The 72,089-nt window shown below is 38.9% G+C and overlaps 1 protein-coding gene across 1 annotated transcript in view; it reads left to right on the forward strand.

The window, feature by feature from the left end:
- The first annotated feature begins 70,529 nt into the window (after nt 1–70,529).
- LOC104444492 (cytochrome P450 CYP749A22) overlaps nt 70,530–72,089 on the forward strand; it is a 2,720-nt gene continuing 1,160 nt past the window's right edge. The window contains exons 1-4 of the mRNA XM_010058162.3: nt 70,530–71,057; nt 71,131–71,357; nt 71,437–71,669; nt 72,046–72,089. The exon at nt 72,046–72,089 is cut by the window's right edge and continues 335 nt beyond it. Of these exons, the coding sequence (XP_010056464.2) occupies nt 70,583–71,057; nt 71,131–71,357; nt 71,437–71,669; nt 72,046–72,089 (979 nt within the window). The 5' untranslated portion in view covers nt 70,530–70,582. The remainder of the gene's footprint in view (nt 71,058–71,130; nt 71,358–71,436; nt 71,670–72,045) is intronic.

The following is a 72,089-nucleotide window of genomic DNA, read 5'->3' on the forward strand; positions in this document are numbered from 1 at the left end:
ACGGTCGCCTAAATAGGGAAATAGGTTTTGTCTAGGACCCGTACCATTCTACGGTCGCCTTGACGGAAAATTGATTTTTCAAGACCCGTACCATTCTACGGTCGCATGAATGGGGAAATAGGTTTTGTCTAAGACCCGTACCATTCTACGGTCGCCTAAACAGGGATTTACCTTCCAAGACCCGTACCATTCTACGGTCGCCTGAATAGGGAAATACGTTTTGTCTAGGACCCGTACCATTCTATGGTCGCCTAAATAGGATTCACTTTCTAGGACCCGTACCAGTCTACAGTCGCCTAAATAGAGAATAGGTGTTGTCGAGGACTTGTACCATTCTATGGTCGCCTTGACGGAAAATTGATTTTTCAGGACCCGTACCATTCTACGGTCGCCTGAATGGGGAAACTATGAGATAGCTAGTATAAACACCTAGAGGGGGTGAATAGGTGCACAAACAATTTATTGAGATACGGAAGCGATTCTTGGCAATCGATAGAAAGGAAATTCTCTCTTGATTAACAAAATGAAATACGATCGAGGTAAAGAGAGTAAGGTAGAGAAAATTGAACACAGGATTTATAGTGGTTCGGCTTATTCCAAGCCTACGTCCACTCTTCCACATTGACAGCCCATCGGCTAGATTTCACTATGATCAAAAGAGAAGTTACAGCACAGCTTTACCTTGATTCCACAGTGTAGATGTTCTACCACACCACCTCAAGGTTTCTCACAAATATAGACTCTCCTTTGTATACTAGTATTCGCTCAAAGGAATTGTCTAAACAAAAAGGAGCTTCAGACTTTGGAATTCCTCTATCGCGCACTCCTCGAACAACTAAGAACGTCTTCCTTATATACTCCTTTATGCTATCATACCCGTTGGCATTTACCAAAGGAATTCCTCCAATCTACCCGTTGGACGGAATCAATTAGGAAGACTGTTCGAGCTATTAAAGGAACATGTCGATAGCCCATCAATCCTGTTCGCCCATACAATCAGGATCTCGGTTTCCATAAGTAAAACCTTCCAAGAATATTTAGGCAATCATCGAATCTTCAATCATCGAATCAATCTTGATCAATCAAAGGATTCTATTACATCTTTTCCGGCCACGAGATCTTCTCCAGATGATAAGGTTAAATCCTTAACGAAACATCCAGTTCTGGATAACCTTTCTTCAACGGATAAGAAACTGTCAATGAGGATAGACTTTGAGTCTTGAGTCTAGCTGTCCGGAGGTCTTCAGACTTTAAATAATAGAGTCTGCAAACCTTCGACTAGATCGATGGAAACGTTTTGTCACTTCAAAACACTTCAAGAAGATTTCTCCAACAATCTCCCCCTTTTTGATGGTGACAAAACTTTCTGCAGATTTGGATAACTTTGACCTCGCAAAACATTTCTCAAACACATATGCATATCTTATAGAGATAAATGGCTAAATGAATAACACTAGAATCTGCAATCATAGAAAATAGGTTAGTCTAGTATACGATAAAGCCATCCATAAGATATCAATACTAGTTAATAGAAGCAGTCAAATCCAAGTCTAGTTCAGTTATCATCCAGACACAAAGTTAAACAAAGTTCAAACAACAAAACAATCCAACAAACCACACGATTAAAAGATTAACAATTGAAAGTTTGTTCAAATCTTGCATCTCTCCCCCTTTTTGTTAGCATTAAAAAGGATGAGATGAAGTCAAGATTGCTTGGGAACGCGGACAAGCTGGAAATTTTCCATAGATTGAACGATGCCTTCCAGCCTTTTCAAGTCTTCCTTCAGTTGTGCAATCTCCTCACCCTTGGCATTGGCCTGAATCTAAACAGAGAGGGCTTGGATCTTATCATTTAATGAACATGAAGAAGCTTGACCCGCATTCTGCAAGTTTTGAACCTCACAACCCAAGGCATAAATTTTCCCTTTCATTTCCAAAAGAGTATCCATGATTCTGCAAAAATCTGCTGCATTATCAGTCTGAGTACTCGCTTCGGCCCGATCTGATGGAGTAAATGCAGATGATGGTAGATCAGCATAGTCTCATAGGTTTTGCGATGAGACTTCATGACCTTCTTCTGGAAACTGAGAGGCATAAACATCCTCTGGGTCTGCAGGTGAGCGATTGACTCCTTTACTTGCATCAGGATATGAAGACTTCCCTCCTTTCTCTTGATCTCCCCCTGTTTCCATCCCTACAGGTGGAGAAGAGATTTCCTCAGGTTCTCCTTCTTCTCTTCTTTCTTCTTCAGGTCTTTCCTCCTCTACTTTTTGTTCAGCTTCTCTTTCTTCTTCTTCCTTCTCCTCTACTTCTTTCGTCATTTGTTCCGATTCTTTCTGTGGAACAGGACGACTTAAATTCTTCAAAGCCATTGCAGAGGTGGTGATGTCTTCGTCATCATCTTCATCCTCAACGAGGAGAGCTCTTCTTCTCTTGGATGGAGCAACCATGGGCTCCTTCCCTTTTCTTTTAGCTGCAGAAGAGATTTGATGAGCTTTGGCAGGAGTCTTCTCCTTGAACTCCTCCAACTCCTTGCTCAGTTCCTTCAGACACATTTTGGTCACCATTTTCAGTCCTACCACCATATGATCGCATGGTCGAACACAAAAGATTTGCGGAAGCTGAATATTCAGATGTCTGAATAACTTCGTAACAAGGCTTGGGTAAGGGAGTTGACCTCTGTCTTTCATCATTGCTCTATACATGTGAAACATAACAAAGTGTGAGGGAGAGAAAAATTTTTCCCGGAAAGGATGATATACATCAGCTTTGCCTCTGAACTTGAAACATCAGTCTTGGAAGTTGATTTCGGTTGGAGGCAATTGATCACAATCTTGTGAAGCAAGATGTTGAATGCACTCATCCTTAAGTAGGTGATCTTCTCATCTGTTCTTCTGTCCTTCACCAGTTCCAGTGTGGCCCGAGCAATGGAAACTTTGATTGGTTGATATCTTCCTCTTTCAACTCCTAACACATACGGTCTGCATCCTCGATGATTTCTTCCCGTTGTTGATGATCAACGCCTTGAGGACTAGATGGAGGAGAATGACACCGCCGAGAATGTTGTGGGCTCGGTTGTTGTTGGGAGACACTTCTTCTTCGCAAGATCGAAGTGCGTAGGCCCCTCACTCATTCGCCGTGGTCCCTTGCTTGTGATTCTCAAAGACTTTCTTGAAGATGACATCTTTCTTAGTTTTTGGAAGATTCCTTGCTTGACTTTCCCAAGAAAGATGACAACTTTTTTAAGATTAAACAAAGAAGACAAACGGGAATGGAGGATCGATGCTTTCTAGGGTTTTTGAGAGTAAAGTGAAAAGGAATCAACATAGCACGATCAGTTAAAAAGAGAGATAAACGAACCGTCACAAAGGAAATAAAAAGATGCCTTTTCAAAATAACTCTTTTTCCACAAAAATAGCCATTTCAAAAATAACTTCCTTTTTGAAAATGAAACGATGCAATAATTACGTTGATTAAATATAGCAACAATTAAAACACAGTCTGACGATCGTACCTTTTCAATATAAGATTAGAGAGAGAAAGACTTACAGTCTGACGGTCGTACCAAGACTATCTTACAGATAAAGTCTTGTATGGCTGAGTCTAAGAGTCTTTAGACTTTGATTTCCTCATACCTCAAAATGTTGAGTCTGGAATGGATAGATTCAAATTGATTTTTCTCCAAAAGCTTTGTGAATATATCCGCTAGTTGGTTCTTTGAGTCAACAAATTGAATTGAATTGAAACATCTCCATTTTGAACATGCTCTCTAATAAAGTGATGTCGAATCTCTATATGCTTTGCTCTTGAGTGGAGAATTGGATTTTTGGTGAGGTTGATAGCGCTGGTGTTGTCACAATTAATCTCCGTGCATGAGTCTTCAATTTCAAAGTCTCTTAGCTGTTGTTTTATCCATAGAATTTGCGAACAGCAACTTCCAAGGGCTACATACTCTGCTTCTGTTGTTGAAAGAGACACAGTGCTTTGTTTCCTTGAAAACCAAAACACTGTCCTGCTTCCAAGCAACTGGCAAGTTCCTGAAGTGCTCTTCCTATCAACTCTGCAACCAGCCAGATTTGCGTCTGAATATCCCAGAAGATTAAAGTCTCCCTTCTTAGGATACCAAAGACCAATGCTTGATGATGAAGCAACGTATTTAATAATACGTTTCACAACACTGAGATGGGATTCTCTAGGATCTGATTGAAACCTCGCACAGATGCAAACACTCAACAAAATGTCAGGTCTAGAAGCAGTAAGATAAAGAAGTGAACCAATGATGCTCCTGTACAGCTTTTGATCAACTTTCTTCCCTTCTTCATCTTTGTCTATCTTCAAAGAACTTGACATCGGTATGTCGGTCTTTTTGCACTTTTCCAGTCCAAACCTTTTGACAAGATCATTAGCATATTTTTCTTGATAAATAAAAGTTCCTTCCTTCAATTGTTTTACTTGAAGACCAAGAAAGAATGTTAACTATCCCATCATACTCATTTCAAACTCATCCTACATAGACTTAGAAAATTTCTTGCACAGACTTTCATTAGAGGATCCAAAAATATCATCCACATATATTTGAACAAGTAAGAAACTTTTGTTTTCCTTTTTGATAAATAAAGTTGTGTCTACTTTACCTTTGACAAAACCATTCTGAATTAAGAACTTACTTAGTCTGTCGTACCAAGCTCGAGGTGCTTGCTTTAAACCATACAAAGCCTTTTCACCAAGACTAAGTCTGGCTTCTTTGGGTCTTAGACCCGGTGGTTGTTCCACATAAACTTCCTCATGGATAAATCCATTTAGGAATGCGCTTTTGACGTCCATTTGGAATAACCTGAAATTCTTATAACAAGCAAACGCAAGTAATAGTCGAATAGCTTCTAACCTTGCTACTGGTGCGTAAGTCTCATCATAGTCTATTCCTTCTTCTTGCGTATATCCCTTGGCCACGAGTCTTCCTTTGTTTCGTATGACTCTTCCTTTCTCATTCATCTTGTTCCTGAACACCCATTTAGCTCCAATAACTTGAGTTTTACCTTTTGGTTTGGATGTCAATTCCAGACATCATTAATGTTGAACTATCCGAGCTCTTCTTGCATAGCTTCAATCCAGCTTTCATCGATAAAGCTTCTTCTATGCTCTTTGGTTCAATTTCAAAAACGAGAGCCACAAAGACTAGACTCTTCTCGCCTTTTGGATCTGGTGCGAATTCCTTCATTAATTTCGCCGATAATAAGATCTTTGGGATGACTGGACTTATGCTTCCAGTTACTTGTTGATTTGTTTGGTTGATGATCTCTTTCTTTATTTGGATCTTCACGAACAACCTGATGCTGGTCTTCCAGAGTCTGAGATGCTTCTTGAGTTGTAAGCTTTGGAGGGTCTGGAGCATATTCAGACTCTTCTTGATGAGTCTGACTTGATTCATCTTACGTTGAGTCTTGAAATTTGACATTCATTGACTCCTCCACAGACTGGCTCTTCTTGTTATAGACTCTGTAGGCTTTGCTTGATGTAGAATATCCAAGGAAGATACCTTCATCTGATCTTTCTTCAAACTTACCAACTCGATCTTTTGCATTTTTCAGTATAAAACATTTGCAACCGAATACATGAAAGTATGAAACAATAGGTTTCTTATCTTTGAATAACTCATAAGGGGTTTTCTCTAGAATAGGTCTTAAGAAGACTCTATTGATGATATAGCATGCTGTTGAAATGGACTTCAGCCCAAAATCGTGAAGAAATCTTACTTTCAATTAAAAGAGTTCTAGCCATTTCTTGAAGAGATCTGTTCTTTCTTTCCACAACTCCATTTTGCTTAGGAGTATATGGAGAAGAGAACACATGCTTTAAGCCAGATTCATCACAAAATTTTGTAAAATCTTGATTCTCAAATTCACCTCCATGATCTCGTTCTTATACATGAGATAACACATCCTTTTTCATTTTGAACCTTTTTAGCAAAATTTTCAAAATACGAAAAGGTTTCAGACTTACTTGCAAGGAAATATACCCAAGTAAAACGGGAGTAATTGTCTACAATTACTAGGCAATATTTCTTACCTCCAATGCTCGGGTTCGGTTGGTCCGAAGATATCCATATGCAACAACCGTAGTACATGATTAGTAGAGACATGATTTATTGGCTTAAATGAATTTCTTACCTTTCCCAGAATACATGGAGTGCATGGATCAGTCTTTTAGTATGGCAATTTAGGTAGACCTCGAACAGGCTGCTTTGATGAGACTTTGGCTAATTGCTTCATGTTGACATGACCAAGCTTTCTGTGCCATAAGTTTGCTTCGTCTTGAATTGAGATAAGACATTGCGATTCATTTGGTTTCACATCTAGAAGATAGATATATCCATGTCTTCGACCCATGAAAGACTGAGTAGAGTCTTTACTGATTCCAGAACATGTTCCTTCTTGAAAGAAGATCTTGAAACCAATATCACACAATTGACTAATGCTAAGAAGATTGTAATTGAGTCCTTCCACTAAGGAAACATTACTTATTGTGAGACTTCCAATTTTCACAGTTCCAAATCCCACAATACTTCCTTTGCTGTTTCCTCCTAATGAAACTTTTCCACAATTTACTTGAGCAAGCTTTATAAAACAATTTGAGTCTCCTGTCATGTGTCTTGAGCATCCACTGTCAAGATACCACTTTGCCTTTTTCTTGACGGAGACCTGCATTTAAAATAAAGTCTCAAGCTTTCTTTGGTACCCAAACTTTCTTGGGTCCTTTGGTGTTAGTAAGATAAATAGTATTAGCCCATACTTTCTTAACAGGTTTCCAAACCATAGGACACTCTTTTTCAAAGTGATCCGGACTGTTGCACTTTGAACATGCACTTTGAACATCTGAGAGCATTTCTACCTACAGATTTTACAAAAACTTTCTTGAAATGATTTTTGTAAGCCTCTCTCGAGGGTCTTTTCTTAATTCTTTCTTTTACTTTAGGAAAATCAATCAAGGGAATTGTTTCTCTGTCATACCTAGACTAGACTTATTGAAGTAAGGTCTTTGAGCTGAAAGAATTTTTTCTAGTTTTTCAGACCCTATTGAAAATTTCTTTGAAGTATTTGATAAGTCAGTTTTAAAAGATCATTTTCTTTTAAAAGATTATCTTCATTTTCTTTAAGAGTGGAAATCAAGTCTAAACTTTTAACTCTTTCTTCTAAAACATTTTCTTTTTATTTTAGAGCTGAGTTTTCATTTTTAAGTTCGGAAATTCTTTTGAGAGAAGTCTTAAGACTAAAACACAGTTCATCAATGTATTTAGAAACTTTGACAGGAATTTTAACATCACTTGCCTCTAATTCACTGTCTGAGTTTGATCCAGAGTCTGATCTAGAGTCTGAGTCTGATTGTGCCATCAGACATAGATTGGCATATTCATTATCACTTTCTTCACACTCTGTATCACTCCAGGTTTCGGCTTTTCGAAAATTTTCAGCTTTTCCTCTCTTCTTCTTCAGAAGAGGACAGTGGGGTCTGATGTGTCCCTTTTTCTTACATTCAAAGTAGACTACATCTTTGTTTGGTTCCTCATCATCAACAGACTTGGTCTGCTGTCTTTGAAAGCTTTGTTTCTTTGAGTTGAACCTTCTTCCTTTTCTATTCAGTTTTTTGAATCTTCTTATCATGAGAGCAAACTCCTCATCGTCCATATCATCTTCAGAATCTGTATCATCGAATCATCATTTGATTTTAATGTAATGGATTTCTTACCTTTTGGATCTTCATCTTCATTGATCCGTTCCACTTCATAAGACTAAAGAGTTCCAATCAGCTCGTCGACAGATAGTGGCATAATTCTTTGCGTCTCTCTTATCGAAGTCTTTATGTGATTCCAATCCTTGGAGAGTCCACGTAGTAGCTTGTTTACCTTCATGGGATCATAAATTCTTTATCCTTGATTCTCAAGACCATTGACAATATCTGTAAAACGGCTAAACATGTCAGTTATAGATTCTCTGGTTTCATTTTGAAGGCTTCATATTGACCGAGAAGAATGTTAATTCTGGTTTCCTTCACTGACTGTTCCTTCATAGGTGATATGCAATCTGTCCCAGACTTCTTTTGCTGTAACACAAGAAGATATTCTATTATATTCAGTTGGTGACAAAGCACAATATAAAGAGTAAATTGCTTTTGCATCGAGTGCTTGTCTCTTGTTTATCTCTTCCTGAGTCATTCCACTTTGGTCTCAACAGTTTCTTTCCCTCTTTCGAGACCGATGCAGCTTTGTAGGAGTAATTCCTTTTTCTACAACGTCCCATTCGAGAGGATCCTTTGATCGCAAGAAAGCTTTCATCTTGTTTTTCCGGATGTTGTAATCCTTTCCATCAAAGTAGGGTGGTCGGTATTGCTTTGCCCTTCCATCAGCCCTGGTGCTAACATACTAGCCATGGATCTTTTACTCTGAAGCAAAACACTTCAAATAAAGTGAGTACATGAGCTCTGATACCAATTGAGATAGCTAGTATAAACACCTAGAGGGGGGTGAATAGGTGCACAAACAATTTATCGAGATACGGAAGCGATTCTTGGCAATCGATAGAAAGGAAATTCTCTCTTGATTAACAAAATGAAATACGATCGAGGTAAAGAGAGTAAGGAAGAGAAAATTGAACACATGATTTATAATGGTTCGGCTTATTCCAAGCCTACGTCTACTCTTCCGCACTGACAGCCCACCGGCTAGATTTCACTATGATCAAAAGAGAAGTTACAGCACAACTTTGCCTTGATTCCACAGTGTAGATGTTCTACCACACCACCTTAAGGTTTCTCACAAATATAGACTCTCTTTTGTATACTAGTATTCGCTCAAAGGAATTGTCTAAACAAAAAGGAGCTTCAGACTTTGGAATTCCTCTATCGCGCACTCCTCGAACAACTAAGAACATCTTCCTTATATACTCCTTTATGCCATCATACCCGTTGGCATTTACCAAAGGAATTCCTCCAATCTACCCGTTGGACGGAATCAATTAGGAAGATTGTTCGAGCTATTAAAGGAACGTGTCGATAGCCCATCAATCCCGTTCGCCCATACAATCAGGATCTCGGTTTCCATAAGTAGAACCTTCCAAGAATATTTAGGCAATCATCGAATCTTCAATCATCGAATCAATCTTGATCAATCAAAGGATTCTATTACGTCTTTTCCAGCCATGAGAAGGTTAAATCCTTAACGAAACATCCAGTTCTGGATAACCTTTCTTCAACGGATTAGAGACTGTCAATGAGGATAGACTTTGAGTCTTGAGTCCGGCTGTCCAGAGGTCTTCAGACTTTAAATAGCAGAGTCTGCCAACCTTCAGACTAGACTGATGGAAACGTTTTGTCAGCTTCAAAACACTTCAAGAAGATTTCTCCAACAAACGGCTTTCCAGGACCCGTACCATTCTACGGTCACCTGTTAGAGCAATAAATGTTGTTTAGGACCCGTACCATTCTACGGTCGCCTAAATCAAACTGAATCTGAAGAAAAATCTTTGGGGGATTTGGGACTCTCATCAAATCCCAAGCACTGGAAATTGCATCAAGTTCTTAAAAATTCAAAACATTTGGAAATCACATCGACGCTCGAAAAGACAAATATTTGGAAGTCACATCAAGCATTTAAAGGTTCAAATATCCGGAATTCAAACTAGACATTTGAAAACATTTTATAAATGGGTACTTGGAATTCTCATCAAGCACCGAGATAACTGAACAAACTAAGGGTTCAAAGGCAAATCCTTTGGTCTTTAAGGAAAAATTCATTTCATCATTTGAAAAAAAAAAATTCATTTTTTTTAATTCAATGAAGGTCCAGACATGATGGCTTTTCAAACTTCCACAAGGAAAAAATATCAAGACAATTTTCACTAAGCTATGAATCTCTTGAATATGCTAAACGAGACACTTTTGGTGTGAAAAGGCTTTTTTCACTCGCTCTCATTTAAGAGGGGTTATTTGTCCCGACCATTGATGCGGGAATATATCACTCAATCTTATCATCATCTTGTTGACAAGAGTTCAAATTTTCTTGCAACCGCACGACCTTACCAATCCGAGAGGTCTTTAACAGTGCTTGTAATGTGGGCTTGGTCAATAGCTTAACAAAAGGATTCTTTGGGTCAAAGCAATTGAAAGAACAATTCTGTAATCATCTCTGGGTTTACAAGTCAAGAACCTTGCAAAATGAGAAAGAAAAAATCTTGCTCACACTTCTTCGAGCAATGCTCAAAACATGTGAATTCCTATGTTAATTCAAATGCCCTAATCTGAAGAGACTTTGTAAGGGACGTAACATAGGCTGGGTTTATGGGTTGAGAAACGAAAGGATCGTTAGGCTCAAAATGTGTGTAAAAGGTGAGAGTTGGTGATCATCTTGACATTACCACCAGTTTTCTTCGCCACGGATTGTCTTCTTGACAGATTTCTTTATTGGCTCAAGAGTTTGTCACTAATGCCAATGATTATTCAACTCGAGATCTTTTCTCAACATTTTTTTTCTTTTAAAGTCATTTTCTTTGACGATGGGCATCGATCAGGCACATTGCTTTTTTTTTTATGCCCCCCAATTCATCAATCATTTCTCTCTTCTTTTCACGGGCATTCGCGTTGCTTTTACCAGGCACACTGCTTTTTCATGCCCCTTAGTTCTATTTTGATTTCAGCTCTTGCGCACAATATGTGTGTCATGTATACTTTAAATGACACTTGAACCTTCAAGGGTCTTCATCTATCTCTTGCCTTGCCCCAGTGTGAGGGATGATCACTAACTGGGTTTAAAAGAAATGAAATTGAGGCTCAAGTGGGCTACGCAAATGGTATAAGTGTATAGGATAGTGAAAGAAATGCTCTTCGTCATCCTAAGGCACTTAAATTACCACATGAATTTAATGTAAAAGCATAACTTGAAGATTGATGCAAGTGAGAGCAAGAAAATTTCCATTCATTTCACTCTCCTTCAATGTCAACTTTCCTCCATTTGCCCCGATATGGGGTGGTTCTTGACAGGGGTAGTATGAAAGAAGTTCTTCAAGTGTTTAGGCTCAAAGAAGGATTAAACAAGGGTTCATTGTAAAGAAATGAACTGCCCCTCATTATTTTAGTTGTCATACTTCACGAAAGAAAATTCGTCATCTTGAAACACAAAATGTTTCTATACTCACCTCACAATGTATAGACAGGGGACTGTGTATGGGATTAGGCTTGCCTTTCACACCTCACTTAGCATATTCAAGTAACTCAACATCTTTCACCGAATTGTCCATTTTGATAAATTTCAAGTGGAATTGGTGAATTACACATCATGTGAAAACATTCTGAAATGATAAAAATGACATGCTCAATCAAATCATAAAGTCAAAACTGTTAAGCATCTATGTCTTGCCCCCTCTTTGCAAGGGAGCTCATAGAGATTCCTTAAATGTGCGCAGGGCTGCACCTGAAACATAAAGCAAATAATTAAATGAAACACACAGGGTAAATTAGATGCATGTTGGAAAATTATTTTATTTTGAAAAATTTTCAAGGGAACATGAAGAAGCCCAGCCTTCAAAATTAGCTCCTTGCCCTTTTCTTTGGGTAGGATTTCATCACAGGGCTAGTTTGGTATACTTCAACATGCCCTTAAAACACGAAAATCCCAATGTATTTTATTGGATGAAAAGCAAATTACATTATTGAAATAAGGGAAATCCTAGAATTGAAAATGCAAATATGCAAATATGGAAAGCAATAAAGACTCCTGCGCAGAGGAGTGTGCAAATAATTAAAATTCTTCTACTCTTAAGCTTCATCGATGGCAAACAATTCAGTCATTCCTTTGAATGCGTCATCAGAGCTCTCAATCTTTGGAGGTTCGGAATCATCTATGCCACCCCATACATCTGGGATGATATCCCGTGGGTTGAAATAGGAGCTGGGAGGAGCCGAATACTTTACATAGTAATCGAATTTGCCACTTGGTTGCCCTAGGGTGTCCATCACTTCTGCTTCCTCATGTATCATCTGAAACATGGTGGGGTCAGCATCAAAATCGAATATGGTATTCACAGCTTCTGGGTGGTCAGGGAGTGGGTTATTCTGGATGTTCGGCTGTGTATCGCGGAATGAGACCACCTTGCATCCAAAAGATTTTGGATTTTATGTTGCAGCGTATAGCAATCGTCAACAGAATGCCCTACCTCTCCCATATGATAAGCACATGTCTTGGACGGATCATAGTTGGGGAATCGCTCGGGATTAGGTCGCTTAGGCTCTTTAGCGAGTAATCCTTTCTTCTGAAGGGTTGGCAAGATCTTGGACAATGGCTTAGGAAGAGGCATAAATTAAAGCCTAGAAGGGTTCTTTTGCTGGCCAAAGAATGGTCATGCTCCTCCTTGTTGGGTGTTTGGGATAGGGCGAGGTGGTTGAACATAAGTTGCATTAACCTCCGCTACACGTTCTTTATCCTTCTTGGTTGAGACTCTCCCATATGAGCTGGTTTGATCAGACGCCCATCCATCACGCAATGCTACTTCAATTCGCTCACCAACAGGGATTAGCTGATTGAATGACTCAGATCGATCCCAACATTCGATTTCGATATTCAGTGGGAGAGTCTTCATGAACAAATCCATCAACTCCTTTTCTGTCGGCTCCGGAGTAATCTGAGCAGCTACAGTCCTCCATCTCGTGACATATGCCTTGAAAGATTCCGTCCTCTTCTTCTCAGTGCAAAGTAAGTCTTCTCGAGATGGAGTGACATCAATATTATACTTATATTGCTTGAAGAAAGCATCCGTCAAATCCTCCCAAGTCTCCAGCAAATTAATCTTCTTCATAATGTACCATTGAAGCGCTGGTCCTGTCAAGCTTGCTTGAAATTGTTGAATCATTAAAGGGATGTTATCAACATATTGGGTCATCCTGACTACATAAGTCTGCAGATGGATCTTCGGGCAAGAGGTGCCATCATACTTTTCAAAGTCTGGCATTTTGAACTCCTTTGGCATCTTGATTTTTGCATAATGGGATAGATCAGTTGGGTCTTGGCTAAATGAACCCTGCAGTTGCTTAAGTTTCTCCTCGATTTTCGCTAAGCGTTTTTCTTGCTCAGTCTTCGGTACAGCCGGCTGTATCACTTGTATCTCCTCATCAACAACAATTTGAGGCGCGTCAGTAATTTTAACCTTGGAGGCATCATGAGAGGATGATGGGCCACTTGTGGATGTATTCTTGCCTTTATCTCTTGGATCAACCATGGGAGCATGTTGTGGTAACACTACTTCAACTTGCGGAGCTGGTGGAGCAGTGTTTGTCTGGAGAGAATCGATTTTCTTAGAGAGCTGCTCAAGAACATTTAGAACTTGCTTCACCTCCGATTCGAGGGCAGCGATGCGAGTTTGTTCAGCAACACGTGTTTGTTCGGTGTTATCAGCCATTGTTGCTCTGGAACGAGTACGGATTGGTGATCTTAGATGAGCTGTGTTGTTACCTATCAATGTAAAATAATGTAGTAAGTATCATAACAAATGAGATTGGTCCATGACAACGGTCAATCGCTTATTTTTTTAAGTGAAATCAAATTCTAAAGACATCAACTTAAAATGTTAAAATAACTCCCTAGGAAATTAAATTCCTAAAACATCAATCTAAGAAATTGAAATAACATCATAAAGCCAGAATTAAACTCCTAATCTAGCGACTCTTTTCTATATACAATTGGGAGATCACAGTCTTTGAAGCTTCTTGTTCTGTCGAACCAACTCGAAATACGAGCTTCTTTCCTTTCCACCGTTTCTTCAAGATTTTTAATTTGTGCTTTGCGAGTGGGCTTCATGGTCACTTCAGGTATCATGGGAAGTAGAGCTTGAGGGATCTCGTGATGGTGGATATAATAATTTGAGACATGAAAAATCCTCTCATTTCCTTTCAATCTTCTAGGCACCGCAATCTTTTTCGGATGGCATTCCTTCCATGCATTTTCAAGACGCTCGATCTCATCGAGGTATTTGTGATCCTTGCACACGAAGCGGGCTTGAAATAGATCCATTCGGAGAGGATGTGGGATATCTTGGAGCACTCGATACTGGCGGGCCACTCTATAAGGATAGTAAGATCTTGCGCCAGTAATTCCCATCAGCGGAATTGGATTATCAGTCTTGTGAGAGAAACGAGCCACGCTAACATGGAACCATTTAGCATACCATAGGAAGCCCTTGAGATATGGATCTTTAAGAAAAGTCACCCAATCGGAAAATGATTTTCCAGTATACTTTTTTTCTAAGATTGAAAATCTTTTTATTGGGTGATCAATTTCACCTCGACGCATGAAATGACCAAACTCCTTCATGTGAGAAAGAAACCAAATCTGTAAAAGCTCAGGAGAGGCATTCATGATTTTTTCTCCATTTTGTTTAAAACGGTTGAGGGACAAAAATGTCTTAGCTAAAATCATGTTTATAAAGTTCATGCCAATGCATGCTTGTCTGACCACCCATGCAATTGAGGGATCAATAGCATTTTTTCGGTGAGGAAATATTATAAGTCCAAAGAATGCTAAGATGAATATCCTACCCTTTTGGCGCATTGAAGATTGATTTAAAAAATGATTATCCAAAAAGGAGAAAGGGCATGCATTACAATTAGCTTTTAAAACTTTCTTAACATCATCCGTTTTAATCCTTAGAAATTGAGATAAAATTGATATAGGTTCCATACCAAGAGGTGGCCTAACAAGTTCAGTTTCAAGGGGCATTCCTATGATAACGCTATACTCTTCTAGTGTTGGAGTTAGCTCATTCTTACCAAAAATAAATGTAGTCGTCTTGGGACACCAAAAGTGCGATATAGCTTGCAAAACACCATTATGGACTCCGATATCCAAAAGAGAGATGAGCCGTCCCAGTATTGACTCCACATAATCTTGACCTTCTTTACTTAAATTGTTCCACCACCCTCTGAGCTCAATCTTGGGAGTTCAAATGAATTGAACTTCGGATCTCCCCATTGCATATAAAATAAGACCGACGACGAAACCTAATGTCATGGACCAACAAAATTGCAAGTAAGTAAATTGCAATAGTGAGAATTTAAACAACTTACTTTTACTGGGAAGAGATGACAATCACATAGACACACGCATGAAATGTGGGGCTCGATTTCTATCTAGATGGCTTAACAAGATGGAGCTAAGGGGATGATCTGACCGTTGCAGTCTCGCATTAACGTGTCAGGTCCTCCTAACCCCGGCTTAGTCGAATTGAATGTCTAATATCACACAGTCTCGCGGATATGGACAAACACATTCGACACCATGAAGAACTTTCGGGGAAGAGAAGGTCAACCTCTATATAGCAGTCTCACTTTAGAGGGAGTATCCTTCTCAACACCATCCTAAAATCCTATCGCAACCTGAGTCCGGCAGCAGGTTGTGTGTGCAATAGTGTAGTGCTAAAAACAATAAAACATGCACAACAGTTTAATTGCAAACAACACTTTTATAGTTTAAATTCAACCATTCATCCTTAACTCTAACCTGCAAAACAAGGGTTAGCAAGGACTACTCCCCTTATACCTCCCATCTGTAAAAACATTTAACGCTTCATGTTAGGAGCGTACCTTGTTTCCATGCTGCCAAACAAAATATTTTTCTTAAAAATAAAAAATAAAACAGGCTTATGTCCACTATGAGTTTTAACTCTCTCCCCAGCGGAGTCGCCAAGCTGTCGCGACCTTCTCGAGGGTGAATTACCTAAAGTTTAGGTTAATGGATTACTAAGTTTGAAGACTTGGCACGGACCCTCTCAAGTCCTACCAATCGCGACTTGATAGAAATTAATCTATTTAAACATGCAATTCTATTCAATTTGGAGCCGCCACTAATCAATTAGGGTTGATTAGAAACCCAAATAAAGTATGAGAGAATACTTTATTTTTACGAACTAGAGATTCAATAAGTCCGGGGACATGATTACGCTAAATTAGTCTAACGCCCTTTCGGTAACTTTTATTTTAATTTTAAAAAAAATATTTAGCAGACAATGTTAATTAATTTTAACCTAAACTACTAACATGCAAATGGTGGTCATGCGGGTGCGCAATCAATAAAATAACATTCAAATAAAAAATGCTAATAAAAATGCATGTCCTAAATATGCATTCAAATAACATTCTAAATGACATGACACCTAATTTTTCTTTTTCTTTTTTTTTTTAAATTAATTATATGCAATCTTAATCTAAATTTAATATGTATGGATTTTACTTTAATGATATGTGAGATGCAATTCATATGGTATGACTTGAACTTATTACTATATGTATGCAATCTAATTTATATAATCCTAAATATGCATGTGCTACGTGATATGGGATGAATGACATGTCATTTCTACATGCATGCTCTTTTATTATTTTTTTTATGATGATTCATTTTTTAATGCATATATGCAACCTATGCTAAATAATGATGATATGAGATTAATTATGAATTAACCTATTAACTAACCAAGGAGTGATCTTTTTTGTTTTTGTTTTTTTAATGACATAATGTTTTTTACTGAAAATAAAGTAACTTAATGGTGCAATGATCATCTTTTAGCATTTTCCTTTTTATTAAAAAAAACAATTAAACTATAACTCACATGGCATGCATAACATTTTTGTTCCTCTTTTTGTTTTACTAAATGAAAATTGACTTGATCTAAAACTAATTAGACTAACTAAAGTGAATGATATTCTAATTTATTTTAGGAATCAATTTAACTTAAACTATATTTTATCCTAAAAGCTATATAAAAAATCAAGACATGCCAACCTTATTTAAAAATAGCCCTAACAAAAATCACCCATCTAACAGTATAATCTAAAAATTATAATCGTATAAATGTAATTCCAATTTACTAACCCTAAGACTATAGTCCTATTTTACTAAACCTAAATGCTCTAATGCAATATTTAGATTTTTATGCATTTTCTGTTTTTTTTTTTATTTTTTATTTAATCTTTCTAAACAAGTAATTATTTAAAAGAATGAAGATAAGAATTAAAATAACCAAAAAAATAATCCGTTGTCTCATGGATTAAATTAGCAATTATTTTAACTCTATAATGTTTTAAAAATTGAAATGCTATCAAAATTCCTAAAAAATTAAAGTAATTAAAAAAATGACCTGAAGTCTTACGGGTCAAATTAATAATTACCTTAATTTGGGATAAAACTCCTAATGTGAATCATTATGTAATAGCATAGGTGTGTTGTGAGCTAAAAATTTCTACTTTTAAGTGCCATCTACAATGAGCAGACCATAAAGAGACATCATCGTGGGATGATTATGCATATATCCATATGTCCACCGCGTTTATTGCAATGACATACCTCGGACATAGCATGCAATGATAGACATAAAAATCATATGCTGAAAAAATAGGATCAAATGTAAAACAAACCTCTAGCCATCGTTCGAATTTGTATTCATAAAAAATTCACAAAAATTTGATGAAATTATGAGCATACTCTACTAACCCAATCCCCCTGCGTACCGATGGTGTATTTCCAAATAAGAGGGTTTGCGTTAGATCTTGTGGTTATCCCTATGAAATGAACATTCTTCCTTTTCTAAACCATCTCCTATCGAGGCAGTTATCAAATGGACAGTTGTTACAAAGAGGTACTAAGCATGAAAAAACCATTACTTAAAAAGAGAAAATGTCCCAGAATGTGGGATCACATTATATATATAACATCCTCCCACTTGATTCCAACATTTCCATCATATGGATTATCTAACCGACTCCAAAAAAACTTTCTGCTCAAAGAAAAGAAATAAAGTGCATGAATCATGGCGACATGTCCTCTAATAGCAAGTAATAACTTCTAAGTATCACATTGCATCTAATTTCTTTAATGCCAATCTATATGTAATAACACATCTTAATGAATAAACCCTATGTTTATTCAAGAACCAAGGATATATGTTATTTTCATAAACAATAGAATGTGTACACCAAAAATTAGAATTAATATTATAACTAAATAAGAGTTTCATATAACAAAATTTGTCCATACGACAACAAATCACATGATGTGACCCATTCACATACTAACCACATGATCCTTGGCATGGCTTTAGTTAAAGGATTAGCTATCATCAATTCAATACTAATGTGTTCCGTAACCACTTTATTTTCCCTAACACGTTCCCTTATGGTTAAATACTTGATGTCAATATGCTTACTTATACTACCATTCTTGGCATTTTTAGGCATAAAAACCGCACTAAATTATCACAATAAATTCTTAACGCCTAGAAATAGAGTTAATAATTCTAAGTCTAGAAATGAAACTGCTCAACCAAATATCATGCAAGGTAGCCTTAAAATAAGAAATGAACTCAACCTCCATAGTAGAAGTAGCAATCAAAGTCTACTTCACACTCCTCCATGACACGGCTCTGCCAACTAAGATAAAAATGTATATAGATGTTGATTTTTGCAAATCAACGCAACTCACAAAGTCGGCATCCGAATAACCAATTACTTCTAGGTTGTCAGTTTGTTTATACATAAGCATGTAGCCTTTGGCACCTTGAATAAATCTCATCACTTTCTCTCCAGCTTGCTAATTGTCCATACCTAGATTACTCTAGTATCTTTCTAACATTCCCACAGCAAAAGCTATGTCAGGTCAAGCTTCCGATAGTAAAAGCATATGGAATGTTATTCATTTATTTAATTTCTAGATTATGTCTAAGCACTGGTTCGAATTGAACCTATCACCTTCCACTATAGGCACTATACTCGATGAACAATCTTTCATTCAAAATCTTTTTAAGACCTTATCAATATAGGTTTCCTAAGATAGTCCTAAAATTACTCAAGGCCTATTTATGTGGATCTTAATGCCAATGAAAAAAGATGTATTACCCACATCCTTCACGTTAAAACTCTTTGAGAAAAATTGTTTCACCTCATGTAACAATCACTTATCATTGGTTGCAAGTAGAATATCATCCACAAACAGTACAAAGAAACAAATTTTGCTTCCGTTAACCTTATGGTATTTACATTGATCCATGACATTTTCTACAAAACCGAATGAAGAGATGACATCATGAAACATTAAATATCATTAGCAGGATGCTTATTTCAAGCCATATATAGATTTCTTAAACTTGCACATCAAATGCTCACCTTTACTAGAGGAGAATCCTCCGGGTTGTTTCATGTCAACCTCCTCCTCTAGTTTCCCATTGAGGAACTATCGTGACTTGATGTGACATCCTGATTTTCTGATTCTGTTTTCGATAGAATGAGATAGACTTTTCATCAATGCGCCTATAGACTTATTCTCTGAGCTGATCACTCACGAGATAACTAATCTATCAAGTGAAGTCGTTAAGGAATCTAAACGCAATAGACTTGAGAATTCGACCAGAAATCGACTATTCGACTGTGCTAATCTACAAGGGTTAATACGGCACCATCAAAATCAATCAGAAACTGGAGATAGGTCGATTCGACAAAGGTATATGATTAAAGTATGGGTGATTCCACTTAATTGCAAAAATTTTGTCGAATGACATTAAACCGATTTTTCTATCATTTTTGTATCTTGTGCCTATATTTGAAACCTTTAGATTTTCACAACAACTGAGAGTTGCCAATGAGTCAAAGATGTACAATGTGGCTCGAAAATAATTGATCATGGGTCAAATCGGCAAAAAATTCCTAAAAGCTATCTAGTAGGTTAGGTCACGCTAAAATCGCGCCCGGTTGAAATTAATCGCGAAATTGAAAGTTCTGTCATGTCACAATTTATTTTAGGAATGTCAACTCGTCCTCTGAAAACTTTTCTGCAAACCCGAGTTTTTGGCGAAAATTCAAGTTTTGGCTATTTTGGACAGGCAAATTCGAGGGACCGTTTTTAGGTGGATTTTTGGGGTTCAAGTTGGTTCAATTGATGAAGAAAAATGTGGAATTTAGTGTGGGCACCCTCCATGGAATTTTGGCCATTTAATTGAATTGATTTGGAGGAGATTTGAAGTGGAATTGGATGGGGAATGTCCAGAATTCGTAGGCCAAGGGGGGAGCAACATTTTAGCCACCTTGGGAGACTTCTTAGAGAAGCTTTGGTGTGGATAATGGCTGAGGATGATGGCTGAGCATGGTGGGGCTTTTGTGATGAGTGTTTTGGATATTTTGTGAAGGCATTGAAGGCTTGCAGTCCCCTCTCCAGCTGCAAATCACTCCTTCTTCTTCCTTAGCCTTACTTCTTCCATTGTTGTGCTATTTTGAAAGCCAAGACCAGCAGAAAACCGAGCTAGCAAGCCTTGCCATCGACCACCTTCACCGCCGAAGCCGCACACCCACACACCGTTCGTCCAAACTGTCGCCAGCCTCCCGCTAGCGTGACGTCTCTCATGCTATCATCGGTGTGTCCAGACCATCCTGGTCGACATCCAGAAGCTCTTAGCCACCTGTTGACACCTATTTTTAAACAAAAAAAAAGGCAAAAAACTAATTAATTTTCTTAATTCTTGTTTAAAAAAACACAAAAAGAAAAAAGGGTTTAGGGGTCAGGTCGGGCAGATTTGGCTTTGGCCCGGCCCGCCCCTCTTCCTTTCTTTTTCCCCTCGCCTGGGCCTATGCCCAGCCCAGCATCCTTTCCTCCTTTGCGACCCATCCCATTTCTCTTCTTCCTCTTTACACATGAAACCCTAAGGGGGAGGTAGAGAGAGCTCGAAGCAAAGAGAGGTGGAGAGAGAGCTCGAGGGAGAGAGCAAGAAAACCAGAGAGAGCAGGAGTGAGAGAGCGAGAGAGAGAGAGAGAGAGAGAGAGAGAGAGAGAGAGAGAGAGAGAGAGAGAGAGAGAGAGGGGGAGTTAGAGAAGGCTCGCCGTTGCCGCTCCTGCCACTACCGCCGCCCGACCAACCGCGATTGTTGTTGTCTCCCGAAACCTAGGTTTGGAGCGGAGGCACGTGTGAAGAAGCAATGTGGCAGAGAGAGAGAGAGAGAGAACTAGAGGGAGGAAAAGCAGAAAGAGAAGAATGGATGAGGGGTTCGAGCGAGGAGGAACCGAGGGAGGAGCTCACCGCCAAAGCCAACCGCAAGTCTGCCCGACCATTGGTGGCATCAAGAAGCTCCACCGCCAAGCCACATCTCTCCAATAGTCGCTTGTCCTAACGCCGTCCAAGTTGCCACCCTCTAACCCCGACCGCTGCAATGCCATTGCCATTGCAACCCTCAGCCTCTCGCCGACACCTACAACCGCGAGCACCGAGCGTCGCTAGCAAGCCTCATGTGGCATCCTAGAATTTCATGACAACCTCTAGATGTGCTATGAACCCTAGATAGGTGATGGAAGTACCAACAAGTTATATTGTAGCCATTTGATCCATGATTTGCAATAAGATTTAGGGCCAAGCTTTTCAATGGATAATTACTTGATGGGAAAATTCTATTCTTGGCCATGTGTTTTATAAGTTGAAATTTATTTATTTATGATGCAAAGTTTTATGGCTAAGTGAATAAGTGTGATTAAATATTTATATAAGTGGGGATTTAGAATAGATTATTAAAAGAGGAAGTGGGCCAAAATTCTTAGGCCAAGACTAGCCCACAAGAGCCCCACCGTTCAGCCACTAAGGCCTAGCCCGCGAAGCACAAAAGGAAGGGGCTGCCGTCGACCATGGGAAGAGAGGAACGGAGGGAGAGGCTCAGCCCAAAGGGAGGTCCATCAACCTGCATGTAAATCCCCAAGTGGCAAGAGAAGCTTGCCAAGTGTTAGTCCATTGTAGCCAAGTGTAAGAAGCCATGCAAAATCAAATGATTGCTAATGATGAGGGGGAAAGAAAGAGAGGAGAGGCGGATTGATGATGGGGGTTACCATTCAAGAGAGAGAGAGAGAGAGATGTCGTGCGAGAGAATGAGAGAAAGAGAGGAAGAGAGAAAGGGAGAAGGAGGTTCGTCGCTGCGTGCGTGCGCGAGTCCCGCCATCAAGCCGCCTTGCCCCACCGTGTGCTTGCTGTGTTTTTGCTTGGATTAAAGGCAAGTAGAGTCCATTGATCTACCATTTTACTTGATGTGGTTGTGATGTTGAATGCTGGAAATGCTTGAGCTGTGATGTTGAATGCTGGAAACTCGAATGAATGGTGGTAGTGTTCCAAGTGAGTTGTTGCATGTAAAAATAGTTCGCCTTTGGTGATTTCGTGAGCTGCATGCAATTTTTTAGTTGGAATCTCACTTTGACTTCTTGATGAAATTTGTAGAGGACTTCTTGAAGATTAACATACTAAAAATTGAGATGAAACAGACAAGTATTGGTTGATGAAATGATTTTCTTTGGAAAGGATGAATCTGGACAGTAAACCGAGAGATAGGAAGTGTTATAAAAATTATAGTTTTAATATAGAAGGAATTAGACTTGTATTTCTTGATGATACTTTTAAATTTAGATCTCATCTATAACATATTAAAATATCATAATTTTTAAAGTTCATTTAGGGGCTTAATCAAAATTATTTCTGAAACTGTGCAAAAGTGGCACTGGAATTTCTTTTGCTGTGATGTATGGATCTATGTGATTAGTGTGAAACTTTCTTGACATGGTGTTCTTCATTAAATATCTTCCTCTTGATCTTTTTTACATTATATCAAATTTTCAGAATTTATTGAGATTTTTTACAAATTTTCCAAGAATTTTTACTAAAGAGATGCATTCTGCTTTACCCGAAAATTGGTTCTATTTTCAAAAACCAATGAATTGCTTTATGAAATGTGGTATTGTGGATGTTATGTGTACTGCATATATGGTGATGTTTGGCATATCATATGACATCAAAAAGCTGGTTTAGACCTTTGATATTGTTGCATCAAATGTCATGTTGAAAATGAGACATATATGTGATTATATATTGTGATAATAATGATATCGTCGAAGATGTGAGCCGACGATGCCTTGGGAGTTTCGAGATGCCCAGAGGTATGTGCTGGATGCTCGAAGGTTTGTACCGGAGGTCCTCGAGAGTTTCGGGATGCTCGGAGGTTTGTGCCAGAAGCCTTGGAGGTTTGTGTCGGGGGGATTTCTCGTGATGCTAGTTGGGATGCGAGATGCCCGGAGGTTTGTGCCGAAGGCTCCTCACGACGCCAGGTTGGGTGCGAGCGATAAATTGTGGGATGCAAACATTAGTCCCTAGAAGAAAAACAATGAGATCCTTGTGAAAGATAAATATTGAAATTGAATCATGTGCATGGGTATATGCATATGGCATAATGCATGATCTGCTTATGAAAGTGAATTGATGCTATTTGACATTGAGAATGCGATCATGAAGGCTTGAATGGATCTCATGGGGATGTATACATGATAGCATGGATGATATGAATCATGCATATGTATGTGCATATAGCATGGGATGAACCTCATGGAAATACAAGTACGATTGCATGGTGGTATATGCATGATGGCATGGTGAGATATGCATGACTACATGGTGATATATGCATGACCGCATGGTGATGTCTGCTCGATAGCATGAATGATATGTGCTTTACTCATGATATTTTGATTGTCTTGCTTGTTGCATTGTGTAGTTTGATGGATCTTTACTGCTGAGTGGTTGTACTCACCCCTTTGGAGACTAACATCTCAGATTGAGCAATGCCTCTAGCACCTGTCACGCGTGGTATGTTTTATGGATTATCGTTTGATGTAGAGGTCGAGTGCTCGGAGCACCACTACATCAGTGTTCATCGTTTGGTGTTTATCTGCGTCCGTGTTTTGGTCATGTACAATGTGGGCTTACCTGATGGTCCTGTAGTACAAGAGTTTTTGTCTGTCCATGTTCGCCGAGATGGGAGGATGATAGGGATGCTGCCACCACCGCTAGCCAATACACCGGGATGGGTGTGATAGGAGCATGTGACTGGTGGAGGTTGACACTTTTTGGGATGGCTGACACTAGCTGATGGATAGATATACACGTTTGATGTATAGTCGAGTTCTTTTTGGGTTTAGTCGAGCTTAGTTAAAGTCTTGGCCCTTTTGTTATACCGACTTGTAAAATCCATCTTAGTATGTAAATAAAAGTGATTTGGCCCTAAAATGCATATATATATATATATATATATATATATATATATAAGGTTGTAATGGTGTGTATTGCATTGTATCATTTAGTTTGTGTACAGGTTTGGGAGGTGATAAGTATACTTTCGTTATATGAGCTGCGTTGGGACTGATCTAAAAGATGTAAACCCCCAAGTTGAATGAACCTGTTTCCATTGAAATGGTATCAGAGTGACATTTTATTAGGTCAAGTGAAAGGTGAGCGAGCTGTGGCGACCCTAGCAGATCGGGGGTTGTGTCAAGGGGTGCCACACCTCGCCTCGTCACGCCGCCGTGACTAACCTCTAGCAAAGTGTAGCCGCGCCTCGCTGTGCCACCACTGCCAAGAAGCCCTAGAGAAGAAGGTTAAAAGCGGGTCAGAACTAGGTTAGACGAGAACCCCCCAATCGGGTAGGGTTTTGACCAGATCTGGGTCAGGCCCAAGTCATAGATTCGAGTCGGGCCTTTGCTGATTCAGGCTAAATAGGCCCTGTTGCGTGTGGGTTGATCTTGCACTAGGGGGGCCTATTTCGTCTTGTGGGTCTGGTTTGCTTTTAAAAAGAGAGGAGGGGGACCACTTGGGCTGGGCTCATGCTTCGAGTCCACTCGCGCCTATAGGATCGAGCTCGAGTCCGGTCGAGACGAACCCAACCCGTGCGACCGAGCCAAACCCGTGGTCAGGCTAGACCAAACCTAACCCGATTCACCAAAAAAAAATTATATTTATTTTTTAAAATTAAAAAATTTAAAAATTTAAAAAATTTCGAAAATTATAAAATGTAGGGTTTCATTGGAAATTTCCATATTTGTCCTGTTTAGTATAATTAGGCCTTTATTTGCTTGCACATTGATTATATTGCGTGTTTAATTTGCACAATTAATTATGTTTAATTGCACTTGTTCAATTTTACGCAATTAGAATCTTGGTAGCTGTGATTATTATCTTAAGGATTGCACACCCATATATTTCACCTCACATGTTAGTGGAGGTATAAAATTAATCTAAACTACCTAATAAAAATATTTTCTTTTAAAATGAACAAGATTAGGTACCGAAAGAGTATTAATTGATCAATTAGTGTAATCAAGTCCCCAGTCCCAGATTCTCTGGTTGCGTAGGAAGCGAGGTACACTCCCACACCTTACTTGGTTTCTAGCCAACCCCAATAGGCTAATGTCAACTCCTTTTGTGCAAAAATCCTAAAAAATATCCCAATGTCATACGGGGTATGGGCTCGGGAGAGCCTGTGCCTAATCATGGGCCATAGGCTTGTCCTTTAGGAAATACCCCTAAACCTATTCACCTCCCCGAGGGATAGTTCGCGATAGCTTGGCGATTCCGTTGGGGACTTGAGTTTAAACCTTAGAGGACTTAGGCAAAAAGTAATCTTGTTCAAAAATATTTTTGTTTGGCAACGAGAATTCCAGGTACGCCCCTAACGTTAAAGGTGTTACATGCTTTTTTAGAATGAGAGGTATAAAAGGAAGTGTTTACTCACCTGTCTTGCCGGGCAGTGTAGGAATGTATGGTTTATTTTTTTATGGACGGAGTGTTGTTTGCCTATAAATTGTTGTGCATGCATCCTTTGCATTGCATTACACCCTAACACACGCAACCTACCGCCGGACCTAGGTTGCATAAGATCACATAGGATGGTGCTGAGGTGGATACCACTCTGACTATAATCATGAAGTACGAGTCGCCTATCTCAACCTCAAAATTTCCTTCATGATGTCAAAGGTCCCCACCCTAGTCTACAACCGTGCGACATGGGTTGGTTCTTGACGTAGCCGGAGTCATGGGTAACCCGACCTAGCCGCGACCTTGTTGGTTTGGTCTAGTGATCCTATGGCTCTATTGTGAGCCGTATATAGTAGAAATCAAACCACATCTCATGCGCATGTCTATGTAATTTAAAAAAAAAATAAAGAGAAAAGAGAAAAGTCGTCCCCCAATGTAAGTATCATTCTTCTTCTTTATTCTTTTTTTTAATTGAACTTTCATCTTGAAATTTGCGGAAATTAATCGAATGCCCTCGGTGTTGTAGGCTTATGATTAAAAAATTGGCAATCACTCTTGATAAGTGAACATTGAATGCAAGTTCTAAACACTTTGATTTGGCCCTGTTGAACACATGGTTTTATTTAAATTTCTAGTTATGGGCTCAAAATCGCATTTTGAAAAAAAAAATTTTCAAGTTGTGATTATACATTGGGACACAAAATTGAAATTGCATTTTTAATCAAATTCTCTCCATTTTGTGTATAGATTTCTCAAAACAAAACTCATCTCATTTGTCTATGAGTAAAAATCACAAATTAATCTTTCAAAAATCAATGCCACCTTTGCATATGAAACTTTTGGAAAAGAATGGACATTTGATTGATAACCGCTAATCGATCTTTTAATGATGCCCCTTCTCTTACGAAAAATCTTGGTGAATACCAAAATCCCATAATATGGACTATAGGGCAGGTACCGTCATCATGATTTTGCTATAAGAGGTGACCTCATTGAAAGATCAATTTTTCATTCTCACACATTAACATTGTCTTCTTTTTGCAGGTCATGCATGATGACACTTCTTGACTTCGCTAGCTTGATCATGCCAAGAAGTCGACTTTAGAATTAGGATGAGAATGGATTTATACGCTCATATATGCAAGCATGTTTTGTATGATATCCTTGTCTTTATTCTTGGTAGTAATTATATTTTAAATTTTTAGTTTTGCATGCGAGCCCAATCGGCACTTTTATAAATCATGCAACTCACATTTTTGAGTAATTAAATTTGATTTCATGAAAAAAAAAACATCATTCTTAGCAAAACACTTGAATTATTTCAAATCTTGGAGCTGAGTTGTTATACCTTAGCTTCAAAATGTTTTGACAAAAAGAGTTTCAAGAAGGATCTACGTAAAATTTTATCTCTTCACTTAGTCACTTTCTCGAGTTGGTCCATAAATGATACTTTGAGATGGTAAGATTGTAATCGTTCTAGTAGGAACTTTTGATATAACAACTCATTCGTTCATCCATTTTTGTTAAATAGGTAAAATAAAGGGATGTGTATAGTTCCTAAATGATTCCCAATTGAGCGAGGAAATAACATGTCCAATCTTTTCTTTGCAGGCAATAAATGGGCAAAGCATCTCAAGAACAATATCCCCAAATGTGAAAACAATGAGCAATCCCTCTCCTTTCAAAGCAAGATCTTGAAAAACACATCTAATGATCCATATTTAAAATTTTCAAGCTCCTTATCAATTAAACGTCTCTTCGAAAAGAGCATTTGAAAACGCAAGAATTGAACTTTATCAATTGTGGTATACAATAAAGAAGTCCTTTTCATGGAGCCATATAGCCATTTTTCAATCAATTCTAGCCACTTCAGGCAAAGTTCGTACCTGAAGAACGGAAACACATGAAGGGTAAATGATGTCAATTCCAATTGCTCATTTTGATAGCATCTCTCGACATGATTCTTTCTTTCATTTGATACGAAAGCATCGGACACTTAAAGGCAAATGCAAGTGAAGGGTAATGTCAAGTTACCAAATATCCACGAGGGTGAATCCAAGAAATGTTAGCACTCAAAGGATAAAAGCGAGTGAAGGGTGATAATGTATTGTTTCCAACATTTCAATCCCTAAAGAATTTTGTAGTAACATATTCTTTCACATTCTTTACAGGGTTATTGAGTCACCATGCCACGAGGTAAGTACCCTTCTTCTCAATTTTTTTTTTTAAAGAAGAAAAAAAAAAAAAGAGGGTGACTTTTCCATTACAAAAATAACCTTTTGCGCTTTCCTAGAGACAAGTACAAAAATGAATAATTGAAAAATATTTCTACAAACTTTTTTAGCATCATTTTTACCTCAAAATTGTTCTCCCGTTTTGTGTGTTATTCATTTTGAATTAAATTTCCCTATGGAGATTGATCTACTCAGATGATCTCGACAAAGTGAGATGGAGACATTAACCATGCCAAACAAGAAGTGCTTAAGATGAAGAAAGGCAAACCATTTCCAAACATGTCCTTCAAACACTTGTGAGAGTTGAGTAAAAGGCAACCTTCTCTTAGGACGAAGGATTCATTCGCATTAAGTGCAAAGGTCGAAATGATAAAGGTGTTTTCTTCATCGATCCCAAGCATTGAGCTGACATCTTGCTACCCTTTTGGGCCGAATAAAGAAGATCCTTCAAAGTTCCCCTATTGAGAACGACCCTACTTTGAGGCAGCATAGGAGGTTATGGTCGTGTTGTAGAGCAAAAGATTGAGAAATATTCTATTACTTTCACTTGCATCAATCTTCTGGGGATAGCTTCAGAGGAATTCTCATTAGAGCTTGACTTAACCCAAGGTGAAGAAGAACATTTCCTTCTCTACCCAACCACTGATACCCATTGCTTTAACCAATTTGGGCCTGACTATTCATTTCGGAACCCCAAGCGGTGATCATCTCCCTTCACTAGGCCAAGGCATAAGAATTGACCAAATACAATCGACAGTTACGAGAAAATGTGAAAAACATCTCGAAAGTCATAAGAGCTCCAAAAGTTCAAAGAGCAAAAAGTTCGACAAAATTATAGGGCATGAAAAAGCAGTGTGCCTGGTAAAAGCAAGGACAATGGCCGTAAAGAAAAAAAGCCAAAAAGCTGCATCTTATGAAAAAAAATAATTATCAAAGTCCAAGTGCTTGTGTAAAAAATCATCGCAAGTGCAAAGGAAATTAGATAAAGGAGCAAAGCTCCCATGCATAATTGAATAGTCAAGGGACTTTCGAGATGTACTTTGTCTCAAAAGCTAAATGATTTCAAAAAATCAAGTGACTTGGTCACGATGCCATGATGATCACTGAGTCCTAGAAACCCTTTTCGAAATTTTAAGCCTTTTGAGCCTCTCTCGAGCCAACATCACAACCCTCTCCCAAAGCCTCTTATGATTGAGATGTTTTGAGTGAAAATGAGAATGCCACAAAGAAGCTATTGCTTGAAGGAGTGGAAGTAATTCTATCTTGTCTTATCTTCCAAATTCTCGACTTGTAAACCCGACGAAGATAGCAACAAATGTTCCTTTGTGTAAGCCTTAACCGAACCTATACTGCGGTCCTTTCAAAAGACATTTTTGATCAATCAGATTGTGTTCATCGTGAATGTTTCTAAAAGCCTTTGACATGGGTTATGTGAGATATCCTTAGCAATTAGTTACTTCCCATGTGAATGGATGGGATCAAGCAGTCATTTTATCGAGAGTGCGTGAGAAACCATTTCTAACTAAGAAGCTCTAGTTTGGCATGCTTAATGAGTCTTTTTCACGAGTCATAACCGTTCTGATAAGAACTTGACTCCCAGAGAATTTGATGATTAATGATATATCACCGAGCAAGATGACAGTTTTGTGCCACATGATGCTAATTGACATCAAATGTTTTTCTAAAGCAGTCAGACTTAGCTCGATTAGCTTGTTCAATTAATGTTGCGATATTGACAATACATCTCTTAATGATGTCTCTAAGGACATTTGCTCAAGTTGAGTTTGATAGGATTCCTTAGTGAAATCATGCAGTTTTCAAGGGGTTAGCAGGTGTTTCCCTAAAAACCCAAGGTTCATGCTCAGCCTTAAACCATGTCATCTCACATGGTTTGTGGGTCTATTCTTAAACCGCGCAATTCGTGGGTCTATCCTTAAACCTCACGGTTTGTGGGTCTATCGTCAAACCACACGATTCGTGGGTCTATCGTCAAACCACACGATTCGTGGGTCTATCCTCAAACCACACGGTTCGTGGGTCTATCCTCAAACCACACGATTCGTGGATCTATCCTCAAACCACACGGTTCCTGGGTCTATCGTCAAACCACACGGTTCCTGGGTCTATCCTTAAACCATAAGATTCGTGGGTCTATCCTTAAACCACAAGGTTTGTGGGTCTATCTTTAAATCACATGGTTCGTGAGTTTATCCTTAAACCACGCTTTTAAAATGTTCATGGTCTATCTTTAAATTGTGATTTTTCAAAAGGTTCATGGTTAACCTTAAACCATGTCATCTATAAAGGTTTATGGGTTTTCCTCAAATCATGTATTTTCAACCTGGCCAAAACCCGTTATTACACGGTGAGACTTCATTTCTTCCTCTCTTCTTATGACACGGTGAGCTTTTGTAACCTAGAGTCTTCCTCTAATCTTATGACACGATGAGCTTTAGTAGCCCGGGGTGTTCCTTTCTTCTTATGAGATGGTGAGCTTCTATAGCCCGAAGTCTCTCTCCTTCTTCTTATGACACGGCGAGCTTCTGCAGCCCAAAGTCCCTCTCCTTCTTCTTATGACACAGCGAGCTTCTATAGCTTGGAGTCCCTTTTCCTCTATTCTTATAACACGGTGAGCTTTTGTAGTCTGAAGTCTTCCTCTCTTCTTATGACACGAGGAGCTTTTGTAGCCCGAGGTCTTCATTTCTTCTTATGACACAGTGAGCTTCTGTAACCCGGAGTCCCTCTCTTTCTTCTTAGGACACGGCAAGCTTCTGTAGCCGGAGTCTCTCTCCTTCTTCTTATGACATGGGGAGCTTCTATAGCCCAAAGTCCCTCTCCTTCTTCTTATGACACGGTGAGCTTCTATAGCCCGGAGTCCCTCTCCTTCTTCTTATGACACGGCGAGCTTCTATAGCCTAGAGTCCTCCTCCTCCTCCTTCTTATGACATAGCGAGCTTCTGTAGCCCGGAGTCCTCCTCCTCCTTCTTATGACACGGCGAGCTTTTGTAGCCTAGAGTCCTCCTCCTCCTTCTTATGACACGGCGAGCTTCTATAGCCCAGAGTCCTCCTCATTCTTCTTATGACGCAGCACACTTCCATAGTTATGAGTCCTTTTCTGTCAACCTGATGCATGCCTATATACCTAGGATCTCTCTACTGTCTAAATAATTTAGGTGTCTTTTGTCTTTGAATGCAACCTCTTCAAGGCTACATTCAAAGAGGGCAACTGTTTACACCTATATTTAAACAAAAGAAAAACAAAAAATTAATTTTTTAAAAGAAAAAAAAAAGGGTTTAGGGGTCAGGTCAAGTAGGATCTGGCTTTGGCTCAGCCCGCCGCTCTTCCTTTCTTTTTTCCCCCGCCTGGGCTTAGGCCCAGCCTAGCATCCTTTCCTCCTTCGCGGCTCATCACATCTGTCTTCTTCCTCTTCACGCATGAAATCATAAGGGGGAAGCAAAGAGAGCTCTAAGTAGAAAGAGGTGGAGCAAGAGCTCGAGGGAGAGAGAGAAAACCTGAGAGAGCAGCAGCGAGAGGGAGAGAGATAGGGAGCTAGAGAAGGCTCACCATCGCCGTTCCTACCACTACCGCCGCCGCTGCCACCCAACCAATCGCAATCGCCGCTGTTTACCCGAAACCTAGATTTGGAGTAGAGGCGGTGTGTGAAGAAGCAACGTAACAGGAGAGAGAGAGAGAGAGAGAGAGAGAGAGCTAGAGGGAGGAAAAGCACAAGGAGAAGAATGGAGGAGGGGTTCGAGCAAGGAGGAACCAAGGGAGCAGCTTGGCACTAAAGCCACCCACAAGTTTGCCCAGCGACCGGCGACATCAAGAAGCCCCACACCTAGGCCACATCTCTCCAACAGCCGCCTGTCCCAACGTCGTCGTTACCCATTCTCCCATTCGCCGTCCGAGCTACCGCCCTCCAACCCCGACTACTGCAATGTCGTCGCCATTGCAATCCTTAGCCTCTGCCCGACACATGCAACCATGAGCATCAAGCGTCGTCAGTAAGCCCTACCCTGTTGCGCCACTGTGACCAACCTCTAGCAAAGTGTCGCCATGCCTCGCTGTGCCATCGCTGCCAAGAAGCCCTAGAGAAGAAGGCTAGAAGTGGGTCAGAATCGGGTCGGACGAGAACCCCCCAATCAGGTAGGGTTTCGACCATATCTGGGTTGGGCCCGGGTCACAGATCCAAGTCGTGCCTTTGCTAATTTAGGACAAATGGGCCCAGTCGCACATGGGCTGATCTTGCGTTAGGGGGCCGGTTTCATCTTGTGGGCCTTGTTTGTTTTAAAAGAGAGGAGGGGGACCTCTTGGGCTGGGCCCACGCTTCGGGCCCACCGGGCGTGCAAGTTTGAGCTTAGGTCGGGCTAGACTAGACCCAACTCGGTTCACCAAAAAAATATATTATTATTATTATTATTATTATTATTATTATTATTATTATTATTATTATTATTATATTTAAAGAATTAAAATTTTTAAAATTTTTAAATGAAATAAATTAAAAATATTTCGAAAATTAAAAAATGCGGGGTGTGGTTAGAAACTTGCTATGTTTTGCCTTTTAGTATAATTGGGCCTTTATTTGCTTGCACATTGATTATATTGCGTGCTTAATTTGCATATTTGATTATGTTGAATTGCACTTGTTCAATTTTACTGCGATTAAAATCTTGGTAGCTGTGGTTATTATCTTAATGATTGCGCACCCACATGATCACCTCACATGTTAGTGGATAGGTATAAAATCAATCCAAATTGTCTAATAAAAATATTTTCTTTTAAAATGAAAAAGATTCGGTACCAAAAGGGCATTAATTGATCAATTAGTGTAATCAAGTCCCCGACACTAGATTCTCTGGTTGCGTAGGAAGCGAGGTACACTCCCATGTCTCACTTGGTTTTTAGCCGACCCCAATAGGCTAGTGGCGACTCCTTTTGTACAAAATTCCTAAAAAATATTCCAATGTTATGCGAGGTATGGGCTTGGGAGAGCCAACGCCTAATCATGGGCCATAGACTCGTCCTTTAGGCAATACCCCTAAACCTATTCACTTCCTCAAGGGATAGGTCGTGACATCACCGTCGCAGCTCGCTAGGCCGTTTGTCCAGCCACTGGAGCCACCGCCATCGCCCACCTGGAGCCACTACAGCCACTGCCACTCGTCTCCTTGCCGTTTCAGCTGTGAAGCTTTCGATCTAGCCAAAGAACAGAAGTTGAACCTCAGCCCACACCCGAGGCTTCGTGGGTCATTTTGGGCCCGTCTGAACCTCGCTTGGTGTCGCCGCAACCTTGTTTATCGCTCACCTTCACATCGTCGTCGCCGTGAACTCATCAGCCCGCAAAATCGGTGAGTTTACTTGCTAAACTCTGCTTAGGGAGTTAATGACGTTTAGTAAGTAATTAGATTGGGCTAAGTATGGCTTAGTGATTAGTTAGATTTGATTAGTGATTTAATAGATTAATTATAATTGTTAGGTGGTTAGAATAGATTGATTAAGGACTAAATAGATTGTACTATTTATGTGGATAGGTGCATAAATTTTCTAGACCCATTTACGCAGTTAGATTAGCATTTCTGGCCTAGGTTAGCATTTATTGGATTAAATTGTATTTATTTAATTATTTTTGCTATTTATTTAATTATTTAATATTTTTCGAAAATTATACCGAGATAGCCGGTGACCGAAATTTCATGCTGATTGTAGTGGTGTTCTTAGTTTATGCAATTAAATGTTAATTTGTGCAAATTGAGTGGTGATTGTAATTTTGAGTATTTAATTCAAAATTTGGAAATTTCGGCACTTAATTAGAAAATACATGGTGTCGGGTTTTGACACCAAAAATGGTTTTAAATACTATATCAAATAGTGGGATTTTAAAAGGAGGGGTATCAATTTTTAAAAGTTCGATTTGACCGTGTACCCACACACAATTATTTTCATTGGGTATTTTTAATACGAAGAAAATAGGCTAAGCACATCAACTTAATTGAGGCATTTGAGTGCAAAGCACAATGTCCTTAGCCGGAATTGATTGATCGTGTGATGGTTAAGTGACCCCGTCCCCGATGTGTGTCGAAAGGATGATGCTCATATATGGGATGCCCTTGGACAATGGATGTCGGTCGTAGTAGATTCTAGACCAAAGCTCCTTCGCAAATGCCGTCCCCCAATGTGCGTCAGGTAGATATTGTCACACTCAAGGAATGAGGTGAAGCCTTGCTACACCAAAGGACTGATATGCATTGGGTAAAACTACCTATGCGGGTAGTAGTCAATTGGAACACGTGATTGATTGAGATAAACACACCGAATTATGGGATAAAATTGTGTGGCGCGGAATGGAATGTGTCATGACGATTTGGTCCTATAATCAAGACCCCTGTGATTGATTGAGATTAAGTGAGATGTTCCAATTGATGTGTACATTTATTATATGCATCTGTGATATGAATTGTACTAACGTGCAGGAAAGAACTAAGGCAAGGTGAGTCTTTTGTGATGTGTGGTTAGACTACCTTTACACATATTTTCTTCCTAGTCGAGGTTTAGGGGGTGAACTTGCTGAGACATTATCTCACCCTGTCGTGGACTCAACTTTTCAAGTCCTTAGATGGCGGTCCCTCCAGAACGTTTCAGTCAGCCTCAGGGGATTTCTGAGTGAAACATAGACGTCCCTGTCCCTGAGAGTCATAGGATCTATGAGCTTGTTGTTACCATTATCTAGGTCGATGAGGGCTTACCTCAAAGGGTATCTAATCAATTCAGGGCATGGTTTCGCCATGGACTCAATGGGTATAAGGTAGGTCCCCTTCAGGGTTTTGATATCCCCGCCATGGTGGTCAATGCCGCTCTAGGCGAGGGTGCAGCTGACCCACCTAATGGGGTTGTGGAGGGCCCGAAGCTCCCAGAGCCTGTGGAGGTGGAGTCCAAAAGATCAGCGAATGTGTCTGACTAGTAGGTCATAGGACAGCTTCTTTTTTAATGCCGATCTTTTTGTAGACTTTGTATATAAACCCAAGATGTTTATAAAAAGTGCTTTGTAAAAATTTTATCTTGCTTTTCTATCACATATCTGTGTTGTCTAGGGATTTATTATACGCTTCCACATATGCATAATCGATTGGGTCGGCAACGCGTCATGGGATGTCGCAATTTTATCGACCACTGAGAGATGTGAGCGTGCTCGAGGTTCGAGCTGTGACTTGATCTCGAGAAAGGTCGGGTTTAGAGATACTTAACCATGAGAGCTCCCTTACGGTTCGTATCCACAAATACATCATCACCTCGCCTTTCGGATGAGCCATCTTTGAGTTCACTCAATCAAGGTCATGAGCTTTCCTAAACTCGTATCTCACATGATGGCGAAAGGTGTCGTGATCCATACCTACACAAGTGACCTAATTCAAAGGAGAAGGTTAAGTGCGGATATCGAATTTCAGGGTATCTTTACCATTGTAGCCTTTCTACTAATACTCTCTTCCCTAAGGATGACATCACTTCATCCATTAGGAGCTTCCTATGGTAGGTATGCTAAAACAAGTTGGGCCTCATCGAGACCGGTACCCCTCGCAATGGGTTTATTTTATTATCTAGTTGTTTGCACTATTGAGGAAAATTCCCCCAGTAGTTTTGATGATTAACAAAACTCTCTTTGATTCTAATGAAAAGTCTTTTCTAGGTGGAAACTGTGACATCCCGATTTTCAACCTTATTTTCGATTAAATGAATTCGGCTTTTCATCGACGTGTCTATAGCATTTTTCTCTAAGTTGGCCACGCACAAGATAACTAGTCTATCAAGTGAAACCGTTAAAGAATCTAAACACAACAAACTTGAGAATTCGACCAGAAATCGATTGCTTGACCACGATAATCGACAAAGGTCAATATGGCATCATTATAAGCAATTAGTGATTGGATATATGTCGATTTCACGAAAACATGCAATTGAAGTGTGAGTGATTCCACCTAATTGCAAAATTCATATCGAACGGCACTAACCCAATTTTCTGTTGGTTCGGTACCTGGTGCTTGTATTTAAAACCTCGAGATTTTCATGACAACTAAGAGTTACTAATGAGTCGAAGATGTATAATGTGGATCGAAAATAATCGATCACGGGTCAAATGCGATAAAAATTCCTAAAAGCTACTCAGTATGTTAGATCACGCTAAAATCACATCTGGTTGAAATTAACTGCAAAATTGAACCCGATTTTAGAAATTCAAAATTCTATCATATCACAATTTATTTTAGAAACGTCGACCCATCCTCCAAAAATTTTTCTACAAACCCAAATTTTTGCCAAAAATTCAAAGCTGGGCTATTTTGGGCCGGAAAAATTAGATGGCCGTTTTTTGTTGCATTTTTGGTATTCAAGTTGGTTCAATTGACAAGGAAAAATGTGGAATTAAGTGTGGACATCCTCCTTGACATTTTAGCCTTTGAATTAAGTCTAATTGGAGAGAAATTGAGTTAGAATTGGAGGGGGAATGTTCAAAATTTGAAGGCCAACGGGGTGTGCAACATTTCAACTACTTGGGAGGCTTGTTGGGAAAGATTTGTGTTGAAAATTGGCTGAGGATGAGGCAACAGCGGATGGGCGCAAGTGATGAGTGTTTTGGATATTATTTAAAGACTTTGGAGGTCATTTGGTGGTCCCTCTTCAACCGAGCCCTTCTTCTTCTTCATAGGCTTTGCTTTCCCCATTGTTGTGTTGTTGGAGCTCAAGAACCAGCAAAGAAGACCGGCACTCTCCCCCTCCCTTATTGCTGACTTCTTCTTCTTCCTTGACTCTCTTCCATTGTTGTGCTATAACAGAGATAGCAAAACAACCACCAGCCCCTCACTAAAACTGCAAGCCCCTTAAGGCCTCAAGCCAGCCCACCCGAGCTACTCGCACATCTGCTTGTCACCAGCCCTCCGTCCGCCTCCCTCTCGCACGACCAGCTCACCAACTACCTCAGCCGCGACAACATCCCACCACCGGTGCCGCAACCAGCTCCATATCAGGTCAAGACCAGCCCCAACTAGTAGCTTAACTCCTTAGAATAGAATCGATTTTTTTAGCAAACCGTGAATTTTGTTGGCTAGTTTTCAGCCCCTTTTGGGCCTCCCTTGAGCCACCGTAGACACGGGTCTTCACCGCCTTCACATTGTCGTCACCGTGAACCCATTAATTTGCTAATCTGGTTAGTTAAGTCCATAATCCTTGATTAGGTTGTTAATTACACTTAGGGGTTAGTTTAGTGTTAATTAGCCTAATTAGATTAGTACTAAGTGAAATTAGCCTGAAGATGGATTAGTGCTAATCTAGAATAGTTATATTAGCCTTAAGATGGATTATTGTTAATATAATTGATGAGATTAGCACTAATGAGGATGGATTAGTCCAATTGAGTGGATTTCTCCTGGATTTGGATTCTGGACCCTCATCATTTACCATTTTTGTTGATTGAAATGTGTTAAAATTTTAAAGTCAATTCCTTCTTAAAAGATGTTTTAGACATCTTCAGTTATAACATATATTTTACTCAAGATTTTAGGGGTTTAAACAAATGAGATATTAGTTTCGTCATTTCAAAATAGAACCTCTGTTTTCGTTGGAACTGGTGACCTTTTGGAATTCAATGAATTTTTATCAACTCTTAGAGTTCGAATTTTGAAATGGTTTCTTCACAAAAGTTGTTTGTCACATCTTTTAGTTTAACATAGTCAAATTTCAGATCAAATAAACAAGTTTTGGACCTCGAACCAAACTAATTTTGGAAAATAGACTTTCTGGAAACGAACTTAGTTTTTTGTATTGGATTGAGTGATTTATTGAGCTTAATCTAGAAGGATCTGGGTTAAGGTGTCTCATGAAAAAATTTTTTTATGTGTCCTTTACAACATATTCAAATTTGAGAATTTTCCGAACTCGTTTGATTAGGTTTCTAGATTTAAACTCGGAGACGCGCGAATGGGCCGTTTCTGCCGGTTAGGACTGGTAGCAATTCGTGATTGTTTTTGATGCTATACTTGCTGGAAAATGCATATCTGATGATGTGATTGACTTGTGACATACTTGAAACTTGTGCGTGGCGATATGTGAATGGGTTGTGAGCAGGTAAAGGACTAAGTGCTACATGAGGATGAGACTTCGTGTGAATCAACACTAGAGCCTTAGACTATTGCTTATTGTAATCAAGGGCTCTAGAGCCTTGCCTTATTGTCATGCATAGTGAAGGGTTAAGTGCTACACGATAACGTGACTTCGTGGGGGCCACCTCCAGTGCCTTCTACTATCGCTATATGTGGTCAAGGGCTAAGTGCTACACGATAGCATGACTTTGTGGGGGCCATCTCTAGTGCCTTGTACTATTGCTCTATGTGGTCAAGGACTAAGTACCACACGATGATGAGACTTCGTGGAGGTCACCTCTAGAGCCTTGAGTCCAATATTGAGTATGATCTTGAGCCTGAGATTGAGTTAAAACCTTGAGTTGAGCTTTGAGTTTGATTATTGAGTTTGAATATTGAGAGTGAATATCAGGTGTGGATTGAGCCACCGATATGAGTTACTCGCGCCTGATTATGTGACAAAATTGTGTGGCATGGAATGGGACATGTCATAACAATTTGGCCTTATAATCGGAACTCTTGTGAATTGTTTGATGAGTGATATGATGCGTACCAATTATTGAACGCATTTACTGTATCCCTGTGTTTTTTATGAGATGCACTAATGTGTAGGAAGGTGCTGAGGTGATGTAAGTTTAGAGTGGTGTATGTTTAGGACATCTTTGAGTGAATTATCGTCCTAATTGAGGTTTAGAATGTTGACTCACTAAGATTTATTCTCACCCCGTCGCGGTTTACAATTTTTCAGGTCCTTAGTCTAGAGATACCGAAGGGTGACGTGAAGGATCCCAAGATAGATTCGAAGGTATCTGGAGTAGAGGTTGTCCGGTAGTTCTTTTAGGGCAGACCTTAGTGTGCAAACTTGTAGAACTGACTTGGATTGTATATAAATAGTGTATATATGAAATTGGGTTGTCTTATTTTTCTATCCCATGTTTGTTGTTATCCAGGTATATGTTTATAAGTTCACTTCCGCATGTGTATAAAACAAATGGGTCGGCAATGTGTCTTGAGAACATCTCAAAGTTTTAGTTGACCACTGAGGGATGTGTACACACTTGAGGTTTAGGGGGGTGATAGAAACTCTGATGGGCATCATCAGACATTACTCAAAGAATCAGACTTTAAGTCTTGAAGTAATTCATATCCTTGATAATTGATTATCAAGATATTGTTCTAGAAGACAATTCTACTGCAACGGCCAGAAATTAGTGGATTTCTTGCTATATTTAAAAGATCTATCCAAGAAGGAAAAAAGTTTCAAGTCCAATCTCTTAAGATGGATTTTAGCAAATCTTGGATGAATCGTTCTACAAAAGGAAAAATACTCTTTCCAAGTAAGACACTCTTCTTAAGGAAACTCCGTTTGATGTATGGGTAGCATAATCAATGAGAGATTTCAATCTCGGCAACCTTGAAGCCATTAGATCTTCTTATCAACATTCGTGTCCAATGGGAAGATTGGCTAAGCGATTCTCTAAGGAAATGTCTAACGGTCATCTTGGACATTGAGGATTATATAAGAAGATCAAGATATTGAAAGGGATTAAGAGAGTTGAAATTCTGAAGTTTATAATTCCTATGTTTTGAGTGATCTTTATTCAAAATCATTTGTCTTTTGAGAGTTATACTTTTTAATCTTTTGGAGGTTGAGTGTGTGTAGAATTTGTCTCACGAGCTTGAGTATCTATTACTCAGATGTTGTAACCTCTGATAGATTAGTGAAATCCAATCAATCGGCTACCACTACAAGAGAGTGGACATAGGCTTACTAAAGCCGAACTCATTTGTGTGCAATCCTCTTTTCTTTACTCTCTTTCTTTTATCTATATTAAGAGTTATTTGCACAACGATAAGATTTGACAATCATTTGAGTTGTGGTCAAAAGTTATTCTATCCTAAAATCTCTTTAAATTTATTTATTCTACATTATCACCTATTCACTCCCCTCTAGGTGATCTATCTAGCCCTAACATAAACAACCTAAATAATGGGAGTTGCCACTAGCCTCATTTTTGTGAGGTCAACTAGAAAACCCAAACAAGGTAGGGAGTTGTCCCTTAATTTCTACGCAACTAGAAATTTAGGTTCGAGGACTTAGGTTATGCTAATATTTCTATTAGTGTTATTTCAGTACCTAACAGTTTGTCATGTTTCCTACGATGTCCATGCATTTCTTTTTTACTTTTTTAGGTCGTTAAAACTACCTAAGTGACCATGCATTGATGGTTATTTTCATGTGAATTTTATCTCTAAGAAAGAAAAAGAAAGCAAACAATTGAAACTTAAAAGACGAGACAGAAAGTCAACAATCAAGTGAACAGTTATAGGGAAAGCAATAAATCTAACATGCAAACCTAGGTGATAGGTAGAAATAAAATGGAAGGAATAACATCTGCACCTCATCGAGTGTTTATACAATGCAAAAATGACACAAAACTAGGTCGAAATGGGCATAACCTCCCATCATATTCAAGTCTCGAGGAATCTAAACTTTCAAAGACCTAATCTGATTCTAAAATAGGCACAATCACGAATCAAACAAAAAGAATTTAAGCTACTGAAAGAAGATTCAAATTTGATCAAGTTGGGCCTTAAGGTCAAGCTTTGCAAATCATGCAGCGGTCCCACTAGACACCTACCCCAATTCATTTTCATGACTTATAGCCATTAATGATCATTTGTATTCTCGCATGGCCACTAATGCTTATAAGTCCCTAAGACATAGTCTAGGCAAGTCCCAAGGTTGTCCTAGGGTATTAGGCATCACACCTAAGCATATACCTAACATCCACAATCATTAAAAATAGGAATTAAACATGTGAGCAGGCCCATGAGCCTTATTTCTTAAACAATCAAACAATTTGAGTGAACTAACATTGGGTTACTTATTTATTCGATAGCTGCCAATCCCAATCATAGGCATTTCTAATAGATGGAATGGTTTCATGCATATGTGGTTTGTATGATGCTTCAAAAGATTTTAATGAGTTTGAAACGCTGAGAAAGGAAAGCGAAACATTTAGACAAAGGAGCATCTCAGTTATGAAACGCATTTAATTACCAAGGTTAATTTGAGGCGCCTATCATGCATTCACAAATGTTGCATTTTAAATATATTCCGAACCTTGGCCATTCTAATTTCAAATCAAAGATCCAAAAGATTCTAAACAATTAATGTCGGAAGCATCATATGTACCAAATTTACTTCAATATGCAATAATCAACATTTCAAATCAATTTTGGAAAAAATGTCAGCAAAAGATCATTTCATTTATCCTTTGAAAATTTTTCAACAATGAGGATTAGGAATTTGAAATGGATTTCATGAAGATGATGAATCCTAATTCCACACGCAAGTCACCTTAAAGAATCCTGATAGAAAATCACAGCAAGAATTTACAACAGAACATCACAAATGGGGCAAAACAATCAGCAAAATTGAAAGAGGACCCATTGATAAGTTATCTCAAAAAAATTACACAATGTGCATGACATCACAAGGAACAAACTTTGTTGAGAAAATTTCCTGAAATGAGCCACGTAGGCATTTATAAAAATTCAATGAAGTTCAAAGTCGCATCAGAAATTTCACAAAACAACGAGGTAATAGCCCATTACAACTAAAATTTGACCTAGTAAACAGGCTCTAGTAAATGTGAAATTTCACCACAACGTAGTCAGAAGAGTAGCAAACAAAGTCCACTAAAGGTCCAACTTAAGAATCTCTAACTAGAAAGTCATACAAAAACATTTAAAAAAAAAAAAACTGACTAAATAGGGGCAACACAAGGGTTCCGAAAGTCAGATTTTCAACCTAACTTGGAAAAAATACAAAAGGGGACTAATGGTGAGCAAATCACACAAAGTCAGCAGCATTTGAAAGATCTAGATGATTCTATGACTCCCTAGAAGAGTGTGAGTTCAATCGAGGTCGAATTGAACGTCAAAAATTTATGTTTGTGAGAGCATGCAAATCAACCATTTACAAAAAAGAACATGGTATATGTTTAATAGTTCAAAAGGTCATTCAAACAATGCATGGATGGTATGAAACTTGCATACGACGAAGGATTGAATGCGAGAATGATTTGGATAAAACATCTAACCCTAGGTCAGGATGCAAAAGAATCACACAGTTCATCAATATTGCAAAATGACTTGGAACTAGCAATGACATGTTGGATGAATTTCAATTGCAACTAGCCTCATTGGTGCATGATGTTTACATACCAAATGAAATTCAATCATGACATGCCATACATGAACTCAAAGCATGTAACGCACACTTCAAATATCAAGAAGGCATTAACGCATGATTTGGTCTCAGGGAGACCCAAACAAATGCGTGTTAGGATGCTTGTCATAAGCCTCTAATCTAACACAAACATCACTAAACATGCTTTCTATATATGGAATGCCTTATGATGAACATTTTTCATGAAGACATGGAATTTCAATTTTAAACACACAATCGAGTCCAAGATACCTAGAGTGCCAAAACTTAACATGAGGGGACGCTGAAGTACCAAAAGTTAGGAAAGTGACACTTAAGTTCCAAAATTGGAGCAAAATTGATTAATCAAGTGCCAAAAGAAGAAAATTTGAGCAAACGGTGACATGGTGATTTTCTGATGAACCAAGTGCAAAACAACGATGTTTTGCACACTAACGTGGCTAGACAAGTACCAAAACGACATCATTTTGTTGTTGACGTGGATAAAACATTAATATAAAAATTAATTAAATTAAATTCAAAAATAAAAATAAACATAAAAAGGAGGCAGATAAATCTATTGTAGGCAAATAGACCTAGTTTTGGTTTTTGATGTTGTTGCCGATCCAAACATCTTCAAAATTTCTGTAAAATTATATGTTGTCAATGAAATAATTTTGTACAAATCTGTGAAACAAGTTTTTCCACATTCAAATAACAAAAATCACCATAAAAATGAGAAAATGCAAAATCTAAAAAAGTTTGAACTACAAATCGATCTAAAACTACTACAAATCGATCAATTTTGGAGGTGTATTTCGGCGACCAAATAATGCCCATTTGAGACATGTGACCTATCAAATCGAAGCTCTTGAAATCTTTTTTCTAAGTCTAGGAAGACTCAAGGTTAGAAAAGCTCATCTAGTACCTTGTTTCAACCAAAACAATAAGCGTATCACAGAAGCACAAAATTGCAGATTAACATTAATCATATTCAAACAAACCTCAATTTCATATTCAATGAACATCCATCTTCAACAAATCATTCAATCACATCATCAATCTTAGATCTAGGCATATTATGTGACATCTTGAAATTCGATCCCATTTCGATAAAATGAAATGTGCATATCGTCGGCGTGCCTATGGTCCTTTTTCTCTGAGCTGATCACTAACGAGTTAACTAACTTATTGGGTGAAGTCGTTAAGGGATATATCCGCGGTAAAATCCCTAAAAGCTATCTAATTTGTTGGATTGGACTAAAATCGCGACCAGTCGATTTTAACCATGAAATTTAATTCGGTTTTGGGAATCGAATATTCGAGTGTGTCACAATTCATTTTTAGGACCTCGTCTCATCGTCCGTCAAATTATTGACGAGCCTGAAATTTCAAGAAAGAAATTATTAGAAGAAAAATCGAAGACCAAAAGAAATTAGAAAGGAAAAGAGAAAAGAAAAATAAGAATAATATGATTTTTGAATTTCTTTTCTCTCTCTCCCTTTTCTCTCTTTTTTTTCTCTCTCTTCTCTCTCCTTCCCTCCCACTCGTGCGATTCTTTCCCCCAGCCGGATGCCCTACTATCTTCCACTTTGCTTTCTTTTATTTTATTCTTTTTTTTTACCGGTCAAATCTCTCTCTCTTCTCTCATCCTCTCTCTCTCTCTCGTCACTCTTTCTTCTTCCTTCTTCTCTGTGCAAACGAACGAACCAGAAGTTGCAGGAGATTGGAAGCAATAGCCAGCCACCATCGCCGCCTATCCTGCTGCTGCACCGCACCCCCGCGCACGTCGCACATCCACCATTCGCCGCCTGCGCGCCGCTTGCGCTTGCTGTCCCTACTGCACGATCCAACCTCTGTTCGGCCTCTGTTCAACCACCGAGAGCGGCTGAGCACGTCGCCGGAGCCGCCGTCAGGCCTCACCGGAGCTCTGCCCGCTCTCCCGACCTCTTGCCGCCCCCAACCCTCTCTCTTTCTCTCTATTTTATAGCTGAACTAGCAAACCCGCGAGTGGGTTTCCAGCCGGTTCGTGGGCTGTTTTGGGCCGTTTCGGGGCCCCAAACCCGAGCCGTGCTTTGGGAAGAATCGTTCCTCGCGTCGCCCCCGTCAGATTGATCCGATTTGCGCGCGATTTGGTGAGTAATCTCACTTATCCCGGATTAGTTGGCTAATTATGCTTAAGATTGGTTTATTTTTAATTAATTATGTTTAGGAAGTTAGATTAGAATAAATTAGCAATTATTAGTCAATTGTGATGCTATTTAGATAAATTGATTGTGCAATTAGCAAGTAGACGTGGTCTACTAATTATTGGAAGTGCCTCGAGATTTTTCCCAACCCTTAGTGGGTTTCAATTAGGCTTTTCGGACCTAAGTGGAATTTTTAGTATTTAAATATTAATTTTCGGAATTAAATTAAATAATTATTTATTTTTCGAAAATTCAATCGAGATGGTCCGGAACCGGAATTTTATGCTGGTGACCATGGTGAAGTCTGTTTACTTAATTGGGCTTTATTTTGTGCTAAATCGAATTTTTAATAATTATTAATTAATTTTCGAAATTAATTATTTATTTATTTATTTATTTTTCGGAAATTAAGATTTTGATGGCCGACGACCGAAATTTCATGCTGATTGTTGTGGCGTAGTCCTTTATTTATTTGAGCTCTACGTTGTATGAACTTAAATAAATTGTGATATTTTAGGGATTTACCCTAAATTGATTGAAATTGAGTGAAATTGAATTATTGATTGGTAGATGGCCGAGTATGGCTAGTTAGCAATTGTAATGCCTTGTTGACCTGTAAGTAGAGAGAGTGATGGGAGCTAACTGAGAATTCTATTGGATGAGACTGATCAAGTACGAAGTATAGACAGGCGTGGTTCGGTGATAAAGTACATCACTGTGCGAAAACAACGCCTTAAAGAACGCACGTAGACTGTCTATGACTTATGGTAGGCGTGGTTCGGTGATTAAGGATATCACTGTGCGAAAACGGCGCCTTAATGAACGCACGTAGACTACCTATGAATCATGACAAGCGTGGTTCGGTGATGAAAGACATCACTGTGCGAAAATGGCGCCTTAAAGAACGCACGTAGACTGTCAGTGATTTGTGACCTATGACGGGCGTGGTTCAGTGATGAGAAATATCACTGTGCAAAAACGGCACCTTAAAGGACGCACGTAGACCGTCTGTTACTTATGTCACCTTGGCGAAAATGACGCCCGAGAGCATTGATGGAGCTCTGTGACTAAGTGTACTATTGGAGGTTATGTGGGATGGAGTGAATGACCTAGAAATGATTCGACTGACTTATAATCGACTAGGTTGATTGATCGATGATTCGATCTGAGTGTGATTCAATGTGATTGATCATTGTCTTGATTTGATGTTGTAAATTGATTGACTGAATGGAAATGACCGTGAGTAGTCTTGTTGGCATATAATCAACTAGGTCGATTTGATCGATGCTTCGATCTGTGAAATGATTGCTTGGGTGCTTATTATGAATTGTACTGACTTGCAGGTGGGATCTGAGGCCCAGGTAAGTCCTCTACCCTGTGCGTGTTTAGGTAGCCTATAGTATAATGGTTTATTAATCGGGCTTAGTGGGGTAGAACTTGCCGAGACGTAGTCTCATCCCAATTTGGGGAAAACATTTCTGGACCCCGATGAGGAGCTGAGGAGGAGTCTGAGAAGGAGAACTCGGAGGTGAAACTCGAGAAGAAGGATTTTTGAAAGAAGATAATCCCGAGAGGGGTCATGAGTACGGCCCAAATGGATTGAGATTCTATCTTCTTTTGAGATCTTCATTTTGATGTGAATAGAGTTTAGAGTAAAAAGCTGTGTAGTGCTATGGTTTGTGTTTTGTATAAAAGTCTGGTTATAAGTTTCAATATGAAAATATGGCCCTGCTTTTCTATCCCATTGTTTTATTGTCTGGGGATTTATAACTGCTTCCGCATGTGCTTAATAAATGAAAAGGTCGGCGATATATAGTCCTGGGATATCGCATTTTAAAATCGACCAAGAGAAGGATGTGTGCGTGCCCGAGGATCGGGGCGTGACATCGATCTCGCCTCATCAGATTCGAGATCAAGATATTTACCTTTTGTGTTTTTCTTCGATTCTAAGCATAATTGGACGAAATAGATTTTGCTGAAAAGCAACTAGATCTCCAGGGAATAGATCAAATCATCATGGACCACCAAGGGACTAGTTTGGGACTAGCTAGACCATTGGTTTACCTTGGGCAAAACTAGTCCAAAACCAAACCAATTTTGGATTGCTTTGAGAGATCCAGCCATCAGAGGAATTCCAGTGGTTGATCCGTCAATCCCCGAAAACGACGAGGTTGAGGATGCAACTAGGTGGAGATCGGCGGGATTTGTACCACCAACCTTCATCCCCGGACCGGTAATTAAGCTAGTTAACTCAAAAATTGGCGCCGTCGCTAGTTTCTTCAAATCATGGAAGAGATGATCGGTTTCGACCAATCAAATAGTCATCAGAGAAAGTGAAGATCACCAGGGAACTAAGAAGGAAGTGAAGATTACTAGGGGCCTAAGCAGTGGCTGGTGAGCCGCTGACATGAAGCCGGCAAGCAGTTGACCAGCAAGAGCTAATTTAAGGAGGAGTGAGCGAGAGAGAGAGAGAGAGAGAAAATTCTGCAAAATGAGCACCTTACTTTTTGAAGGAAAAATCCCTTTTATACTAGGCTCTAATTGACGAGTCATGGCCGTCAGTTCAATCAAACGATCAAAATTTTGATTTAATGGCCAAATCAAATTGATTAAGGGCTAATCCCACTTATGATGTATCATATGACCGATCAGAGACCGTAGATAGGTCTATTCGATAGAAGCATGTAATTGAAATGTGGGTGATTCCATCTAGTAGCAAAATTATCATTGAACTGCATTAAACCGATTTTTCTGTCATTTCTGTACCATGTGCCCATATTTATAATCTTAAGATTTTCACGATAATCGAGAGTCGCTTATGAGTTGAAGATGCATGATGTGGCTTGAAAATAATCGACCACGGGTCAATTGTGCTAAAAATTCCTAAAAGCTATCTAATAGATTAGGTCACACTAAAATCGCATCCGGTTGAAATTAACCACGAAATTGAACCCAATTTCAGAAATTGAAAGTTCTGTCACATCAGGATTTATTTTAGAAACGTCAACTCATCCTCTGAAGAATTTTCAGCAAGCTTGAATTTTTGGCAAAACATCAAGAATTGGACGATATTAAACCGGTAAATTCGGAAGCCCGTTTTTAAGTGTGCTTTTGGCATCCAAGTTGGATTGTTTGGTGAGGAAAATTATGGAATTTGATGTGGGCATCCTCCTTAGCATTTTGGCCATTGATTTGAGCCAATTGAAGAGGAATTGAAGTGAAATTAGGGAGTAGCACACCAAATTTGTAGCCATGGGGGGAGCAACATTTTGGACCACTTTGGAAGCTTGTAGAGGGAGATTTGGAGGAAATAAGGGATGTGGACTTAGCTAAGGACTTGAGGGGTAGCCACTTGAGAGTTTTAGATTTTTTGAGAAGACTTTGGAGGCTCTTGTTCCCCCTTAAGCCAGCAGACCATCTCCTTCTTCTTCCTTGCCTCACCTTTCTCCATGGTTGCTGTTGAGACCTCAAGAACCAGTAGAGAAGACCAGCCAAGCTAGCAGTAGCCACCAGAGTCGTCGTTCGTCCGTCCGAGCACCGACCGAGCCATCGAAGCCGCTTGACCATGCCCAAGCGCCTATCCCGCTCGCATGCCATCGTCCGTGCGTCTCCACCATCTAGAGCCTCCGTCTGCCCACATCGCAGCTCCATTGACCAGGCCACATGACCATCTCTCCGAGTCCTTCCGCCGGACTAGCTAGCCCAAGCTCAGCCCATTCTAGCCACCGTAGCCCTTGTACAAGCCCAAAAATAGAAGCAAATCTCAGCTTTGGGCTGAGAGCCCTGTGGGCTACTTTCGGAACCTTTCCCGGCCTCCATTGGCATTGCTCTAGGCTCGAGTCTCACTCGCCTCCTCGTCATCGTTGCCATAAACTCATCGGCTCACAAATCCGATGAGTTAACTCCCTAATCCTTGATTAGGTTGTTAATCGCACTTAGGAGGTTAGTTTAGTGTTAATTAGCTTAGTTAGATTAGTATTAAGTGAGATTAGCCTTAAGATAGATTAATGCTAATCTATAATGGTTATATTAGCCTTAAGATAGATTAGTGTTGATCTAATTGGTGAGATTATTACTAATGAGGAGAGATTAGTCCAATTCAGTGGATTTTTCCCATATCTGATTTCTGGATCCTTGTCGTTTGCCATTTTCGTGGATCAAAATATGTTGAAATTTTGAGGTTGATTCTTTGTTGAGAAATCTTTTAGACATCTTTAGCTATAACTTAAAACTTGTTTTTCACATCTTTTAATTTATCATAGTCAAATTTTAGAAAAAATGGACAAGTTTTGGACCTTGAACCAAACTGATTTTTGGTAACTAGACTTTTTGGAAACGGACTCGGTGTTTGTATTGGAGTGAGCAATTTACTGGGCTTAATATAGAAGGATCTGGGTTAAGATTTCTTCATAAAAAAATGTTCTTTTATGTGTCATTTACAATATATTCAAATTTGGGAATTTTCTGAACTCGTGTGATTAGATTTTTGGTTTTAAACTCGGAGACGCATGAGTGGACCGCCTCTGCCGGTTAGGACCGATAGTAGTTTTGGTAATTGTTCTTGATGTTATGCTTGCTGAACCATGTCTATTTTGTGATGTGATTGCTTTGTGATATGCTTAGAAGTTATGCGTGATGATGCACGAATGGTCGTGCCATGGTCATGGTTTATTGTTATTGTTTTATGTGGTGACCATTGAAAGAGGATGAGACGTGTTGAGGACACAATACCTTATCGCTGACTAGGGAGTTAACCGGGTCGTCAACTGGGGAGTTGACCGGATCGTCAACTGGAAAGTTGACCGGATTGCTAAGTGGGGAGTTAGCCGAATCGCCAACTAGGAAGTTGACTAGATCGTTGGCTAGGGAGCTAGCCATACCGCTAACTGGGGAGTTAGCCATACCTTCAACTGGGGAGTTGATTGTGGCAGATGGGCCATAAGAACTGGAACATGCATGAGTAATTGAAATAGCTGCACCTAATTATGGAACGAATTTGTGTAGTATAGAATAAGATATGTCATAATGATTTGGCCTTATAATTAGGACCTCTATGAGTATTTGATAATTGATGTGCAGTGTTCCAATTGTTCAATATGTTTGTGGTGTGCATATGTTTATGAGCTATACTAATGTGTAGGGAGGTACTGAGATGAGGTAAGTCTTCTATGTTGTATGCTTAGGCTGCCTTTAGGTGAATCATCTTCCTAATTGAGGTTTAGGGCGTGAACTCGCAAAGATTTATTCTCATCCTGTTGTGAGTTATCATTTTTAGGGCCATAGCGTGGAGGATCCAGAGCTCGAGATTGAAGGGTCTAGAGTATAGATGGCCTAGTGGTTTCTCTTGAGTTAGACCTCTTGTATTCAAATCGTAGGTTTGATCTAGCTGTTTATAAAGTGTGGTTTGTTTAAATTGGTTATCCTGCTTTTCTATCCCATGTTTGTTAGTTGTCAGGGGATTGTTTAATTTGCTTCTACATGTGCAATAAAACAAATGGGTTAGTGACGCATCTTAGGAACATCACAAATTTGCTCGACCACCGAGAAGTACGTGGCCGCTCGAGGTTCGGGACGTGACAGAACCAGCTTGCCTCGTCGGTGGCTAGTTTGACCAATCAAGCTAGTTCACATCGATCTGATCAATTCTTAATCAACTCTTTGACTAGGTAGTCCTTGTGTGTTCAAAACTTGTGCAATTTGGTCCTTAAGAGAAAATGTGGCATCCTAAAATCTCGTGACAACCTTTGGAGTACCATGAACCATGATTAGGTAATGGAAGTGCCATTGGATTTTATATTAGCCATTGAATCAATGAATTTCAATTAATTTAACGCCGAGCATTGTAATGGACGATTGTTTGGATGGAGATGTGTCTGCAAGTGACCCAAGGATTTTATTAAGGTGCAAATTGATATAGAAATCTTATTCTTGGTGGTGCACTTTATAAGTAGAATTTTATTGATTTAAATTACAAATTTTTGTGCGCTTATAAGTTGAAATTAGGTGTTAATTTAAATGAGGGTTAAATGGAATAGGAATAGGAGAGGGTGGGCTGATTTTTAGGCCCAAAGACCATCCAACCAGCCCACGCCAGCCCCTTATTCGACCAGCCCATGAAGGCCCAAGGCCGGCCCAGCCTTGAAGCCCTTAAGCTCTGCATGTGAATCGCCAAGTGGCATGGAGGAGAAGCCAAGTGCAGCTGCCCCCATTGGCTTCCTTGGGCGGCTACATGCAATCAAATGATTGCAAATGATTGTAGGGGAAGAAAACTAAAGAGAGGGAGGCGGATTGATGAGGGGGAATCGACCAAGAGAGAGAGAGTGTGTCGTCCAAGAGAGAAAGGGAAACCGAGAGAGAGCAAGAGGGAAAGAGAGGAAACGGGCGTGCGAGAGGAAGGAGGAGGATCGTCCGCCTAGCTCGCCGCCGTCCATTCGTCGCTTTGCCCGCCATCCTTGTTGCTGTTTGTGTTTAAGTTTAAGGCAAGTGAAGTCCAAAAACCTACCCCTTGCATTGTTGTATTGTGCGTGTAGTAGATGGTAAATCTTGGTTGTGGTAGATGGGATGAAATTTCGGAGCTTTGAAGAGAGATTCGTTGGTCTAGCATGTTGTTTCTGGAAAGACCAGTCCGACCATCCATGAGTTTGTGTGCTGCATGTGACTTTTTAGTTGGAATATTGTTTCAATTTCTTCATGAAAGTTGTAGAGAACACCTCGAGGAACAACATATTAAAATTTGAGGCAAAACGAACAAGTATTGGTTAGTGAAATGAGTTTTCTTTGGAGAAATTAGATCTGAAATCCGTTGTGCTGACCTTTAGAGATTTCGTGGTCTGTAAAGTAACTTTCTTGTGAAAATCTCACTTTGATTTCTTAATGAAAGTTGTAGTGTACTTCTTGATGTAGAACATATCAAAATTTTAGAGGAAATGAACAAGCAAAGGTTGGTTAAATCGTTGTTCTTTGAAGAAACTGGATCTGGGAAAAACGTTACCTCGACCCAGTATGATTTCGTGATTTTTATAAAATCATACAGTAAAAATTTGATCGTGTGTCCTTAATGAAAGTTGTAGGTAATATTCTGAGTAATAACATACTAAAAATTTAGAAGAAATGAACATATGTAGGTCGGTGAAATGAGTTTCTTTTGAAAGATGATAATCTGGGAAAAGATGACACTGAGAACAGGGGAAAATAATTGTTTATATCTATTAATCTAGAACGATTTGGGTTTCGATTTCTTCATGAGATATTTACCTTTAATAATTTTATATATCATGTCAAAATTTCAGAATTTTTGGAGTTCATTTGGGTATTTAATTTAAATTTCTTCTGAAACTGTGCAAGTTGAAATATTGAAGTTTTGAGAACTGTGATGCATGGACCATACTGTTTTGTGTGAGATTCTTTTGGCATGGAGTTATTCATGAGATATCTGCGTTTAGGTCTCATCTATAATGTGGCAAGTTTTCAGAATTTATTAATACCATTTACTAATTTTTCTAGAGTTTTAACTAGAGGAATGCATTCTGATTTGTCCGAAACATTGATGTGTTTTGAAAAATAAATGAATTTATCCATGTGATGTAATACCTTGAGTGGTTGATCTTGCTGCATATGTGATGACATATGGCATGTTCTATGGCATGAAAATTTGGTTGAGACCCTTGATATTATTGCATCAAATGCCATGTTGAAATTGAGATACATGTGTAAATATAAATTGAGAAAATAACGAGACCGTCAGAGGTGTGAGCCGACGATGCCCCAGGAGAGTTAGGATGCCCAAAGTGTGTGTGCCGGATGCCCAGAGTGTGTGAACCGGATGTTCTCAGGAGTTTCGAGATGCCTGGAGTGTGTGCCGGAAGCCTCGGAGGTGTGTGCCGGGGGGATACCTCGAGATGCTAGTTGGGGTACGAGATGCCCGGAGTGTGTGTGCCAGATGCCCGGAGGTGTGTGCCGGAGGTTTCTCGTGATGCCAAGTTGGATGCGAGCGATAAATTGAGGGATGCAAACACTAGTCCCTGGAAAGATAAAAATTGAGATTGTATCGTGCGCATGGATATGCATGAATGCTTGATGATGAGTGCATGGTGGTATAAGCACATATGGCATGGATTTGCATGAATGCTTGATAATGAGTGCACGGTGCTATATGCACATATGGCATGGTGATATATGCATGAATGCTTGATGATGAGTACATGGTGGTATATGTACATATGGCATTGATATATGCATGAATGCTTGATGATAAGTGCATGGTGATATATGCACATAAGGCATGGTGATATATGCATGGCTGCAAGGTAAGGTATGCTTGAATGCGCAAATGATATGTGTTTTGTTTATGATGCCTTGATTGGTCTATTTGACGCATTGAGTAATTTGGTGGATCTTTACTGCTGAGTGGTTGTACTCACCCCTTTGGGGATTAACATTTCAGATTAGAAAGATGCCTTTGCGACCGATTGCACGCGGTACTTACTATGGCATACCTACTGATGTTGATGTGGAGTGTACAGAGCATGTCTATGTCGGTGCTCCTGGTTTAGTTTTCGTTCGAGTCCATGTCCTGGTGATGTACAATGTGGGTCGAGCTGGTGGCCCGGTTATCCAGGAGTTTTTATCTGTCCATGTCTGACATGATGGAGTTATGTTAGGGATGTTACTGCCGCCGCCACCCGATGCACTGGATTGGGTATGATGGCACGTATAACTGATGGGAGCTAACACTTTTTGGAGATAGCCAACACTTGTTGATGGAGGGCGGTACATGTTTGATGTAGAATCGAGTCTTTTTTGGGTGGTAGCCAAGTATAGTTAAAATCTTGGCCTTTTTGTTGTATCGACCTTGATGTCCATCATGAAAATATAAATAAGAGTAAATCAACTCTATCTTTTCTTATGGTGCGTAGTTGGTGTGCATTGCATTATGGTTATTGGAGGGAGAGATGGTGAGACTTGTTTATGCTTCCGCTAATAAGCTGCGCTGGGACCGTTTTAAAAATAAATAAATAAATAAATAAATCCCTGGTCAAAGGGTATCGGTCTGTGAAGTTATATGAGATCGAGTAATTAAGAGAGATCACTTGTGGCGACCTCAGGCGAATCAGGGGTGCCATAGAAAACTTGTCCAATTTGTAGAAAAATTGTTCAATTTTGATCCAATTAGGCTAATTATGTGGCATCCCAAAATTCAAGACATCCTCTAGAGAAATTAAAGCCTATAATTAGGTAATGAAATTACCTATGGTCTATGTGTTAGCCATTAGTTTCTTAAGGCTAGGTGTTATTGTGCTTGTGTTTATGAATTTTGAATTTAGGACTATATGGTAAATTAATAATCTATGCTTGGCCATGCACTTTATAAATTAAATTTCAATAAATGAAATGTCATAAGACTTTGGCCATGTGGAAAATTTAAAGTTTAAAATATTTATAAAAGAAATTCAAAAAAAAAAGGGGGAAAAGATCAATTTTTAGGTTGGGCCTTAGGCCCATTGGCCAAAGCCTTAGTGGGCCAAGCAAGTCGGCCCAATTAGGCCCACAAAAGGGGGCTGTCGACCAGCCCAAGAGGAGGCCCAAGAGTGGCCGGCCCAAGCCCACCTTGCATGTCCTCCAACACTTGTCTTCAACCTTGCCACTTGTTCTCTCATTTTTGCCACTTGTCCCCCATGCAAAATAAGATGGCATGCAAATATATATAACCAAAAAGAGAGAGAGAGAGGGAGAGAGAGAGAGAGAGAGAATTGTGCGAGAGAGAGGGAGAGTGGCCGAGAGAGGAGGAGCTCGTCCGTCGCCGGTGTGCTGCCGTTCGTGAGGTCTAGAGGCAAGTTGGGAATACACTTTCTACTCTTGCACCATTGTTTTCGCATGAACTGTTTGGAGTCAGAATCTTGTTTGAGCTTGCATGTGTGTTTAGAGTCAGATTTTGGCTTCAATATCTTCATGAAAGTTGTAGCTAACATCTTGAAATATAACATACTGAAATTTCGTGGAAAATTATGGATAATTGAGGGGTCAAACTCTCATCTTACGGAGATGTCAGATCTGGAATGTTTTCGCATGAATCCGCTCGAGTCAGAATGTTGTGTGAGCTTGCATGCATGTTTGGAGTTCGATTTTGGCTTCAATGTCTTCATGGAAGTTGTAGATAACATCTTGAAATATAACATACTGAAATTTCGTGGAAAATGATGGAGATTTAAGGGGCTAAAGCTTCATCTTACGGAGACCCCAGATCTGTGATGTTTTCACTGACCTCTTGTTGGATTCTTGGTTGCATGTTGGTTTGTGATGCAAATATGACTTCGTTGTCTTCTTGAAAGTTGTAGGTAACATCTTAAACTACAACATAATAAAATTTTAAGAGAAATGAAGGAGTGTAGCCTAGTTAATCGGCTAGATCTTGGAGATGCTTGATTCTGTTGAAGTATACCGAGACACCCGAGACTTCAAGGACTTAAAAGAGGATCATGCTTTGGTTATTTAACCTAGATCTCTTCATGAAACTTGTAAAGGACACATTGATACATAACATACTCGAATTTTAGAGGAAACGAAAGGGATTAGATGGGTCAAACCTAAGTTTTTCGGTGATATGTACTCTGGACGAAACGGTAGAGGTTCCAGAAGCTTCGTGGAGTTGTATAAATTAATCTATAAATAATTTGACTTAGAGTTCTTCATGAAAAATGCACGACAATTTGTTGGCTATCACCCTATAAAATTTCGTAATTTTTGGAGGCCGAATAGATATTTTAATTAAATTTATTCGGAAACTGTGCATTTGGTTTAAATCCGAGAATTATAGGATGTTTTGGGGAAATTGTGGAATTTGGTAAAAATTTAAATTGGCCACGAATTTTGCAAGAAAATATCATCCTATGGGTTTGTTAAATACTTCTTGGATTTTTGGGAAATTATTGATATTAAATAATAAAATAATAAAATAATAAAATAATAATAAAATAAAATGGATTTTTATTTGGCCATGGATTCAATTGTATTTGGGTAGCATATGTGTGATGAGGTCTTTGCACATGTATTTGATTGAGATGTATATGTGATAAAGTCTTGATATGCCTATGACATGGTCCTTGTACATGTATTGAATTGAAATGCTTATGTGATTAAGCTATGACATGTGCATGACATGTGAATTGAAATGCTTATGTGATTAAGCTATGACATGTGCATGACATGTGAATTGAGATGCAAGTGTGATATGTTTGATGCCATGCCAAATTGCCATGTTAAATTGAGATAAAAAAATAAATGTGGATGAGAATGAGGTTGTGGTGGAGGATGTTGTCTCGGTGGCTGGTGGCGTAATTCCCAGATTCCCGGGAGTTTCGGGATGCCCGGAATGTGGGCGCCGGAAGTCCGGTTGTATCTTGGATACATGGCCGGAGATGCCTCGCGACACCAGGATTGGGGTGCGGGATGCCTGGCTAGAAGGGTAAAGGCCAGAAGTCCAGTTGTATCTTGGATACATGCCCGGAGGTTCCTCGTGATGCTAGTTGGGATGCGAGATGCCCGGAATGTGGGGGGCCGGATGCCCGGTTGTATCTTGGATACATGCCCGGAGGTTTTCTCGCATGGGATGCGAGTGTAAAATGTGGGATGATGAGCCCTGTCGGAGGTTTCTGCCCGAAGGGTTGATGATGAGATTTATGATTTGAGAAATGGGTGATGTGGTGATCAAATTTAAAGATAAAGATGAAAATTAACTCATGGCATGATGATGGTGATGATATGTGATGTGATATGATGATCACCCATGGTATGATATGCATGATGATATGCATGATGATGGTGATGATATGTGATGTGATATGATGATCACCCATGGTATGATATGCATGATGATATGCATGATGATGGTGATGATATGTGATGTGATATGATGATCACCCATGGTATGATATGCATGATGATATGCATGATGATGATGATAATATGTGATGTGATGATGTCATGATAAGGATGACATGTATGATATAATGATGCCATGTTGATGATTATGATGATGACATATGATGATATGATATGCATGATGATAAGGCATGATGATGCATGATAGTATTACGCATGGCTGCAAGGTAAGTTACGCCTACAATGCATGTATGATTTGTATGATGCATCGAGTTGTTATTGGATTCCTTTACCTGCTGAGTGGTTGTACTCACCCCTTGTGGGAACCAACATTTCAGATTAGTAGATGGTTTGAACGGTTGGATGTGACCGTGAGGAGGAGGATAGCAAAGGAGGGAACTTTTGGACGCCAACACTGATCGATGGACTTTAAGTATTCGACCGTTGGAGAAGATGTCGGTCATCTTTTGAAGTATAGCCTAGTATAGAAAACTATGGCATTTTGATGTACCGATGAATGATGTCCATCTGCTCTATGTAAATAAACGTGTTCGGTTTTAACTTATATAAGATGTTTAGTAGGTGTGCATCGATTTTTGAATGTAGGGAAGGGGATTGTTAGATATGCTTCCGTTATGTAAATTGCGCAAGGGACCGTTAGTAAAAGATGTAAACCCCCATGGTTGTATGGACCCGCTGCAACTGAAAAAAAGAAAAAGAAAATGGTATCAGAGTGACACGTTATTTGGGAAAGAAAAAGGAAAAGCGAAACTGTGGTGACCCTAGCGGATCGGGGGCCGTCGAGGGGTGCTACAAATTAAACCTTGTAAATGCGATCTATGGGCTTTTTATTGATCTAATTGAATGATCATTGTGAAAAACAACGAACCTAAACTATGGATACACATAATTGAACATTATAGGCTAAAATGAGTAGTTTTTGCAATTCTTTGCTCGAAATTGCAAACTGAAATTGAATTCAATTAATATTACAATAAATCTACTCGACTAATTATCCATATTCAGGATTGGGAAGTTCTCAATTTTCCCCAATAAAAATTCAATAGCTCGATTTTCATATATTGAAGAGAATCAAGTTCCTCAAATTGGGAAGTTCTTGAGTGAATTTCTCAAAACAGACCACGATAGACTTATCTTAAGAAAATGAATAGAAAATAATCATTCATTCGGGGATCATGAAGGATTGATTCGGACCTCCTAGTTAAGACTAAAACAGCAATTAGCATTTCGACATGTCAATTCTTGAAATTGAATGAACGAATGGATTAGAAATAGTCCCTAGACCAAATATTGTAAAAGAAACTACACCTAATTATGACTAAAACAAAACTAATGTTATTTTTGTCGATTTCAAACCTAAAACCGAAAAATTCAAAAACATGGTTCTTAATCGAATTTTGCAAAATTTGGACACTAAAGTCAAATTGACATTAAAAAATTGTGTTTTGAGGATTTTTCTTTTTGAAATTTTTTGATCAAATATTTGACCAAAAGTCAACTGTTTAGTTGACTTTCCTTAAAATGTTGATTTTTAAATGAAAACTTTAAAATTTTTGAAAAATGTCTTGGTAAAAGTGAAATTAAAATCATTTGACATCTTTTGGATAAAAAGCCAACTTTTGACTTAGGGTTGACTTTTAGTTAAAGTATTGACCAAAAAATCAATTCAAAAGTTCAATCATTTCATTTTGTAGGTTTTTGTTGAAAATAAAAAGAAATTGCTTAAAAATGACAATAAGGTAGTGTAATATTCTTTACCCTACTTTTATCAGGCATTTGATTTCGATATAATCAAAGCAACATTTTTTAGTCAAAAAACGGGCTTCAACAAGATTAGAAACCCTAATCTCGATTTTTACCTTTTTAGACGTGTTAACTAAAAATCAAATGTCAACAGCTACACCTCTCTGAGTGAGAGTTCAAAGAGATTCCATTCAAAGATAAATTAATACCTGCAATTTTTAGTTGACTACATTTGGGGAAAAGAAAAATGACGAAAAAAATGACATTTAGTTTATGGACATACTTGAGTACTTACTGTCATTTGTTGAAATGTTTGTCTTGTACTTGGGATTTTTTCTCCACCTCTCTTGCGGAATGGAATGAAGAAAAAAAGAACTTTTATGAAAAAGGAATAGTTTAAGGATGACTATTAACCTAAAGACAAGATTTAAGGATAACCTAGAACCAAAAAGACAAGGTTTTAAGGATGATGTAATACCTAAGGACAAGGATTAAAGATGACCTAGAATATAAAGACAAGGTTTAAGAATGACCTAGAACCTAAGGAACGAGGTTTAAGGTATCGGGAACCTAAGGGACGAATTTTAAGGTTTACCAAAAATCTAAGAGAACAAATGATACGGTTTCGGCTAACCAAAAATCAGGAACAAGGATATGGTTTAGGATGACCAAAAACCTAAGACAAATGGTATAGTTTAGGATGACCAAAAACTTAGACAAAGGACATGGCTTAGGTTGACCAAAAAACAAAAACAAATGTATGATTTAGGATGACTAAAACCAAAGACAAAGGGTATGGTTTAAACTGACCAAAAATCGGAAACAAAGGTTATGACTTAGGCTGACCAAAAATCGGGAGCAAAGGTTATGATTTAGGCTGACTAAAAACTAGGAACAAAGGGTATGGTTTAGGATAACCAAAAATCTAAACGAGGGTACGGTTTAGGCTAACAAAAAATTGATCCACTAAGGGAATATACCTTGAAAAATAAATTTCAAGATTGCTTGAAAACTAATCTTGTGAAATCATTCAAACATATCTTGGTAGATGATGCCAATTGTCAAATTCCTTAAGAAATGATTTTAACTAAATGAAGTGGAAATAACCTAATCAGAGATATCTTTCACGCCGGCTCTCAAGAACGGTTTTTTTTTTTTTTTAAATTCCATCATTTGATGTGGGAAAGCTAATGTATTCTCATTGGAGAAGTCTCACATAACCTATGTAGAAAGTTTTCGAAAGCGTTCATAGTGAATGCAATTCACTAATCAAAAGGTCTGTAATGTTGGCTTGGTCATTGCACAATGGGTATACACTTTGAGGCCTAAAAAATTATTTTCATCAATATCTTCGCCGGGTTTACAAGTTAAGTACCTTGAAAATAAGATAAGATAGAATTGCTTCCACTTATTCCAACAATAACTCCTATGTGGTATTCCTACTTTGACTCAAACCACCCCAATCGAAAGAGACTTCGGATGAGGGTTGTAATGTTGATTCAGGTGAGGTTTGAAAGGCATGAAATTTTTTGAATATCAAGGGTATAAAAGTGAGTGATTATCTTGGTATCATTACCATCACACAACTTTTAGAAGGTGGACTTTTGAAACTTGACCTATCTCGAGAGTTCTCTTGACTCTTTTTGTCTTGAGATATGAGAGCTTTACTCTCATTTCTAATGACATTGCTTGCAACATGTGCTTTGCAAAGCATTTCCTTTATTTTTCTTGATGAATGGATTTTTGCATGACCATTGATCTGGCTTTTTCAATGAATTTTTCATGGGCATTGGCCTTGTTTTTATCAGTTACCCTGCTTATTCATGCCCCCTAATTTTCACTCTTATGAGTATCAAGGATTCTTGAGTGGTTTTTTTCTTTTTTATACATGCCCAACATTTTCAATTTTTGTGGGTAAATCATATGCTTTGCCTCAATTTGGGGAGATAACCACCACTTGGTTCTCAAAAGAATTGCATAAGGCTTAAATTGGCTAAGCAATGGATAATTGTGTTTGAGTAGTTCTTCATCACTTCAGGATGCTTTGAGCTTCCATATGAATTCATCTAGAGTTGTCACAAGAAGACTGATGCGTGTGAAGGCAATAAAATCATTCTTGATCTTTTACTCTATAGTTTTCAAATAAAATCCCCCATTTTGCTTCAATGTGGGGTTGTTCTTGATAGGGTCATTTTGAAAATGTTCCCTATTTGGCTCAAAGTGGCTTGAAAATGTATTCGATACTTGCATTGCACATTGATTTGAACTTGCGATCTTGTTTCCAACTGATATACATCTGTAAATAAAGGTGTCTTCTTATATCGTAAACCAAACATTTACTGAAACTATAAAAAATGATGTCACGTATTATTTAAATTTCTTTTAGTTTGAATTAATCAAAAGTATATATGGGACTTCTAAGTAACGTGATTAGAGATGATCCACATTGGGTCTTGCTGATTAGACAAAATATGACAAAAAAATGTGCCAAGCTTGCCATTGCTTCAAGATTATGCTACCGTCGCAGGATTAATATGACAATTGCTAGAGATTCATGTCACATGTTTCATTAGCGACATAGGAAGCATTACAACCAATTTCATCAGAGACTTGCACATAATACGAGAAAGTAGATGGATGTTTCGTGTAACAAAAATTTACTTTAGAGTGATGCAAAAATTGAGGGAAGCTCACTCCTTACATCGACCCCTTATACAACTCTACATGTAATAGTTGCAAGTGAATCTATTGACCCTCAAGAAGACCCTTAGTTGCAAGTGAATCTATTGACCCTCAAGCAGACCCTAAGTTCTATTCCTCTATCTATCCATCAGACATGGAGTTTGCTTTGTAAATTGGAGTTCCATGGGACAATATAGAACTTGTGTAAACTTCACTTGCCTTCAATGGATGGTGATTTAGAGGAGAATTGGCCACGGGAATGGTAAGGAGCTAGGGTGGAGAGTCGCCAACCACGTCGCCCTTTGTTATATTTCCAAACTTGCTTTCCCTTTTATATGATTTCCTGTCCAATCTAAACACTAAGGGCGTGTTTGGTAACATTTCTATTCAAAATTATTCCATGGAACAAAAATAGAAAAAAACTATTTCTGTTTCGGGGAACAATTTTTTACTAGAAAAGCACATTTGATAAACTTATTCCGGGGAAAAAAAGAACAGAAACACATTTGATAAATTTGTGTTCTTTTTTATTTCTTTTAATTTTTTAATATTTTTATTTGATTTTTCCTTTTTCTTTTTTCTTCTTTTGGCCTATTGCCGCCTCGGCCATGGCCGACGACCGGTCGACAAGGGCTAACGGCCTCACCCAGCCATCGATTGCCTGGTAGTGGCTCGGCGAGGCCGAGCATCGCCGATGGCTAGGCGAGCTCGACCTCGCCGGATTTGGGCGAGGCCGAGCTCGCCCAGCCAAGGCGAGATCGAGCGTTGCCGGTGTGGGTGAGGCTCGGCCTCGCCTTGGCTGGGCGAGCTTGAGCTCCCTAGATCCGGCGAGGCCAAGCTCGCCCAGCCACCGGCAAGGCTTGGCCTCGCCGCCGAGCTTGCCTCACCGGGCCACCACTAGGCGACCCTCAATAGCGTCGCCGACCCTCGACGACCGGTCACTTGGTCATGGCCGAGGGGCGGCGGCCAAAGAAAAAGAAGAAGAAAAGAAAAAGAAAAGAAAGAAGAGACAGAAAATTTGTTTCTCAAAATCGTTCCAAAAACAAGTTTTTTTGTTTCTTGTTTCTATTCCAAATTTGTTCCCAAGAACAAAAAAATAGATTTGGAACAAAAACGCAAACAAACGTGTTTCTGTTCTCTTTTTGTTCCCGAGAACAAAAAAAAACAAGTATTCTATTCATGAACAAAAAATAAGAACACAAACAAACACTGCCTAAATCTCGCTAGAGTGAGATACCACAATCTACAACTAGTGCATAATGGTAAGTTAGACCAATCATCCAAATCACAAATAAGAAAGATACCTAGTTGGATTAAAACAAAAATAGTAGCCCAAGGCTAGCTACTCAAACAATAGGATCGGAAGAGTGACTCACATGTATCAAAACCGTAATGACCCGGGTCCCACTTTGTGTAAAATTGTCCGCTTTGGACACCGAGTCCTCACAGCTTTAAATCGCGTCACACAAATTAAAGGGACCTAAGCCTTATAAACTAGCCCTAAGACTCCCCCCTAAGCAATGTGGGATAGGAGACGCGCCCCTGCGCTTGGACCGTCACAAAAGCTTTAGTCACGAAATCAAGCAAAAATTTATGTTCTGCACAAGCTCGGAAAAATAGGCATAATTTTTTGGATTTAAATCAGAATGATCTTATTTAAATCCACAAAATTGGAGACTCAAAGATCTACAAATTTTGTATTTCAAATATTTTCAGATAAGCACTATAGACTTTATCGAATTTTGATGGAATTGGGAGAATTGGGAATGGGCGAAATGAAGAAAAGGATAGAAACTTCAATAGTTGCTCTTCTAGGCCTCTAAGGAAGTTGAAATGGCATTGATTCTTCAAGATCAATGGCTACAACTCTTCAATGATGCAAGCTTTAAAAGCCCTGACTCTTCAAGGACGGAGTGAAAACTCTTCTAGGTTTTCATGGGGTTTGAACTCTTCAAGGTTTAAGGGAATTGCACTACCCAAATTTTCATTAATCAAATTCGGTGGAATTTACAAAGGTTCGATGACTTCTTATAGTGAAAACAAGGAAAGACTAGATTCAAACCTAGAAACCAGTAATCATTTATGTACGTGGAAACCATAAGCTATTAAATGTACAATATTTCCAATGCTTATGGTTTTCCCAAAAGAGTCTTGATGCAAGTTTCGATGCATGGAAAACGACAAGTCTTTATATGACAAAGTCAAAGATGAGACCTTATCGATGAGGGACTTTTTGATGAGAGTGTTGTCAATCTTAAATACAAGCTGATCTTCTTGATTGAATGAATTGGTCTTGAATATAGGCTGCATCACTTTTGGAAATTCATATGTTTAACGAAGTTGACATTGCAAATAGATCATTTTGGTAAATCATTGATCCGACTTTTCAGGGTTGAAGTGTATGATGACGCATCTCCAACTGAAATCAAGAGAGCCATGATCTTCATGAAACAAATGGGTAGCAATTTAGATGCATCAATAGGTTTCTTGAGGAAAACAATACAAAGGTTGACCGAAAGGCTTCATCATTTATCAAAATAGATATATGAGGAGAGCGATAAGATTTTGGCTCAAGAGGGATTGGATATTGAAGCTTGGAGCATCACAAGATCAGAGCTGTATAAATAGGAAAATAATTTGTCATTGTCATTATTGGTGGATACACCTGCACATTTTGCATTCAATGTATTCCCATACCAAGAAATAGGGATAAGTACACTAATGGTGCCATAAGTTGTGTACGGCACTCACTTTGGTGCCAAAAGTTTCTGTCGGATCACTTAAGTACCAAAACGGAGAAAAAACGCTCACTTTGGTGCCATCGGTGAAAGATTCCGGCCACCGGCAAAAGACTTCGGCCAAAATGAATTTTTTTAAAAAAAAAATCGATAGGCCTTTAAATGATGTTGTTTTCGGTCCTCCTTAAGAAAACGACGTTGTTTTGCCGTCATACATGGATGGCTTCATGGAAACGATGTTGTTTAGCTCACATGGGGAAAAATTAGGGTTTCCGTCGCTCGGCCACCATCGTTCGCCCGCCGTCACTTGGCCACCGTCGTTGCTTGGCCACCGTCGCTCAGCCACCATTGTAGTTGCTCGACCATGTGAGTGAGGAGAGACTGAAATTGTTGCAGGAAAAATCGAAGGCGAGGGCGAAGGAGGAGGAGGAAGAAGATGGGTCGAAGGGGCTGCTGGTGCGCTGCTGTTGCTGGTGCGTTGCCGCTGTTGTTGCTGGTGTGCTGCCGGTGTTGTTGCTTGTGCCATGCCAGTGCCGTTGCTGGTGTGGGTCTTCGAGGAAGAAGAAGACACGAAGACGAGCCTTCCCTCTCTCTCAATTTGGGGATTAGGGTTTCAAAGTTGGGGGAAAGTTACCAAACGGCGTCGTTTTGGTGTTTGGATGCTGACTCAACTCTCCGACGAGCCACGTCAGCGTCAAAAATTAATATAAAAGAAGGCCAAGTCGGATTTCCGGCCAATTTCGTCGGCATTGGCACCAAAGTGAGCGTTTTTCAAATTTTTTGGCACTTAAGTGATCCGACGGAAAATTTTGGCACCAAAGTGAGCGCCGTACACAACTTATGGCACCATTAGTGTACTTATCCCCAAGAAATATGATAAATAGTAGGTTTGGTAGGAAATGTCTTATCCACTGACATGTCAATACACATCCTTTGATCTTTGCTTGACCTTTATAGAAAATCGATGTATCAAACCCCATACTATTGATGATTTTACTTGATTGAAATTGCGGGGAGGTGACAAGATGATCAATATTCAATATTGTTATTGGCTGCACCAATAAAATGCCGAAAGCCACATATTTAACCTTGGGTTTATTATATGTAGCTAAAATCTGTAAATTGTTCATTTGTTTTCTACAATATAAGAACCATCTTTGTGAATTAGAAGGATTTGCAACGTCAAACAAACTCATTAGTCTCGCATATATTATTTGATATTGGCCCAGATAGGATGGAGGTGAATACTCTCTAAAAGCATTTAGTGACAAATTTATGTGAGAGAGCAGGCGGTGCTAATATCTCTTATTGGCAAAAGAAAACTATACATCTTTTTTAGCAAACGCACGGTAAATAATTCATTATGATGTCATTACATAAACAAATACGGTTATCTTCATTTATGATTTAATAGTACTATGGTAATAATATCCTTCTAAAAGATGTAAAAGGTCTTCGTTATTCTGTGTTTGCATTTTGATTGAGTTGAGGATAGTAGGGGAGATCAAGCTTTTTGGATTAGAGTGTACAACGAAAGCTTTGTGAGTTCCACTTATGTTTAGATTAATATGGCATTATTAATTCAGTTTATTGTCTGAGGTTAATTGGCGTATAAGAATATATTTTTTGAGATATAATTTGTGAAGGATAACGATTGTTATAGATACTAGTACTTTTAGAACCATATGATCATTGAAATTGAAAGGGTTGTCAATGTCTTCTTGAGTACTTAGGCAATTACTCATCGTATATAAGCAACGCCACATAATTGAGGGCTATATGTTAAACTTTGGATAAGTAATTTTTTTTTTTTTTGGCCGGACAATAAATGCATGAACGAGCCATATGTTTTGGCATTGTGATTCATGATTCCATTGTTGTAATTTGAAGAGGAAGAGGCCCACATATACTAATTCAGCTTAATTAAACAAAAAGAATACAGCTCATTCTACTATTAATTATCATTATAGTGTTAGAATTCATTACTATAGTGTTAGAATGACAACAAATAAATTTTCCCTAATTAAAATCATCATCATTTAAGTCAAATGTTACCTACACGAGTTGACTTTACAGGAATCTCATTCACTGTTTTACTTTAATGCTTATAACAGGATGGAGGCAATTGTGGACTATAATGAATGAATTTTTTCAGTTCATAAATTCGTTGTTTTACTTTTATGCTCCACCGCCCCGTCCCTTGTTTTCTTCTCAGAAGTTTGACCCGACGGGGCGGGGCACTATCTGAATCCCGTACCCGTCCCTACTTTTTTATAAAGGCCTCTTGGCATTATGTGCGTCCTTATGAAGTGAGCACTACAAGTGTAGATAAACCTCACATTACAAAAATATATATATTTAAATTGAGGAAAGGGAGTATAATCTATTCTTCGAACAAAAAAAAAAAATATGCTATATATGAATAGACGTTGGAGATAATATTATCTTTCATCCTAATCAAAAGAAAATATTTGCAATAAAGTCAAAGTCAAATCCTCTAAAAAGGTACTAACTCGTGGCTTTGTCCCGATTTTGACACCAACTTTTGAGTGTGCAAAAGAAAAGTATCGACTTTCGAGTTGAGACTTGATTCTGGCATCCATCAAGCCGCCGTTCATTTTTGCGGTTAAATAGACAAGAGATGGCATCGTACATGCACTGCGAACTCGCCAACGTTGCTAAGGTGGGGCTTGATATGACGATGTCATTTTGTCAAGGCTCTCAAATGAGATCATGACGTCATGCACCGTCGAGATCTTGGTGACAATGTCGTTTGATCAAGCCACGAAGCAGGGGGCAAATTGAGGGAAACGTGGTGATTAGAATTTGGGGCAGAAAATTAGGGCTTGAGAGTTCTTGACTTGGGGAAAAATATATATATATATATAATTAGGGTTCTTGAGTAAATCAACAGCAATGTCGTTGATGGGAAGCAGATGCGTGCTGGGCTGCACACTTGGCGAACACCGAAGATTTCCACGAGGAGGTTTTTATAACTGTTCATTGGGGAGGGTAATGCACTATCGATTTGTTGAAGGCAACTGAGCTGATTGGATACGATTTGATCTCAGTTTTTTTTTTTTTTTTTTTTTGGCGGGGGCACTGATAAGTGTTGAAAGATCAATTGATCGCTATCAATTTGAATTGATAAATTCATGCTCATTTAGCAATTTGATGATTGGGGCTTCTTTAAATGGGTTGACGCTGAGTCCAAATTACAAACGAAAGAAGTTCTATTCCAATTGACGAGAGACGATGAAGTGTTGAAGGAGAAGCTCAAATTTGTGCAGAAAATATGTAAAGAAATGAGGAAAAAATGGCCATTCTGCAACAAACAAGAAAGATGAGCTCAAGATAGCATAGATCAACTTGTACTAAGGCTTACAAATGGGAATGGGAATTGCAAGAGCACAAGTGAAGGAGAAAATTTAAGTGAGGGTCATATCAGCACCGATGGGAGCCTTGATTGTATTGCCAACATTGAAGGTCAATTGGAGACGTCAATCTTACTTTTCGTGGATGGTGCTAGAAGGTAGTTCAATGTCTACTGTTGTAGGAAGTTGCTTGAATCTTTTTGTGCAAGGTGCAAATGTAACCAATGAATTTGGGAAGGTGATGAATGTAACCTTGGTTTTGGAGTTGCTAGTAACGTGAATGTCCATGAGTATTTGATTTGTCTGGGGTTTGAGTTGAAATTTTTGGGTCCATGTGATGTACTTTGAGATTAGTGTGCTCATTTTGGCTTACCACTGAGGTTACTCAGTTGATCTTCTGGGAGTCATTCAAAATTGTCGGGGCAATTTGATTGAAAAAGGAAGAATCATAAAGCAAAATTTGCGTTCAGATAACATTTTACTTTCACAGCTCTGTGGACATTGACAATGCAAATCTCCTAGCCTCCAAGAAACTAGCTACAGTTGCACTGTAGCAAGCAAAAAAAAAAAATGAAGCAGATTTATCTAAGTAGAAGAATCATTACAGGAGAGAAATGAGAAGGACATCCATACTCAACACGTTGCTATAGAACCTTTTACAGATGATTGATTACGAATTCAGCTCATAGGTCACTATAGCAAGCACTAGACCTAGTGAACTTACTGCAACTTCTTGTGCAGTGACTTCTTGGCACTTGATTGTCTCCAACAGGCATATGTAATATCGTAATCATACCATTTGGTGAGCTCCACTGGACTTAACATGGCGCTTCAAGACCCTGTGAGAGATTTACCAGGTCTTTGCTAGAACATGACATGCTCTTTCTTGACATGCATTACTAGCTTTGCAAATCCATCACCTACACAAAGGTCTGGCGGAGAGACATTTGAGTGATCAGCACAATCGGCTAAGGGCCAATCTTTAGATTGACTTTACGAAACGTGTGTATAGTTCTATACATGAAAACTTCCCCCTATAGGACAGACAATTACACTGTCTTACTAGGACGAGGTATTTATCTTTGAAGGCCAAAACTGAAACAATTGCTAGGTAGGACAGGAAGAAAATTCAGGATTTTTCTTAGCGGATGCGAACTCAACAACCAAGATAATTCGGTTTCTTTAAAGCAGATAAGAGTTAGATCTTTTTTACTTTAGCGGTTAAGAACATTATATAGACCAAAACTTCTATTTAGAATTAACAGAATTTGCAATGTTTCAAAATGAGGTGAGTAAAACTGACTTTTCTGGTAAGTTTTTGCAAAAATAAAGACAACAAGAACGACTTAAAAGTAATTAGAGACTATAATGACTGATGTGCATCACATTAACACAATCCATCTATTCGCAGTAAACATCAAATCATACTAAACACCTCGGGAATAAAAGATGCAAAAACAGTTTTCATACCTTTAATAGATAAAGAGAAGCACCACGCTATACTTGTAAGCTCATATCAAGATTTTCACTAGGGTAGATGCACACAAGTAGTAATGCATCAACCTACTCAAAAATTGAAACCAAGTTTCATAAACAGAAATTACTGAGATAGTACCGAGTTGCTGTGGGTGAACATATCTCTTGGCTCGGCCTCTCTTCAGGCCATGCTTTTTCCCGAGAGAACATCACCAGAGAATACTATGCCGAGTCTTTATGTAAAGCAGAGATCATGAAAAAAACTGTCAAACAGCTTATCTCTCATCTCTTTGGTTTAGTAGTCTCTCCTCTATCTCTAATGCACAAATATCCTCACATAAGGAGTGTTTATTGAACGATAAGGATATGAGACGGTCTCATTGAGCCAGTAGTACACAGAGCCATAGAGAAGAAGTGCTTGAGCTTTGAATCATCGTTATTCCACATCAAGAATGATAGATTCCAAATTAGACACGTAAATCTCTCTACTTAATTCTATGTGTTCTTGATTCTAGTTATAGAGATGTGCTTCATGGCTTACAAAGCTGGGTTATACAAGTTGATGGGTCTATCAGTGGATGATGTTTCTAAGTGATGATGGGTTCTATAGGCTTCTATTGACTATCCTTCCTCTTGAAGTTTTGTTAGGAAAGTCCAATGTGTAATGTGCCTCTCAGTTAGACATTGTTCGAAAAGAAATAAATAAATGACACAAGGTCCATGTGCTAATGGCGCATGCAGCTCGCTTATTCACCAAGATTTCGGTTAAAATTTTAGCTAGTTTGCATTACTATATCTTTGAAATTTTCACGTGATACAACCCCTTCAAATTAAACAAGTTTCTTCCATTGAATCTTTGCCGAGAATAAAGTGGCGTACTTCGCAAATGATATCTTTCTGGTTAGAATTTTGAAGAGGAAAACTTAGAAAACGAAAATATTCGCTTACTTTATAAACCCGTTTTCATTTTTCACAAGTAGGTCCGTTTATTTGTGGGTATTTTACCAACGAAATCATCATTTTCCAAATTCAAATTGTATAGTATGTTATCAACAAAATATTTGCTTTACAAGTGAGAACGTTTATTCATCGGTAGCTTAAAAAAAGAATAATAATATTACACGTTCAACTTGCATAGCTCATTATCCATAAAATTTCAAATCTACGAGTGGGCTCTTATATTGATCAAACGTACCACCAAAATAATTACTTTATTACTTTCAAATCCCATAGTAGATTATCAATTGCTTTAGATTGCAAAAGAGAATGAGCTCATATGTTCATCACATTTACCGCTGGTTCATGTGGGCCTTGTTGGAAATCACACGATTTTGATGGCTTTCGTGGATTGGATGCACGTGTATAAACCCTAATCATTTAATAATCGCTTGTCCTAACTTCTTCCTTTACTAGGCTGGTTTCGACAATTCTAGACTGGCCAGCCACGTATTGGTATCGTGTAAGGGTGATCAATTTTAGAATATATATATCTCAAATAAGGAACTCAAACCTATCATGTTAGAGTTAGTTCCAGTTTTAAGATAGGAAATTAAGCAGGTTGACTCTAGACTTGGTATGGAACCCAACCGATTGGTTCTAGGCCGAATCAAGGTCAACTTAAGAAACCGGTCTACCTTTTCCCTATTTTATTTTTTTATTTCATTGCTCAATTATATGCATATTTTTGGAGTTAAGGGCATCACAAGTTTTCCATAACTTTCATAAGGCATTCTTTTTCTTTTCGATCACTTGAGTGACACGACTTCTAAAAAATATTCACTTGAATATCACAACTTTTAAAAACCGTTCACTCACCTGACATGACATAATACAAATAAATATATACCTTGAGTAGTTGATTGAAAAATCATATGGCACTCAATTGGTAAAAATAAATAAATTATGACACTCAAATATGCTCCATATAAAAGTTGTGGCAACCTGTAATATCATTTTTCTCCATATTTTTGCTAAAATTCCCAATTGGGAAACTGTAATGAACTGCTTATGCTGAAATGTTTAGCCTCATTGTTTTTGCAAAAGATTTTAACTAAGAGACTGTATGGTTTGGTTTTGCAACGGTTCAAATCCGATTCTACGGAGAGCAAGCCTTGAAACCCGTTCAAAAGTTCAACTCGAGAGTTGGCAACTGAAACGTTCAAGGCTGGGTAAAGCCGGTTGGGTTCGCTTGTCAAATAAAACCAGTTCTATTGCTCATCCCTAGTGTGTTTTAATTATTCAGTCGCTATCCCAAGTTTTCTTCGAAATGGAGCCAAAATGTCGAACCAAAATGACCTTTCCAACATCCTTCGAACAAAGTTTATCATTTTCTGGCCATGTCATCGTCCGGCTCATCGATTCCTCCGAAAGAAACAACAAATGCCAAATCCAATCAAACATTTTTACTTCATAAGAATACCCTTTATTGTTATTTTCCCGGTTGCCATTTCCTTTCTTCTTTGCTCCCCAGAAAGAGCCATGCAATTAGTCATCTTCTTGAGCTCTCTGTTTCTGTTTCTTGTTCTCTGGTCTCTAGCCAAGTTATTGCACAAGCTATGGTGGAACCCGCTCAGAATACAGAGGATGATGGCCCAACAGGGAATCACCGGCCCTCCCTACAGGTTCCTCCATGGAAGCACCAAGGAAACAATCAAGATGCATATGGAAGCCAGGAACACACCCATGAGCAATCTCTCTCACGACATATTCCCCAAGATTCAGCCTCAAATCAACAAATGGATAGGCACATATGGTAAATACCAAAAAAAACTTTGCTTTATTACTGTTGTGAAATATAAAATTTGGGCTTTCGTTCAACTTCGTAGGGAGAAATTACTTGAGTTGGCTCGGACCTCAAGCTCAGCTAGTCATCACAGAGCCAGAGCTGGTTAAGGAGGTGCTGCTCAATAGAGATAAAACATACCCGAAAACAGGAAACAGGGGCTTCCCCAAGAAGCTTCTAGGAGATGGGCTCGCGAGCACACCAGGTGGCGAGAAATGGGCGAAGAAGCGCAAACTTGCCAACCGTGCTTTCCATGGGGAAAGTTTGAAGGTACTTGAACTCGATGAAAAAAGAGAATTGTGTGAGTTGAAGTTTTACTATTTATTTCTGGGAAATTTTGAAATTGCAGAATATGGCACCGGCAATGGTGGACAGTGTTCACACAATGCTAGAAAAATGGAAGAATCAAGAAGGGAAAGAGATCGAGGTGTTCCGAGACTTCAAGGTATTCACATCTGAAGTGATTTCAAGAACTGCGTTTGGAAGCAGCTACATCGAAGGAAGGAATATTTTTCAGATGTTGACAGGATTGGCTTTGTTAACATCCAGAAATGCTTTCACTATAAGGTTACCAGGACTAAGGTATTAAACGTTTCCTGGGAAAAAAAAATTCTTTTGCCTATTATAGGATGCAGAAGCTGGGAAAGTCCAGTGAGCATAGGTCACTTTTAGATTGAACTTTAGATTTTTTAATGTGATGATTCTAACGAAATTTTCCAGTTGAGTAAATATATTTGAAGGAGATAATTTTTTTTTTTGATAACCAATCTTATTCCTATAATTACTGATGTAAGATCACACTTAGCAAGCTGAAAATTTCTGATGATGGAGACAACAACTTGTTCATTGTGCAAATACAAACTTCAAGCCTTAATGGACTAAGGCATTTTACACCTTAGAATCAGAGTTTCAATTAGGCCTGAAAAATTATGGAATTTACTCTGAATCCTGCTGACAGTAAGCTTTGGAAGACGGTGGATGAAGTCGAAGCGGAGAAACTTG

The sequence above is a fragment of the Eucalyptus grandis genome, chromosome 5, assembly GCF_016545825.1.
Source record: "Eucalyptus grandis isolate ANBG69807.140 chromosome 5, ASM1654582v1, whole genome shotgun sequence".
NCBI lineage: Eukaryota > Viridiplantae > Streptophyta > Magnoliopsida > Myrtales > Myrtaceae > Eucalyptus > Eucalyptus grandis.